Source organism: Athene cunicularia (assembly GCF_003259725.1).
Source record: "Athene cunicularia isolate RWA chromosome 9 unlocalized genomic scaffold, athCun1 chr9_part1, whole genome shotgun sequence".
Classification (NCBI taxonomy): Eukaryota; Metazoa; Chordata; class Aves; order Strigiformes; family Strigidae; genus Athene; species Athene cunicularia.
In genome coordinates this window covers 17,344,242-17,416,330 of record NW_020799110.1, presented here as the reverse complement: position 1 = coordinate 17,416,330, position 72,089 = coordinate 17,344,242, and the positions used below count along the sequence as shown (strand labels likewise).

Sequence of the window (72,089 nt, the reverse complement as noted above, 5' to 3'; positions counted from 1 at the left end):
ATTTGGTACAAGATGTCTTTCTAGGAGAAATTAAAGTTCCTGTGAAGGTCTTAAGAAATGATTCTTTTCAAGCATGGTGAGAAATGGTGGCTCAGAAGTTAATTTGCTTCTATCTTACAGATCTTCCTTTGCAAAAGCTGTTTTACTCTAACTATGCATTAAAATATGTCTTCCTGTTCTAGTCTAGGTAAAATGTCTTTCTAGAGTGTTGCCCTTCTCAGTAAGTTAAACTTGCCAGAGGGTACACCTAGCTCTTCTCTTCCCCCAGTCTGCCCACTCCCACAAAATAGTTCACATGTTTGAGGGGAAGGTGCAGAGAGTGAAGAAAGGGAAGACAGTGTAACTATCTTTCAGTGAGCTTACTGGATTTTAGTGATCCATGTATGCTTTTCAGCCTAACCATTGAACCTGGAACTTCTCAGATTGCCATCACTTGTAATTAAATTCTTAAGTTGGACTTCCAGAATGACTGATTAAGAGTTTATTTTAAAATAATCATTGTATATCTTTTTTGGTCCTCCTTTGAGGGAGTTCAAAAAGTATTTTCTGGACCCAACGCAATGTCATTTCAAGGGAGCAGGCACAGAGGGTTAAAAGCTGGAAAGGTATGTAAGAGAAGGACTTCCACTTATAAAAGCAGCAACCTCCCTTCTAAAGCTCTCGCAAGCTGGAGCCAATCTCTAGCCCCTCTACTATCCCAAATGTTTAGTGGCAAAAAGTGATGAGTACAACAGATTCATATGTCTCAAAGTGTGTAGAATATTTTGCTTTTAGTAAACTTTTCAATACAGAGAAAAGAGTGGAGGAAGCCCTTGCATATCCACATAGAAAAAACATAGGAAGGAGGTGGGTAAATAGGAGCTAAATGGAACACAGGCCCTAGCCAGGAACCATTATGGCTCTGTTCTGTGGACTCATCTCAGGCTCCAAGTGTCTTGGATGTGTCAAAGTTGAACTCTGATTCTTAGTGTTGGATGTGATCCTAAACGTTACGAACATTTGTGTCAGTATTCTCTGTTTTTGACATGGTGTATTGCAGATACAGACTTGTTCTGCAAGTGCTCTGAACTGGTAAAAAGCTGTATGTCCATATTAACGTAATGACATGCCTCTGTTAACAACCTGCTAAGAGAAAGGTTATACGAGCATGGACTCATTACCAGTGTATTGTGGTCGTGTAGCTTTTTGAATTGACCTAACTCATGTCCAGTTCACTTGAAGCATCAGTAGAGGCTTGTGTCTGCTAATATACTTTGTAGGCATACCTTGTATTGAACATCCTCACATCCAATTACGATCTGCTTATCAAAAACAGTTCTGTGATTTTAAAATAACTAACTTTTTTTATTATTACTAATTTACATTAAAAAAACTTCGAATACAGCTGAAGTAGCAGATAAAACAGTATCACTAGTAGTAAACATGGGTAAGATAAATCTAAGAGTCATGCTGTCAAGTAGATGTTCTCAACGCTGTCATGGGCAATGCATCTGATTATATTTGTACTTCTACAATCAGGAGATCAGACTTCAAATATTGTTTTACAATCATTTATTTAAGAAAAGATAATATTTTAGTTTGGGCTGAATGTTGAAACTATACTGTGACACAAATTAAGCTGTTAAAATTTTTGTAGTGCTGCACCTCCTGTTGGAATATAGACAAATTACAACAAAAGCCAATGAAGATTTGTTTAGTATATTTAGTATTGAGAATAGGGAAAAAAGCATAGTGTTTTTTTTTCCTTAGACTATATTCCTGAGAAATAAAATCAGTTAAAATTACCTATTGTTACTGGTTTCAGACTAGACCATTTAAATTTTTGACACTAGCTGTTCCATCTGCAGTGTCCAAGACCCTAAATATAACCTAGATGTAAAATGAGAAGGTCCAATGTAGTTTCTAACTATTCTTGCTATCCTAGTTGAGCTACAAGCATTATATCCTATTTCACTGTTCGGAAAGAGACAAAAAAAAAAAAAAAAAAAAAAATGTTATGTGCTAAAGGTGGATCAAAAGCTGCTCCTTTTCAGATTCTATGTATACTGAAATAGTTAAATGTGATACTTTGCTTTATTGTAGAATTAGTCAAATTAATGAAATGTGACTCTGATATTTTAGAATTACCCTGTTGCTTTCAGGTACTTACTTCAACCAAGAGAAAACGGAAACAAGTCTTCTAAAAATGATGATTTGGGATCACTTAGATTAAATATCTGTTACACTGAAGACTGTGTGCTTCCATCCGAGTACTACACTTCTCTAAGAAACTTGCTGCTAAAATCATCAGATGTTCAGGTACTTCTGTCAAAAATCACTTCTAAAATGAAAACTTAAAATGGATTATGCAGTCTTGTATGAGACAATGTAAATTATGAACTAGAGGTTTTTTTGTTCCTTCACATTAATTACTTGTGTAGATGAGCAGCTTATATTTACCTCTGCGCCAAAGTAGCAAGATTTTCTTCTTATTTTAGAAGAACCAGCAGAAACAGTGAAATAATCTATGCTGTGTGACTGGAAGAGAGAAAATACTTTCTTCTCATTGGTTGCTCTTCTCAACACTATTTTCTCTGGTCATAGTTTTAAAAGTCTTGTATATAGTGAAGCAATTGCTTACTGCCTCCTACTTGGATTTGTGACAAAACCATACTCTAACCCTTTAGGGAGAATGACAAGAGTGAGTAGATACTGAATTTCTTTCATAAATGTCAAGTACAGAGTAGATAATACCAATTTTCAGTTAAGTATTTCTGTAGAATGGAAACATTTAGCTTTTTATACAGTAAATGTTGAAACTTTCTGTTAAGAAGCTGTGTCTGTAGTCTTGTTAGATTTGATCTGTACTTTTACAAATACGTGAAGAAATTTAACTACTTCATTCATTATTTCATGTTCTGCTTTCTCACAGCCAATTTCTGCATCTGCTGCCTACATACTGAGTGAAGTGTGCCGAGACAAGTATGATGCTGTTCTGCCTCTTGTACGATTGTTGCTACACCACCATAAGCTAGTTCCATTTGTTGCTGCAGTAGCAGAACTAGATCTGAAGGACACCCAGTATGTATTTCATGTTTAGTGTTATCATGCCTTCTTAAATTTTTCTTAGAGTCTCAAAGGGCTTCATGATCTGACATCGATAAGTAAGCAAATAGATTTTTTTTTTCTTTCATTATGTAAAATTGCCTGAATACATTCATCTTTCAATAATTTGTAAAAACATTAATTAAAACTACATTGAAACTGAGACTCAGCATGTGCTGTTTGGTAAAATTTTCTTGGATCTTGTATACAGCTGAATATAAGCTAGCAATCTGGAGTTGTGTCTAAGAGCACATGGTTTTTATTTTTAAATGTCATCATTTAGCCACTCTTCAAATTTTACTGGTCATTAGACTGGTACTTAACATTTTTTAAATTGCTGAGAATCTTACCCTGTTTCCTTAAGTATGTGATTTAAATGAGAGGTACTTTTTTTCCTGCAAAGATGCCTCGTAAGTATGTGTCCTGAATGCCTTGAAAGTAGCAAGCACAGGAGTTTTTCCACATAGCAGTGTATGGCCTGTGAATTTGCAGCTCTGTGGTTAGGAGAGAAATTAAGTAGTGGCCACTGAGGTGCTGAGTCAGGTCCTGTGGAGATGTGGAAGGGATTTTGTCACTGCAGGATGGTTATTTCTAAGCTGATTTACCCCAGATTTAAATAAGGTGAGACAGTGTAGCTGTGTAGAAGAAAGTGACTCATGGAAAATAATTTTCTAAACTGCATTTTAGTACACACATTCCTTTCAGTTATAATTGAACTGTAACAAAGAAAGATTAAACTAAATCTCTCAGATTAGAAAGACTTTGCACAGCTGGCTCTCACTTTTCTTCAACAGCTATAATGAATAAAAAGCATAATCCTAGATTAAATATGTTTTGGTTAAAGTGTTTGGGTTTATCAGGCTAGTGTAGCAGTATGTTATTTATTGTACCTCCTAAGAATTTTTTTTTCACTAGGACTACTGGAAGAATTGTATATTGGTGAAGTACAAGCCTTAATTATTTGGGAGTTTTCTCCCAATTTTCTCTCTCACATTCAGCATTGGATTTTAGTTTCCTTTGTCTAAAATTTCTTAGATTTTTTCCTTATGATTTTATTTATGTTCCTGTTTTTGGTAATAGCTGTAATGTTCTTGTTACTCTCTGTTTCAGAGTGCCATTGCAAACTGGGTATCTAGGTTCTGGAGTTTCTGACTGAAATACATGAAAAAATGTTTTCCAAAAATTCATTATTTAATAGCAAGATAAAGTATGCATCAGATTCTGTAACTGAGCTTATTTTTTTTCTGTTTAAATTATTTTCTTACAGAGAAGCAAACACAGTCTTCAGAGGCAACTCATTAGCAACTCGGTGTGTAGATGAAATGATGAAAATAGTGGGGAAGCACTACTTAAAAGTTACTTTGAAACCTGTGATTGATGAGGTAGGTTATGCTACTGGAACTTTTCTCAGGACACTTAGACCACTGAGATATTCTGTCTCTTTGACAGGCATTCTTACAACTCCCCGTGTGGTAGTAATCACTTTAGTGGGGGAATTCTAGAGGAAAGTCAAATTGAGCAATAATTGGTTTAGTGGGAGGAGATGCTTTTTGTTATTTATGTTCCAGATGCTTGAAAATAAACAGTGATAGTTGCTCCAGCCTCTTAATACATTTCAGAATTTGCCCACATGATGCTTTATGTACTTGATCCATTTAAAAAGGCATAACAAAATCGAGAATGATGATGACATGCTGTTATGGATGGTTAGAACCTATTTAGAGTTTTTCCCTAAATCTAAGGACAGAATCTTGTTTTAAATAGGTGCATTTCCATGCTTTCTGTCTGAAAAATTGATCTCCTATGTTTTTCTTTGTTTCAGATATGTGAGTCTCCTAAACCCTGTGAAATAGATCCCATCAAATTAAGAGAAGGGGATAATGTAGAAATTAATATGGTGAGTTTTTCCTAATTTAAACTTTCTCAAAATCTGAGAGAAAAACATTTTTAAAAAGCAGCTCTGTGTAATGGAAAATGAGTAACTTAAAGTAGCAGTATAATTCTGATTCCACAGTAAACAAAGGAAAAATTGTATTTTCTTATCCCTGTTAATGAAAACAGCAAAGGAAAACCCACTGGAAAATGGAATAGGGAGGGGAAACTAAAAGGATTACAGTCTTCTGTACCAATTTATTGGCTGTTGAGATTCCTGACTTATCTAGATGATGAAGTACCTAATTAGGACTCCTTTAACGGTTTTCATTGACGTTTTGCTTGCTTGTTACTAGAGGATGAGGTTTAAGGCAATAGTTGCTGCAACAAACTTAACATTCACTAGGTGTGCATGGGAAGTGCTCCTTCCTTGTAACGTGGTGTTGTCAAATTACAAAAACCGGTTTTGATAAGTAGTTGTATGTTGCCAGACACTGCTTAGATACTTTAATGTAAATGAATATCATTAAACTATCTTTTAACACTAGTAATCCCATATAAATAGTATGAAGCTTTTTAAAATATGTACTGTACTAAAATACATAATTGAACAGTCAGACAGTGTTTTGAAAAAAGGAATTGTAGTGTTATGTTTGTATTCAGGAAAAAAACATAGAAATGCAAATGTTAATGGTCTGAAAAAAACCCTTTTTTCATAATTGCAGGAAAATCTACGCTATTATGTAGACAAAGTATTCCGTGAAATTGTGCGGTCAAGTATAAGTTGTCCTACCCTAATGTGTGATGTTTTTTATTCTTTGAGGCATCTAGCTGCCAAAAGATTTCCAAGTAAGTGTTCTTTAAAAACTTTTGAAAATGGTGTTCAGAGTGAGATACTTCTGGCGTTACCTTATAGGGATCGTTAAAATTCTTGCCTTGTCCAAAGCTGTTCCCTGAACTTCTTACCTTGACAGTCAGGCATATGTTTTTCTGTCCATCTGTAAATTATACTAAAGCCTTGTGCTCAGTCAGTAAGAATTTTGTATTTTCTGATACAAAAATGTAGCAGGTCAGAAACACTGCAAGACAGCAGCAAATAAGTCACTAAAAGTATGAGATACTAGAAGAAAAACACAAGTAATACAAGAAGTGATTTAGTTGGAAGATACGTAGAATTGGGAAGAGGTGATCTCTTTATAGCTTCTAAAGAAGCAAGATGTAAATCTGGAAATATATTCAATATTTACATCTTAACTAATGTGAACTGCAGCCACGACAGACTAGCACATTTATAACTTCTATGAAGTTAGCTTTACTACTTACGGGTAGTTTTGGGGAGGGTAGGTAATGTAAAATATGTAATGTGTTTGCAATGTGACCAGTATTAGAACAGTTTTATGCTTTCAGAATGGTTTTAATATAGGAATAATGGGGTGGGTCTAAAATTCTCTTATACTTCAGTCAGTTAGAACCTGAAATTAAGAACCTACTTCTCATAATCTGGAGTCTTTCTCTGGTTCATGTTTGTCACTGGAACTGATGCCATAAAATCACCTAGTTAAGACAGTTAGTATTAAATTCCTCCAGTTAAGACAGCTTTCAAAATAGCTGACTTCCCAAACAGATCAGACTGAAGTAGTCACTAAAGTAAGAATGTGATCCCACTGTGTTTCCCAGTATAAAGGTGTAAATATATACAGAATATTAAATGAGAGAATCCTAATTTACAGCATGAAAATTATATAACACTATGGTTTTATGATGTAACTCAGGATTGGAGTTAAAAGTTGCTCATATACGTTGACTGCATATGTTTTGGAGTATTAATGTATTTGAGTTGATCAGTGATTAGCTTTACGGATAAAAAACCCGATAGTCCTAGTGTTTAAAAGTTAACTGCTACACTATTTTCTCTTCTGGTCCAGTGTGTATACAGCCGTACCTAATGAACACTGTATAAACACTTGCAATAATCTCATTGTTCCTATTAGAGGAGCTGATGAGCTGGTTTTATGAGAACAAAACTTCTTCTCAGAGACATAAACTCTCCGTTATGAGTAGAACATTTCTTATCATGACCACCTTTCTCATTTCATGCACTTCATTGATTTTTCTATTCTGTTTTAAAATGTAAATGTCTCCTCTGATGTTATATTCTTAGCGATTTTTGTGTTGACTGTCTTCATTATTTCCTGTTAAGTTCAGTGCATGTTACATTTCATGATTTTTCTCTGCAGATGACCCTCATGTACAGTATTCTGCAGTGAGCAGCTTTGTGTTTCTTCGTTTCTTTGCTGTAGCCGTAGTCTCACCTCATACTTTTCATTTACGACCTCATCATCCAGTAAGTTTTGTGAAGCTTTGTTCTGTTTTATTCATAACTGTCAGATGTGTTTGTCTGGGAAGGTATAAGTTACTTTCAGTGGGTCTGTACCTGGGAAATGAGATTACTACATGTCTCTAGGTTGAGTTTTCAATTTCATACCTCAGCAAAGGTACTAATACATTTGCAGTTCTTTAAGCATCAGATTTCTCAGTCTTTACGGAGTGTTCTCAAATGATGCAGAAAAACTGATGATATTAAAGGCACTGTGCCTTTTTTGGGAATGTGCTGCTTTGTTAAATAGTAACACGACTGAGGGTTTTTTAAGGCATATGCTTAAACTACATGGGTTCTTTTCTCCTGTGCAAGTTAAATATTCAGATGTCACTTACACTTTTAAAAAAATATTTCCATTTGTTTCTTAAACAGAGTTTGTAGAATTACCCAGTAATTGGTCTGCATATTTATTCTGGACTCCACTGGCTGCAGTGGGTTGCCATATCTTCCATTTTCAGTTTTTAAATTGTCAAGTAGATCTGCATTAAAAAAAACCTTCAAAGACAGGAATTTGGAGATAAGAAAAAAGTAGTGTATTATTTTCACATAAAATACAAAATATGTATGAAATCTTCTGTTCCAGAGGTTATCTTTATTAGCTTACTTTATCTACTTATGTGTTCTGTGCTTTCAAAAGATAAAAATCTGCTTAAATTCATTCCTTTGACATTATCCATTTTGAGTAAAAAAGATTACAGGATTTTTCCAATTGAGGGTTAAACATTTTAAAGGAAACAGCAAAGCCCCTTTCTGTGTCTGTGTTTCTAAACCTGGACTAAAATGCAAACAGTGAGGCAGATAAAGCAAATGTGTTAAAGATGAAGTTTTAAGTTCACTTTGTGTTATGACAGTTTCTACCATTTGTCCAGCAATAGTTAATTATGTTTAGTGTTAAGTTTTTGAATAGTTCAGAAGCATTAGATCTGTAGTATCAATTGTAGTATTTGAGGGGTTTGAGATATTTTATAGGTAAAATTACATTTCCAAGTAGTAATACTAAATTCTGTTGGGAGCAACTAAAATATTCAACACTGTATGGTAGCTTATAAAATTTATTCACAAAGCACAAGTACTAATAGAGGATGACACTGCACATGGATTTCGTCTCTTTGGGTGAAGAAGAAAAGGAATGAAGATGTTGCAGATTTACCACATCATGTAATATAATAATTTAGTGACATTTTCTTTAAAGTTTTACATGGAATTGTGCAAAAATGTAACTTCTGAATTTTGTTTCTTTGTTTTAGGATGCACAGACTTCTAGAACATTAACTCTTATATCAAAAGCCATCCAGACTTTGGGGAGTTGGGGAAGTTTGACCAAAAGCAAGCTTGTAAGGCTACTAAAATTCTTTCTCATTTCATAGACAACAGTCTTTGAAAGTTTATTTATGTCAATATATCTTTTCTTTCAGTCAAGTTTCAAGGAGACATTTATGTGTGAGTTTTTCAAAACATTTCAAGAAGAAAAATTTACAGAATCTGTTAAAAAGGTACTTTTCAACTACATTTTTTTTACGGTTAATATATTTGATCAGTCTTAATGATTAGAAGGCTGTGTTATTGTCCAGTTTTCTACTAGAAAGATTGTGATCCATTTCAGACATACTAAAAAAACCCCAACAAAATCCATACAGTTGGATGCACAAGAGTTATACGTAGTGGAGTAAGCTGATTTAATTTTTTTTTTAAACAAGTAAATTTTTTGAAACAGACTTTATTAGATATGCTTTTTAGGAGCTAATTACAGAAATCTTTGTGTGACTTTTGGACATCCCGTATTATGTTGTTCCAATTCTCTCCAATATATTTTTCATTTCATCTGTTGCATGAAGTAATTGTTCTGTTCCAGGAAGAAATATACATGTATATTTTTCAAAAGAATTTTTGGCTGTTCTGTTTCTGAACTATTATCTGTGTATTTTTCCTTAAGTTCCTAGATGATGTTTCCTCTACTGAAAGTAGAGAGCCCAGTGGTCTGAGTGAGCCAGTACATCTAAAAGAAGGGTAAATACATCTTAAATCTGTATTGTGCAAAACAGATTTTACTTTACTGTTTTTTTCATTACTACAAGATTAATGCTTATTAAAAAGTTTGATATACTGTAGAAATTATGATACTTGTATTTTGTGATAATTCTTTGTTAGTTTGCAGAACTAGTTTAAACCAACAGCTGTAAACTTTCATAACTGATCTTTTAATACCTTGGAAAACATAATGAAAAGCAGCTTAAAACCTATTAAAGCCTGCCTGCATTTCCGTTACAATTCAGTGTGTGTGCTCTGTGATAGTTTATTCAGGATTGTGAAAGTGTATTTAAAAGAACATACTACTTTAAATTAAAGTTACTTTGCATGTTGTTTAACCCCAGACAGCTAATTGTTCTGCCTTTAAAGTAGGAGAAAAAATTACCGTATAATTGGAATATTTAACAGTAAATGATAGAATGTCTTTATACAAAATTCTCTTTCTAAGAAATTAACTGTCTTGGTTTTTAATGTTGATCAGGAATAGCTGATGAATTAATTCAAACAACATTTATGGGGAAAAAAATCTGAGAAGCAGTTTCATAGCAAATAAAGATTCTTCTGTGAAACAAGCGTACAAATTTCAAACACGGAAGAAATGTATCTCTTATTAAAATTCTAAATAGAAATGAAGACGACAATTGTAGTGGATCAACACTTAGTTATAGCAATTTGGAAGCTAATTGGTATTGTAAATTGATGGCTGTTAAAAAAACAAAGCAAAAAAACCAAACCAAAACCCCCCAGTTGCCAGTGAATATACTCAGTGTACTTCATATGGTTTGCATCTACCCTTGCTATTGAGTCATGTTCAGTGTAGTTTCATTTATATTTAGTTTCTGATCCAAATAAGGCCGAGTACATTCACATGTGGAAAGTGGCAGGAAAGAGAGAATCTTGTAGTTGGATACACCTTATTACTCACTTTTGGGAAAATTTGGAGTTCTGGATCCAAATAAATAAATACCCACTCCAAATTTACTGCTGCAAACAAGAGTCTGGATTGCATATTTTTCAAACTCATTTCCTGTTTATGGAACCCTGTACATGATCACCATACTGGGAGGTAATTTTAATCTATTTTGAATTACTAATATCTACAACGAAGTAGATTTTTATGTTGCTGCATGATGAATAATAATGTGTTACCTCAATAAATGGTTTTGAAAGCTCTTCTGAAGACTGATGGTTGCATTTCATGTGATTCTGTCTTTACAGAGAAATGTACAAAAGAGCTCAGGGAAGGACTCGGATTGGTAAAAAGAATTTCAAGAAGCGGTGGTTCTGTCTCACAAGTAGAGAATTCACCTACCACAAACAGCAAGGTAAATTGTGGTGATTTTACAATTATTTTTATTTTCTCTATGTTTTCTAAGTGTTTGCATCTGTTTTGTGCTGTCTAAAATGCATAATTCTTCCCTTTTGTTAAAGTACATATGATAATATTTTTAGTTGCCTTTGCCCTGATTACAAAATGCTCCTGATTCATATGTACATTTTCTCAGTAATGCACATTTTGAGAACTTAACTTGCAGTATTGGTTCATTCAGATTATAAAACTGTTTTTAAAAAAATCACTCATCTGTTTACAATTTTTTGCAGATAAAGAACCAATTTTCACTATTCCAATCAAAAACATACTTGCAGTGGAGAAACTTGATGAGAGCTCCTTCAACAAGAAAAATGTGAGTTAAAACATAGTTTTTATGTAATTCTTGATGTAGTCTTTAAATAAAAGAATTTCATTAGTCTATAGAGTTACTGAAACCCTATTACCTAAACACTTCAGCAAAAAATCATTTCTGGATCAAGAATAAAAAGCTGTATGCAGTATTTCCAAATACTCTGAACCTGGGACTTAACCTGGAGACTTGAATCTCTGCACCAACTTTTCTCACTGATTTTATGACTTCTGCCCTTATTTCCAAACTTCTGGAATGAAGGTTAAAACTACTGTGATGTTGTTACAAAACACTTTTATGTAAGGTGTTAGTAGTATGATTTACATAGAAATGTAATATTACCAAACGTATTTATTCATTTTGATGAAAACTTCCTACAATACCTTCATCAGCTGAGACAGTTGTTTGTGTTCACAGCTTCATTCTGGACCTGTACCACATCAATATTTCTGTTATTTCAGTACAAAGTTCTGAGGCAGTGATAAAAGTACAGCTGTTACTTAGGCTGAGGATGGTTAAAGGAGAGACTTCTGGGAATCTTTTGTTATGCTCAGGATATGAAGCATGAAGTATGAGGTCACATTTAAAGATATGTGAATGAAGAGGACAGAGAAGGCATCATGCTCTCATTCTTTAGGGCGCTTTTTTTTTTTTTTGATGAGGAAATGGTGTAGGCAGAACACAGGGAGCTGTTTTGTTCTGGTTTTTCCCCTAAATAGGGCTGTGCAGTAAAATGAAAGGGGTGGAAAGTCTTCCTTTCTCCCTTGTCTCATTTTCTGTCTTAATTTGGCTGCTTTGTATTGCTGGAGTTTTGAAATTTATTTTGATTTACACAATGTTGCTCAATAGCAAGGTTTTTTACTGACAGAATAATGTTGTGTTCTTTCTACAGATGTTTCAAGTACTACATGGAGAAAAGCCACTCTATATCCAAGCAAATAACTGTGTAGAAGCTAGTGAGTGGATAGAAGCTCTTTGCCGAGTAACGAGATGCAACCAGAAGAGGCTTAGTTTTTACCATCCTTCTGCTTTTCTGAATGGGAACTGGCTTTGCTGCAAGGCTACAATAGAGAACACAGTGGGCTGTGCTCGTTGTACTGCGTAAGTTGTTTCTCAAATGAAAATACATATATTTTGTAGGACAGGTAAAGTATGATTCAAGATACAACTTGTAAATCTGAAGGCAAGGCTTTCCTGGTCTACTTTAACAAGTTATACTACTAAAAAGTTTATTCAGATGCCAAGTTGCATGCAGAAATGTGACATGCCTAGGTCATCTGTATGAAACGATAGTTGAAATACCTTGCTGCCGAGAGCTCAGCCTGGAAGTCTGTCTGTTTCCCTGGTAGCATTGTCTTGTTTAATACAGTCACTTTTTTATTTTAACCTCACATATTTTAAAACACAGTGTACTAAGAAAATGAGCTAAATAATCTTGGATGTAGATTCTGATGAATCATTTGGTGTTTGTGGGTATGTCAGGAAAAAGAATAATGTCTCCTAATGCATTATTGCCTTTCTTTAAGGTGTGGATTTCTGAAAAATTATAAAGTAAATTTATCCTTAGCTGGATAGTTTGCATAAATTACAAGCTACTTTAGTGTAAGTCCTACGAGATAGCTTTTTGAAAATATTAAAAAATACTTTCTACATGTTACTCAGTTCATTCTTAGATTAGGTTTCTCAACAGTTCGGAAGATTTCTGTTAATGAAGTTTTGGTTGGTTTTGTCTTTCTGTTTTTTTAACTGTTATGGTTTATCTTGTCCTTCTGTTCTGGTTACCTTTCAAGTATAGTAGATTTTAAAAGAAGTGTTTAATTGTCATTTAATAACAATTAACCTTACTTTGATATTTTTGGAATATATTTCTCTTGCCATACTGAGCAATAAATTCTATTGGAAAAACTGGGTTTTAGTTTTGCTGTATTTGTTGCCCTCAAAACTGAACACTTGCAATGAATGTTAAGCTTTGTGTAGCAGTTGTGAAACTGTCCTGAGTTATAGGCATACTAAAAAGCTAAGTATCTTCAAACAGAATTGGGTTTTACTTGCTTTCAAACATTTCAAGAAAGACTTCTATTGACTATCCATTTCTCTTTTTCCCCTTTTAGAGATGTTCCTGCTGATACTCAAATTGAGATTGATGGAGACAGAGAGACAGAAAGAATTTACTCGCTTTTCACTATCAACATGTCTAAACTACAGAAGCTGGAAGGTACTCAAATAATAATTCAGGAGAATTATACTGATATTCAGCTCTAATTATTTAGGCCTGTAACACGTTTGATATCTTAACAATCTACCTGAAAATATGAGAGAGTAGACACACAGATTATATTTTCTGTCTTTTTAGTGCTCTGGTATCAGACATTCTTCATTCATTTCTTTACAGCAAATCAGGCATGCACATTGTTTCTAACTTAGTGTGCATATATGAAGTATCTTTAATAGCCTAAACAGAGAGACTGCACTATAGCCAGTTCTCTTCTGTCTTTGCTCACCTTTTCCTGATTATGGAGTGAATTCTGTTGAACACGGTTGAATTGCGAGAAAGCCCTGGTCTTCTGTTAATGTGAACAGGAGAGAGCTGGATCCTCCAGATGCTGAACACAACCAGCAGAGAATAAGCCACAGAACTTTAAATACGTCTAGTTGATACTGTTTTCTGCTTTTGTCTTAACCCATTTTGTGTATAATCTAGAGTAACTTTACATTTCAGAATCACCATTTATGTAAGAGTTAGATCTGTTTGTAAATTATCTAAATTCTAATTGGGATAATTGTGATAATTTTTGTAGAGGCTTGCGGAAGCATAGCAGTCTACCAAGGTCCACGGAAAGAACCAGATGACTATTCTAACTTCACAATTGAAGATTCTGTAGCAACTTTTCATACACTTAAACAGATAATAGATATAGTAGAAAAGCTGAATGAATCCCATGAAAAATACCAGAAGAAGAGATCATCTAGTGCTAAATATGGTAGTGAGTAAGTATCTTAATGTAATTTTGACATACATAAATGTGTATTTTTTAAAAAATAACTCATAGAACAAAGCCAGGCTTGTTGAGGTAGAGATAATTAAGTTAAAGGTAGATTTAGGCAACACAAAGACACAGAGGAAATAAGGTACATAATTTGCAGTGATGCAGCTTTTTGCCTGTTAGAAGATACAAGAAGTTCCTCTGGTGTGGGATTCATCTGTGTTCCTGCTGAGATTCCTGTAGCAGGTGCAAGAATTCTGTCATTTCTTTGCAACTTAACATCTGAAGTGCATGCAGAATTTATCCCTGTCTACCTACCTTCTATTTTTTCAAAATTTTAAATATCAATTAAGAAATAATTGAAATACCAAGTTATCTAAAATTGTAAAAATTACACTATAGAAACATACCTTTCATGCAGGATATTTGCTGTTTGTAATTCACTTGCTGTACTCAATGATAAATACTATTTCTGGTTAAGTTAAAAAATGATCTGTTCTTTGGAGTACATTGTTGTTCCACAGTGGATTCTCTAAATTCTCTTCAGTCCTAGCTGATATCTATGGAACAAAGTTTCCTGATTTCTTCTTTGCATTAATAAGGTTTAATTCACTAGAAGGAAAAAAAAAAAAAGCTCAAACCCCAATTTGGTTTGCCTTGTTTAGGATTTGACCCAAGATTTTTTAGAAAAATTGAATTTGATTTAGAGGTCTCACAGGAAAGTATATGAGGTTTTTCACAAATCATGAAATTTCACTAGTGATAGAAATAATGCAGAAAATATGTGCTTAATAAATTGAAATTTATGTGATGAGAACTAGCAAGAAAATGTTAACCTTAAAAATATTTATGCATAATATTTTATTTTTTCCAGAGAAAATCCAATTGTTGGAAAAGTTTCCTAACCAAAACAAACTGTGGCACACTTGGATGAAAAAAGAAACTGGAAATGTTCTTGAGTATTTTGGTTTTTTGTTTTGGTTTTTTAAATTCATTATATGCATTTTTACAAAGTATTTAAGAATGAATGTAAATGCTAGTTGTGTTGACAATCTATTTAATATTTAATACAAAAATACCTACTTGGAAATCTGGTCTTAAGATTTATTCTCATTTTGCTGAAGAACTTGAAGTTTCAGGTTCTTGGAAGTAACAGGTGTGAGTAAATCTAAATGTTGTTTTGCCATTGTTGTCTTATTGGAAAGAACTTTCTAAACAAATAAGCTTTTTAATGGAAGAAAATCCACACGGCATTTGTTGGTTGGATTACATCTCTTGATATATACACTGCAAATTTGCATGAATTTACCATGAGTGCCTGCCCTGCTGATACGGATCTTGAAATAGACATCCCAAGATACCATGACATGGAAAAGAACTGAAGCTTCACACTCAATTAATTTGACTTTTTTTCCTTGTATTAAGTGTTGTCAGTACTTGACTGATCTGCAGCTGAAGTCTTAGAAAATCATGGAGTATGCTGCAAATAATCTGGACAGCAGATAGCAGTGTTAGTTATGCTTTTAAGTACTAAAGAAGAAGAAATCAGGGAACTTATGCTGTACCTCTTGTTTACATTTGGGGTGAGTAATATAGGAAGTGACATTAGACCACTATCTATTTTCTCTAGGATTTTTTTTAAGGTACATATTTTTTTCTTAACCTAAAAAGAAATGCAGGGTAGCAATGTCCTTTTTAAGTAAGTTTGCCTACAGATAAAAGAGTTTAAATGTGAACAGATTGTGGTTAAGTACTGATCAATTTACGTCATCCCGTGTATGATTTTATTTCTTTTTTTTGTAAAGGTAGTAACTAGATCCAGTTCACCTTTTGACTACAAATCTAATAAATAATCTCTATTATAATCACTCAAAGCACTTTAGATATCTGGACTATCCCAGATTATTTTTAGATACTTTGTAGTATCTGCTTGTTATGATCAGTTGAATGATCAACATTGTTTTGTCTTTAAGCAATGCTTCCGTGACTGTTTTTGTATCTTTAGTTATATGGATTCATATTTGCCACTTAACACAATTTTAAACTGGCATTCTTGACTTTAGTAAGATTAATTTTTGCTCACTTCATCTGAGAAGTTAGGTTTATGCTGAAAGAACATGTATGTATATAACCAGGAAGAAGCAAAGGTGGTATTGTGGCAACTTTGCTTCGCCAGTATTAAATACAATGGTACTCCTTGGAATATTATTTTTAACAATAACTATATGTGGTACTTTTATTTTTGGAGCATTTGCTGTGGGGTGTTTTGTTGTTTTGTGGGTGGTTTTTGGTTTTTCTACAATCATGATTTGGCCAAATTAGGAATGTAACTTACAAATAGAATAGAAATTCACAGTGTTTGAAACTGTAAGCCGTTTATATTACTATATCTTTATTATACTGTTGTAGGGAGGGTTTCTGTAATAGAAGCAAGTTGGCAAGACAGGACTGAAATCTCTTTTGGAATGAATGTAACTTGTTAGAGTAACTACTTGGTTTAACACCAGACAGGCTATTTTATAATATCTGTGATTCAGTACTAGCATCTGCAAAATCACAATCATCTAATCCCCTCAACTGTTTTTGACTTTTCCTTTTTAACGTATTTGATATATTCTAAGGGACTTTTTATTTGCCAACAGTTGAAAATGGAGGGGCTTGGGGGTATGACGGACAAGACAGGATGGGACATAGTAATGCCAAGAAATGTTTTGCCAAGGTAAAATGGGTCTGATTAGTTGCCATTAATAAAAAGCTGCCATTAAACAAAGTTGAATGTGGTTGAGTGTTAAAGTTAGGTTTTGCTGTATATGGATTAACCCTGTGGCAAAGTGTCTCTTCCTTGGAGCCATTTTCTGTTGTTTGCAGTCAAATTTATGAAAAATTAATTTGTATACTCTTGCAACATTTTTTCTTAAATATGCACTTTTTCTTTGGTACTGGAATATCTGGAAAAAAACAAAGGCCATTGAAGATTTGATTTCTCATTTTATGTTTTAAAATGCAGTAGGTGTTCTAGAATTTAATTAGGTACAAGTAGGGTGATTAATAATAAAAGTTGCCTTCATTTTTATTAGTCTAGAAAAGTGATGTTATTCAGTAATTAGTTCTGTTAGGATTGTAAATTATCGTTAGTTTTAATTTGTGTTATGATGATGTATTGTTGAATGTATTTTTATTTAAATTTTATTTTCTTATCAAGACATTAAAATGTTTTGTAACATTGCTTGAGAATAACTCACAAATAAATTACAACAAACTTGAGATACACTGTGTGTTTATTGTGAGGCCTGGCTTTGTCAAATGTTAGCAATTATCTGAATTAGTAGGGGTTTACATACAGGAGTTGGGTATAAAGAGATAAATCTAACTGACAGGAAAAAAATCCAAAATTAAGTTGAGGGATCTTGCATGGTCATCTATGGTATTGTTACATTCTAAGAGTAATGTTTGGAGAGAGAAAAATCATTTAGCATGACAGCATGCATGTAAGCCTTAATAATTTGACAGTTTTTTGAATGTTCTCAGTAATGAATATGGTGTATTGATGTTATACGACTAACTTTTTTCTTGCTTACTGATTTGCCTTTCGTTAGCTGTCCTGTGTACCAATACCAGCTATATAGTTTGTCAGACCTCTTTTAACTATATTGCAGATGGAAAAAATAGACTTTTCTCAATGTTCTTTCTTGTATATGTAGTTTGAGCACTTTTTTTTGGCCACCTGTTCTCCCTTCCTATGCTGTAGGCATTTTTTTTATATGATAATTTTGTACAAGCATGTTTTAATGTCTTGAGATGTTTTGTTTCCTTGTATGGAGAGCTGACCTATTGCCCTTTATTGCTGGTATGGAAGCTCCTATTAGGAGTGCAAACCTTCCAGCCATTTTGGAATTAATTTTGATTAACTCTGAGGTAAACTGTATTAAGGCCCAGTCTGAGTAGTCATTACATTCGTTTCCACAGATCAGAAGGCAGAGGAAGTTAAAGGTGAAATTGGAAGTATGGGAGGAATTTTTTTTACTGGACAATAAAAAAATCTGTAAGGATTCTGTGATGATTATAGCAGAGTGATCTTTTCACTGCTAATATGCTGTCTTCTCAAACTGTTCCATTAAGCAGAGTTTTCTCTAAACCATGACGTGAAAAGGGCATTCCCATTTAAGATCTGTAGCATGTGTGCTGATCATACTTTCAGGTTCTGGGCTAGACTAGCAATCATAGATGCATGAGGCCTCTGTAGCTAGAAGGTTCTTTGTAAGACTCTGGATTCCTTGAAAATCAGTGTGCTGGTTTCTCACACAGTTCTATATATCTTTGTCCCACATCATATATGCAGATAACTATAGTGAGAAAATGCATACTTGTAGTCTATATGTCAGTGAGCATATATATTTATCTTCATATAGTCTACCCATAGACTATAAACAATAATATACAGGAAACTTCTGGTCATTTGTATGTATTTTAAAGTACAAAGTTTGCAACATTTACTCACATGATAAGGTCTGATTCAGTATTGCTTTTACAAGAGCATGTATATGGAATAAAAATTAGGCCAGTAAGTACAGTAACAAGCAAGGGCATCTTCCAGTAGACTGGACAAATGCATACAGTTTACTTAAGATTCTTACAAATAGTTACAGAAGTATATTTAGCTAAAGTTTAGATAATTTTAAGTGGATTAAATAAATCAGAAATCCTTTAATAGCAGTAAGGAACACAGTATCACTGATACAGTGTCAGCTGTGATGAGACTGCTGCTGGAATACTTTATTTCTGAGATTCAGCAAACAGGCAGGTGTTTAAAAAAGTCAGTTCAGAGTTTGAGCGTAGAGCTGTAAGAACTGGGACTATAGAAGAACTTTGCTAAATTACTTAGTTTAAGTATGTGAGTTTAAAAAGTCACTTCACCTAAATCAAGGACAGAAATTTGATAATCAGTTGCTCTACAATCAGAATAAGGTTTAAGATCAAGTGGCTGCAGTGTTTAGGAAATGCACATGCTTTGTAAGGATGTGTTTGGTTGGTTTGGTTTTTTTTTAAAAAAAAAAGCAATTAGACATCCTTGCTGAATTGCTTTTAAAATATGCTTTACATTAGTAAATGTATATGCAAAGTAACAAAATTAATATATAAATCTTAATATAATGTTCCATGTAAGTATATGACCAAGCTTTTTAACTGTTTGAGGTTGTAATTATTTTAGCATAATTACTATTGCAAATGCAATAATAAAATCTAATTAATAGTTTCACCAAAAAGAGGTTCTAAATCTCATTTTAGAAACATTAATTATATGGGGTTTTTAAATACCATCAGACAATTTACTTTGCTTTAAGGGCTTGTGATTTTTATTCCCCAATTTCATTCTCTGGTTTTGGTCATTCTTCCTGCACAGGGAAGAAAGCTGAGAGAACATAGAACAGCCAAAGTAAATCTACTCCGTGACTTGAATTCTAGACTTAAAGGTAAAAGTCTCTTACCTGGTCCCTCTGAAATAGTAGTGCAAATGATTTTGGCTCCAGTTTCCCAAAAAATGCAAGGTATCACCCACTTTACTCCAGGTTGGTGATGTGTCAGGGTGCTGAGAGAAGATGATATTTTCAGGGTCCTCTGTGTGTGTATAACAGAAGGTTTCAAAGCCAGCCAGGCTCATGTTCATGCAGTGTTCTCCTCCTAGATCGGCATGCAGACACTGTACCTACTGAAGGGTTACTTCAGTAGCTGGCTAAGAAGCTTAGGGGTGGGAGCTCCACAGGGTTTAACACTGCCTGCTCAGCCTTCACTTTTTCTGGACACTGTGACATTGTTGCTAGGTGATACAGAAACAAGCCTTCAGATGGCAAAAAGCAAGTGGCAGAGATAAAATTAGTAAGAGGGGAACTCCTGTAAAAATTAAGTAATGTGCAATAATGTTCAGACCTGACATTTATGTTGCATCTTTCATCCGTAGACCTTTAAAGTACGTAATGAAAGAAGGGTAAGTATATACAATTCAGTCTTGCTGGGGGATGGCAAGGTGCTATATATTGTGCAGATGTAAAAAGCCCAAGAGGAAGGGGTACTTCCCTGTATTTAAAGGGTGCTAGATGCAGGCAAAATGCTTTGTCAATGCTTGGTTGTTTTAGTCATCACAAGTCATGAACCGACACCCCTGATGGTGACAGTATAAGCTGAGAGGTATGTACAGGCATTTTCTCCATATAATAATGATGCAATATAGCTCATAATTCACCTTGCAAGTTGTATTTACTTCATTGCCTTTCCATCTCTCACCTTTTCTCCTAATCTTGCTGATTTACCCTAGTATAAATTAGACCAAATATGTTACAGGTTACCTGATTGACTTTACAAGTATCTCAAAACTGAAAGAGAATAATTCTAGTCCTAGATAGGGGATCTGAAGTAAAACATCAAGCTGTACAACTGAAAAAAACACAAGGACAAGTTCCAGTACTACTGAAAAATTCCATAAAAGATCTAACTTTTTAAAAACAAATCATACAGTGATTTCTGTAACAACGAAAATAATTCACCTAGCTTCCTCCTGAGTAGGCGATTCTTATTCCTGTCAAGTCTTCCCTGTCACACCGTTCTGTCATGGTATGACATTTATATGGTTCTGGGTTTTTTTCTGGCTTTTTGGTTTTTTAATTATTATTTATGTTTAGACTTTAATTGTATATGCATATATTCTGGCACTACCTTGGCCAAAATCTTAAGTAGAAAAGTGGGTCAAAGTCAAAAAAATGTGAGTGATGTGGTACATGGCATATAATGTCTGCAAGTGTGAATGATGAGAGGATAAACTTCACTTATGCAATACCTTCCAACATGTGAATAAAGGGAATTTCCATGAGGCAAGTTTCTATGTGGCTTCTTTTGCTGGTGTTCTTGGTTTGAGGTTTTGTGGTGGTGGGTTTTTTTGAACTGGAGGGCAGGATTTGCTAACAGTGGCTTTATGGGGTCTATCCTGATACTAGGCAGGATCCAAATATCAGTGGGATGTTAAAAATAGTAAGATAAATTGCACTACATCTTGAATTTATAGGAAGGTCAATATTTTAAAATGGGGGGTGTGTGTGTGTGTGTGTGCCCCCTCATAACAGTAAAACAACCGAATTTGATTTTCAGTTTTTAACTCAGAATGCAGTTCCATTCTCAAACAGCAAACCTCAGTTAAAATTGCATAGTTTTGTGTTTGCAGGTTTTGGGGGTTTTTTAATTAATAAATGGAATATGAGACAGACTTCTAACTTTAAAATCCACACTGCCCAGGGGCAATAGTAATAGCTGAGTTTTACTCCAGAGAGCAAAACAATTACCAAACAAGACCCTAGTGTAGGATTTGATAAAGTAGTCCATGGTTTTTGTGTCATTGACTTTAAATCTCTGCTTCAGAAGGAGAGGTGGATGAGCCTGGGTGTTATATGAACAGTGGAGATGTTTCAAGGGTTTAGACTTAATTAAAGCAGCTCAGCAAAGTTGGGAACTATTTAGTCTCTTCTGAGACAGGGTTTTCCTATTAAAGCAGAAAGGTTCCCATGCCAAAGTCATTAACTTCTTTTGTAAAATTTCTTCAAGAATTTCCCTTCAGTATATTAGGTGTTACGGTGTCCATTTGTTTCACTTAATGAGTAATGCACAATGCATTTAAGGATCTGTATTACTGGTACTTCTCTGTCCTCGAACACATTCCTGGACTTCAGTAAAGGTCATGCCAAATCACATTCTTATGTGTCAATATAGGGAAGATGGTGGGGATATACTTTTTTTTAAACTCCATTTGCTAAGGGTATGTGCTTTTTTAGACTCCATTTGCTATTCTGGGTAGCAATATATTTCTGTGATTTCTTCACTCCAGTCTTCCTTCTAGCAAGATGTGGTGTAAAAGTGATATGCAGTTTATTCCACAAGCACAGTATGTTTCCCTGATTTCTGGTTTTGATTTATAGTGGTTTTGTATTTCTGGATGCCCACTGCATGCTTTTGTCTCACAGAAACTGTACATATTAACATTGAAGTCTGTTTTCTGTTTTGGCATTTGTATCAGGCAGCTTTATTGAAACCTGAACTACTACAGGTGCTTTTGTCCAGGTGTGCTGATACAGTACTGTTTCCTGTGCTGTCTTCCTCTATTGCAGCCCCACTGTCTGCCCTTACCGAGGTCTCAGCTATAACCACAACAGTATTATTAGTACTGGCTACTAATAGCCCTGTTTAGCATGTTTCTATTGGTAAAAAGGCACAGAGAGGCATAGATGATCTGGAGTTTAAGAAATAAGTTTTGGTACAAAGCTATGCTTAAATTCTTTTCTTTGGCAGATAAATTGACACAGTACTTAAGTGTTCTGATATATGTTAGTCTATTGACAGAACAAACAGTAAGTGTAATAATACAGTCCAGCATGTGCATTAGTTGGCCAAGATACACACATACTTACATAACTGTTCATTGCATTATCATAAAACTGACATTTCCATAACAGTTTTGTTATTAGTCAAAATAATCTTCGATTCTGTGTTTCAGAGTAAGCAAGCTGTGGAAAAAACAACAAAAATCTCAAGAAGTTGTAAGAGAAAAGAAGACAGAAAGAACAGAAGTCAGGTAATTTCCAGACATCTTCTTTCTCAGAAGATGTGTGAGAAAGTGAGGGGCACTGTGTGTGCTTTCACTGTCTCTGCAGTGTTCAGAGGTTAAAAAGGTGCATAAAGAATTAATACATTCTTACAAGGTAAAGGTGCATCTATATTAATTTGAGATGGGATTAGGAATATGAAAAGAAAACTCGTAATGGCAGTTATGTAAATTGGATGTCAGACACTTGGAGCTTTGAGTATTTTTTTGACATGCAGACAATCAGGATCACAGTCCTTGATGAATTACACTGCATCCTTACTGTGAAATTATTGCAGAAATTTAATTGATGATAAATTCTATAATACAATATTCCAAATTTGGACACTACCATTATGTACATTCCCATTCACAGTTGCCAGACAAGTTGTTTTTTCCCATTCTGTAGCACGTGATTGGCTGAGCAGCTGCAATTCTAGCTAAACAATCACTTGATGGGCTGAAAGGAACTTAGTTATAGATCCTATATTTAGATACTCAATTTGGAACATTTTCAGTGCAGTCTGAGGTAAGCAAATGCAGTCTTCCCCTGCCCAATCTGAAATAATGAGTGTTTATTTACAGTTAAATACAGTGACAAAGTACATAGGAAAAACTCACCAAAAGAGCTATCATATTTTGCGCCACTCTCCCATGTGCAACGTCCTTAATGTCATGCGTGTCTGTAGGGAACAGATGAATTCTAGAGCGCCAGGTCAGTATTTCTCCAAAATGGTGTAAAAATTTTTATACTGCTCTTTAGGTGATAAAATAGCCAAGAAAATAATTATTAGTTGGGAAACTATTATTTTAAAGCAATATGGACAGAGTTAAAGCTACCTGTATCATAGTTGCTTTGTGACTTTTAACCGCTAATGTAAATTCTGGCACTACACAGTAAAAATGCAAGTTTTATTAGAGTAGACAAGACAAAGCAAGCAAGAGTATACCAAATCAGAAGTTACCTCCTTTCTGTTTTGAAAAAATGAGTTTTCAAAACATGTCTTTCAACCTAATATTGAAAACAGTGTTTCATGTTGGCAATCTCTTTTCTATTAGAGGATATCCCAGTCTTTGGGATTAAATTATCTCGTTTGAACTGACATGCTTGGCAAAGGAGCTGGTTATGACTGATGGCTTCTTGCATGAGGAGGTGAGGAGGAGAGGCTCAAGGAAGGGATCGTGGTTATTTTAATGACCATATTTGATACCTTACTGACTTTTTTCTATCCATACATGTCCACAGCAGTTCCTATATACTTGAGCCACTTGTTTTGCTACCACCCTCCGCATCGTGCAGGAAAAACTGCTTTATAGCTTCATGAAGTAAATAAATTCAGGGAATGGTCACAGGTTAAAACTAGCATTGCCAAATTACTGAAATCAGTGTGGTTTATGTTTACGTTTGTGAAGTGTACAGCAAATGTGTAACACTTTAACAGCACCCAAATATAATCTGTGTCAGTTTGCTTTTATGAGCTCTTAGAACTTAAGGGGAGAATTGCATCCAGTTTCCTTCTGATCCCTGCTATGAAAATTAGAAATGACAAGGCAAATAGTGTAACTTTAAAATTAAAAAAAAAAAAAAGTGACTGCAACAGGCTTTTTTAAAATCTCTATTTAGGGGCAATTGATATTTTACATAGCAGAAATTAAAAGTGCTTAATTCTCATATTTTTTTTTACTTCAGGAACAGATATGTTCAAAATCGAAACATCCATGATAATGGTATAAAAATATAGTGTATTATCAAAGAAAAATTAGGTATACATTTTCTTTCCAAGTTTTACAGAAAGTAGTTTAATTTTAAACCTTCCTAGATAATGCCTAGTCCCAGCAATTCAGATTAAGAAATGCCACAGTAGTTAAAAAAGAAGACAGGAGTATGATGAGTTAAAGAACGGAATTATCAAAATTAATGACAAGTTTGTGATTAGCGAGCAGTTACTTCAACTTTGTATCATTGATCTTTTTTAATTTTCTCTGATAGCTGTTGAGAAATTACTGAGAGAGGCCTATTGGTAAAATACATAGGCAGTGAGGGAAAACAGAAAAAATATAGCAATATAGTCCATGTTACCCTCACACACTGCTGTATTAGCGCAGTGATAGTAGTTAACTTGAGTGTCACACCGGCTACATATGGTGGGTCCTCTGAACTTAAAGATCTCTCAAATCCGGCCAAACCAGAGACTTGGTGACATTAAGTTAGCAGCTGTGCCTTCCATGACTGGCTTCTGCAAGTTTAGGAATTGGACAGTGTGGATTCAGAGAAGTGGGAATCAGCTGATGTAAGAGCAGATCTTATTCACGCATCGTTTGGTAGTGGTTTTGAGGAAATGATAGGTCCTTCTGAATTGATAGTTGATTAATGTAGAAACAGAAGATCTTTAACATCAGTATAATTGAAGTGAATGAACTCTTTTTATTTTTTACTTTATTACCAAAGGCCAGATTTTTGTGGCCACAGTGCACAACATGCAAGCCACCACCAAAGTGTATGGCTTCCTCTGTTAGCAGTTTTAGGAAACCTGTCAAGCATTGGAATTCCAGGAGGATTTGATCATCCTCTCCCCTTCATGAAAGCGGTCAGTCCCTTCAGATGAAGCTATGATTCACAGCTGAAGAAACTTGTGCTACAACTGCTCATAATACTCTCTGTATGTAGACAATATCCTTCATGAGGAATGTCAATTTGGTACTTGCTAGGTGCCCTGTTTAAATGTGCTCAATCTTGCACAAAGTCTTCCCTGGCTTTAAAATTGTATGATAATCTATGAAAAGTTTTTATTTCTATTCACACTATGTATTACTCTACAGTACTTTCAAAGCTGGATGGGTGCACCGTGTACTGCTTTTCTATGCTAGCAGTAATTCATTGAGATTGATACATGGTCCACAGAGTGACTTGGAGCTGTTTTCCTTCTCAGCAATTTTAGCTCTGTTGTTGTCTGCTTTATACCAGGCAAGCAGAAAATTAATTTGGTTTAGAGCATCAAATCACCATGGGTTTTTACATTGATTATATTCAGCATAATTTAAGGTAGGAACCATTCCAATTTTAAAGTTTTAAGAGTTCTATGAGTAAAGATCTTCTAGGGATCAAGTTAACCAAAATTGTTTTTTCTTAAATCAATTTAAAAATTCACATTAATTTTGTACTTATTATTTTATTGTTGTTATCATCTAAGAACTGAATTAGGGAGATAAATGGTAGTTATTTCTGTTAAAAGAAAAAGGTGAAATTATATTTTGAATGGTTAAAGGGTATTCAGAAATTCAATTTCTGTTTCTGCCCTTCCTTTCCTTTAAAATATCTATTTTTTGACTCTATACTCTTATTTATACCATATTCTTACACATCATTATTCTTGTGCTTTTATAATCATATGTATATGTTACCCAGCTGTGACAATCAGCAGCAATTGTTATTGAAGGAATGTTGGCAAAAACAAGTTAGTATTTTGAAACCTCTACTCGGAGCATTTCTGCTGAGCAAAGATATGTTTTTAAAGTGGTAGAGAGATAAACAATTTCTCAAGTTAGTAAACAGTGATCCAGCCTAATTAAAGCTTAGCACCACAATCTGCTGTAGTTTCAGAAGTGGACCGGTACTAGTACAGAACAGTGAAGTATTCTTGGTGGTATGACTTTCCTAATAGTAGGTTAATGAATAGAGAATCAACCGATTTTTTTTCTACAGTAGAAGTAGGAACTGACTCACATTAAAGATCTTGCCTCAGCCAGCAATGTTAGTGTGATTGGAGTAATTTGGCTTGGCAAACTGATGCTCAAAGTCCAGCCCAACCACCAAACCCAATGTGAACATACTGACATTTCTGCAGTGTGGTTGGAGACTTAATAAATTGCAATGAACTAATCAGAGGAAGGGGAGTGCGTGTGTATTTGTGCACATGCAAGGGTCCAATCCAGGGCTAGAGGAGACTTTTGCCTTTAGCTTTTTGCTTTGTTGATAAGCTAAGGAGAACCACTGTGGTCCACACACATCTGTAATGTCTTGCTGATCCTTCCTGTTCAGAGTGTACGATGGGGTATGCTAATGTTTTAGGATATAAATCCATAGAAATGTCCTAGGCTGCATACAAAAATAAGTTCTACATACGTATCTAAAGCTGACAAAATTATTTTGTTGGATGCTATTAGGTGCTCTGAATGTGGTTGGATCTATTTGGCAATGTCCTAGTAGAACTTTCGTGTAGATGACATACTGTTAAGTCTTGAGAAAATGTAAAGAAAAGTGAACTGTTTTTAACTTTAGCTCTTTCCATTAATTTGTCTTAAACTGTAAAGATACGATGTTCTATTTAAAGTTAACATGTTGATGAATAACAACATTATTTAACAAACTTATCTTAAAGTAGGCTTAAAGGGACAGGGCACTCTATTGGAAAAGTAAATTTTGTATATTTTTGAGTAAAGACTAGAAAAAGAAATGCAAGTTTCTATTACACTTTAAAATAATGATATTGTTTAGCTTTCTTCCTGTCCACACTTTGAAGCTCCACTTTTGAAGATGTGTGTAGTTGAATATGTAAATTATTTTTTTTTTAATGTAATCAGCCACTTTGAAATTCCCTTTTAGTTTTTTAGTTCTCTGGTGCTTCACAACTCTTACCTATTTTCTGCTGATTTATTTTGTCCCTTTACAAGTTCAAGGTGATAAATTAACAAGTAACATCAGACTGTCCTACTCCGACATTACAAAGTAGCTATATTTAATTGACTATTTCCATGGAGGGTTGCTGTCCTGACAGGACTTCAGTTACTACTGGCTTTCAGTTACTACTGGCTGTAGGCTTTGAGAACTTTGAACACAAGTGATACTTTCACAAGCAAATGCAAGAGGAATTTTCATAGTGTGTATATGATGCCTGGTTGCTGTCAGACTCGGCAGGCGCCGAGCCGACCGGAGCGCGGTGCCGCTCGTCGAGGGGGTTTGTTTTGAAGAAGCAGTTGTGGATGTAGATGCGAACTCGTTTTCCAAATCTGTTAATCCAGAGCCTCCAACGCTTACACCCAAGCCTCCTAACTACTAGTGCAGTTTAACACGCCTGAATGTACCGAAAAATCTGTTGAAAAGTAAGGAGCTACTTTACCTGGCATTGAAATCTAGAGAATCTCTTTGAAAGTAGCATCATTGACTGGCATTATTTTTTTTTCTGATATCTTTTACAAATACGAAGATATTGGAAATTAATTATTACATTAATTAAATTCTTCCTCTACTGTATATCTAGATCCCATTTTTACTGTTGTGCTGAGTCATCCTAAGCGTAACTGTCCTCTCAGTTGGGCTTGGTACCGTCTGGCAGAACAGACCCAGGATTCCCTCCAGAGCACCTTGCTCTTGTAGGTCCAGGAGCCATGATACTGCAAATCCAGTCAGGGTTTGGCTTCACAGAAATGAGACAAAATATGCAATGCTGTCACTTCTCATATATGTTTTTACTGAGAACATTCCGTGGAACAGAAAAGGCAAAAAAGGTGTACTAGAAGAAAAAAGATGCAGCCCAGACTGAGGTGGTGGAAGATTCACCTTCTGCATAAGCGTGTTTTGAAGATTGCTTCTATATGGTGAACAGAGACCACCCTGGAAATATGAAATTGGCTTTGTCTGCTGCATAAGCCATAATTTTAAGAATGTATTTCATTGTTTTAGCTAGCCTGTGACAGGGCACTATAAAAAGTCTTAAAGGAACAAAATCTTACCTAGAGCTTTTTAAAAAGTTTTTAAAAAAAACAAACACACTTATAATTTTTTGTAACTAGACCAAGGGAGTACTTCTTATATGAAACTAGCAGAAAAAATCTAGTAGCTGTTTTTTGAGAACAAACCACATTGCTAGAATGTGAAACTTGATTATTACTGACTTGAGTTTAGCAATTTCATGTTGACCCTGACAGACCCGGTCTGGCTCCTGTAGAGCCTCTGCGTCTGCAGTAACCTTACGTTGGAGGCAGTGCCAGACTTAAGCTGGCACTTGTTGAAAGTTAGTTTGTTTGATTTTTGTCCAAGGGACGAAAGTGCTGGCTGGCTTAATTTTTCTACTGCTTTAACTCCTTGAACCAATGTGGCCTTCAAGGATGACAGAAGCACAGAGGAAAAAAGCAATACAAATATTAGCTGGAAGGGCAGGATTGCAGCAGTACTGAATTAGATTTGCTTAACCTTTCAGACTGACAGCATTAGGGCTGTGATGTGGGAGAGGGGACAGACTACCTTGGTATCCTTGCAGTGATTTCTGTCTTCAGCTGTCTGGGCTGCTTCTCTGTCTGAAATGGCAGATGAAGGCTAGGATAGGAAAGTTGCTTTTATAGTGACTGCTAGTCTTCCACAGTTTACTGCCCTGCATATTAAGATGACTCCGGATAGCTTGCTTCAATGCCATGATACAAGTTGAAGCAGTTTGGCTGAATTTTCGCAGCAGCTTGGCCTCTAAATACTGTGGAAATCTAAATTAGAGTAACAAACAGCAGGAAACAATTTACTGCCTTGTTATCTCAGTGAGGAAAGGGTAACTGTTGCAGAATTTCTTGCTGCTTTGCTCTTTACTACCTGAGAAAATAAGGAATGTCCGGGCAGATGAATCTAAAATGGAAGTACTGGCCATATCTGGCAGAGAAAGCAAAAATACTCAAATCTAAATTCCTGTAGAACATTATGTTTCTGTCTTCTATGAAAACAGTGTCCAGCTAGTGACATGTAGGGGCACTTCTGTTTGTTACCTTTTCTTTGGAGGAGATGAAAATGCGTTTGCTCCCGTAATAGTTGTACACTTTCTATTATGCGTGGTATGTGCACATGTCTATGGCAGCTCACGTTGGGGCAAAGGAGAAACATTTTTCCACTCTATGTGTGTGGTACAGTATTAAGTCTGGAAGCTGTCACTTCTGTATCTTCCTGAGTCCCAAACCTGCCATGCAGTCCTACAGCCACAGATTAGAGTGTACAAAGATGTCAAATATTTTTAATTAGATAGTTCCATGTTTATTCATTTATATTATCAAATTGACCAATATGTTTGCATGTTTATTTGGCTTGTGAAAATTACATGCAGGTATTTGTTAAGGAAAAATACTATATAAAAAGTAGTAGGATGTACAGGTTTTGGTGAGAGATGTACAGCCTATAAAAAAAAAAAATTGTGAATGATTTCCTTAAAAGGACATGCTGACATCTGAAAAACAAAGTCCTGTAATTAGGGTTTGGCTTTGTGCTTGCTCTGGACTTAATATGCCTGAGTGCCTTGGCACAGATCTGCTGGTTGTTATATCTACAAAATGGAGAAGGCTTTTTTTCAGCAGAAGTTATGAAAATACCAAAGCAATGGAAAATAAACAAAACTTGTTGGACAGTTTAGAGTCCTTCTGATCTCTTTCAGATATGTATTTCATTGTCATGTGCACTGTTTTAAAATTTAGGGAGGGTTATTTAATCTTAAAGGGCTGAACCTAGTCATCAAAACTTGGGCATTTTTACCTTTGTAAATTCGTTTTAGAGTTTATATTTTCCTCTGACAAACCTATTCTTAAGATGGAATCCTGAGAATCAAATTGAGTCTTGTTCTTGTTTACTTTTAGATGCCTGTCTTAGATGTCAAGCTGAAAACAAACAAGAAGATTGTGTTGGTATGTAGTGATTTCATTCGCTTGTTTTTCAATTGAAGCTTCTCTCAGTAGGGTGCATTTTAAAGTTTGAAGGGAATACTGATTTTATTAAGCTCAAAAGTAAACTGGTGTTTTGTTCTGCATTGTGTCATCTTTTTACATTAGTAATACTTTATGCTTTATTCCTCAGCACTGATAAAATTAGTTTTCACTTTGGACATGGTGTAGAACAGAACAGCTTCACATTTGCAGTCAAGACATACGCGACTGAGAGGTTTGTTTTTCTCACCCTGAGCATAATTGAGGAGATGATAATGTACACTTTTGAAGTGGGCAGAAAAAGTCTCCTTTTTTTTTTTTGTTCTGAGATGCATGCCAGAAGACACAATGGTAATACCAATAAAAATCCTCTGTTCTGAAATAAATGTTTGTCTGGGTTAGAAAGCAGTATTTCTCCCAGTCGTAATTCAGACACAGTGGAGGCAATTGCCTGTTTGTTCACTTTTCATTTGAAAAGGTGGAATCACTTGTATTTGCTATAATGCTATTTAAACATACTTTCAATTGCATACCAATGTACACAAAAGCAAACCTTTACTTAATTCTGATATATTTAAATTGAAAATAGTGAAAACTGTCTCAGTTTGCTTTAAGCCTTTAAGTCATCTTTTAAACCAGTGGTAAACCTTTCCATGCCCTTGTTCTTTCTGTTCTGAAATACATGATCTCAAAGTTTATCCACTGTTGTTTTTCATGATTGTTTTAATGAGAACTGGAATTTTGTGTTCCAGATGTCTTAATCGGCTTGCTAAGTGTCCTATTTAAGATAGAGAGAAAACACATAATCTACAACACTCCTCTGATTGGTACACTTGTATTCCAGTAAGGAAAACATGAACTAAAAGTAACATACTATTCAGGAGTAGATGTACAATACATAACCCTTTTTGTTGTGTTGAAACAACTGTAGCCTGTGAACAAAATCTGGTCTTAGATCCCATTTTGAGGCTATATACTGTGTCAAATGTGCCTCCTTAATATCATACATTTAAGTTTAAACACTGCGTTTCAGATGAGAATGTGGTGGTACTCCCTTGTGCAGAAGTCAGTAGTACATTGGCTCTGTTTTGGTACTGAGGAAGATAAAGTGAAGAATTTAGCTAGTTGCACTTGTTTCCTAGACAGAACTGATAAATGTGTTTATACATTCACTAAACTGTCACTTTATCCAAGAAAGTGAGAATATATGTATTTCTTCTATTGTAACTGGAAGCAAGGAAAAGGATTAATGAAAAGAGAACTGATTTATCAGAATGATCATAATAATCCAATCTCAGTGAATAAATCAGTGATAACCCATTTTGTCTCTAAAGCTTGCAGTGGTTATAAACATCTGAGAATGATAGTTTGGACCTTGCTGTAGGTGTTGGTTGAACAGCTGAGCATGACTGGAACATGTTCTTTATTCTCTTTCAGTGGTTTGGGGAGAATGCAATCATTCCTTCCACAATTGCTGCATGTCCTTGTGGGTGAAACAGAATAATCGCTGTCCCCTCTGCCAGCAGGACTGGGTAGTGCAGAGAATAGGCAAATAAAAACACTGGAAGTTTGGTTTGGTTTTTTTTTTTTCCTGTTGAATTTGTTGAAATAATGTATGTCTTATACCATATGCTTATACAAAAAAATGGAACATGTCAATCATGGCATGATTTATTTAATTTATCTGCTACAAGATTAGTGTGGTTTTGTTGTATGCTCTTTGCTGTATGGGGAGGTAGTGGGTCAGTCTTACCACAGAGATTTCCACAACTGAAAAGAAAGAAACTACCTTAACAAATGTATCTGTTACTATTTGAGTGTTAACTGTATCAGAGCATAGAAATGCAGTGAAGCAGATTATACCCTAAATACAGTTTATTTAATGGTTTTGCATAGATAAATTAATTAACTCGAAAGAACAACCATACCTGTAAGTCTGATACACTGCAAAGTTTACTGTCAGGGTAAATAAATTGTTTTCTAAGTAAGATTGTATACAAAACCACAGTTGGTGAGTTTTTTAGAAAACATTCTGGGTTTTAATCTAAAATGAATAGTGTGTAAAGCATTTGTTATGTGCTTTTCCTGTCACACTGTACTAAGCATTTCAGATTTAGGGTTTCTTTTATGACTTTAGAAAATTCTGTTTTGTAGTATCTCTAAGTCTGTTGCTGTATTGTATTCTAAATACGATTTCTAGAACCATAGTATTAAAACTTAACCAGATTAATAGTTTTTTAATTTGCATTTCTGTTAAGGGTCATGGAGACATGTATTTTTAATCCAGAGACTTGGTACAAATACACATATTTGATGTCAGTGAACTAGGGGTGTAAACAGTCTCGCTGGTCAGCTGACTAATATAGAAAGCAAAAATATCTGCTAATTTAAATATCCCAAGGAAACCAGGTACTAAGTAAATCTAGGGAAAAATGTTAAATTGTGGTTTTGTGGAAATTCAGTTAATAGAAACTTCTTTTTCATTTTATTGGTTACAATGTTTTGGAAGTAAGAGAAAGCATTGTTTCATTTTTGTGGAAATCCTCAATGTATAATCTTTTTTATATGAATTGTGGGGGTTTTTTTTCTTACAAATATTTAAGTGCTTGCCTCTGACTTTCTCATTTCCCTAAATATCCAAAGTAATTACTATTAATCGGAACATATGCTGTGGGGTTTTTTTAATATATGTAATAAAGAGATTGAATTACTTCTTTAAGTCTGTAACAAATTCAGTCAAAATGGCTAATAAACAGGGGTGAAATTGAAGCAATATTATGTGCCTATAATTGTTTACTTGAAAATTTTCTTAAATGTTTAAGATAAATGCATTTCTCAGGAGATGTCTTTCTATCTGGTTCTGTTTAAGTATATTTAAAGAGTTTTATCTTCACTGTATAAAGTAGTTCAAATGGCAGCCTTTGTGTCATCAAGCATACATGCAGAGTTTACTGTGTTTTCGTTTAATACTTGTAATCTTGTTTTTAAAATGCTTTGAATTTTTTAAATACAGCTTTTGTCTCATTGCACACTGAGATCAAAAAAATCCTGTGTCACTGTTAGTGTATCACATCGGTTGTTATTATCCCAGATGATATCTGTCTTAAAATGGAAAGCAAATATAAAATAGGTTAACAGTAGTAATGAAGTGCCTATAGCATTTATGTTGTTGTGGAGTATTTCTGTTTGTGTAAAATGATTCTTCCTAAAATTATTGCAAAAGAAAATCTGATTGGGTGTGGAAATCATATTTAGCAAAGTTAAAATTATATCTTCTCTACCAAAGTTAAACTATATCTCAACTACCGCCTATTTGCCAGAATTCGGTCCCAGGCTCCATCCTCTAACTGCTGTTACTTTCATCTAGTCCCAGCAGAGGACTTCTTTCTTCATTTTTGCCTTGGTTTATAGGTGAATACGGAAAATACCAAAGTAACTTTCACCCTGCTTTCAGTTCATGTCACTTGCATGACAAGAATAGCTGAGAATGATAATTGTAGAAAAGGTAGAAAGGCTCAAACAGCTGTTATGACAAATGAGGTATTATGAAAGAGAATGTTAAAATTAAAGCAACTGATGTTTGTATGTATCGTGTTGTAAGTATCTTGTTGACCAGTAATTAGAGCTTCATCTAGAATACAAGGTAATGAATTTTAAGTCCTGCATATTTTCTTTGTGACTTAGAGAAGATTAGCTTAAATCCCAGTCTTTCTGTGAGCTTTGCACCAGATAAATTTTCTTCTGTTCCAAATCATACCCTGATATTCCATTAGCATTGTTTTAAGTACCCATTTTTAGTTTTGAATTTCTTCTCTTGTACATGCAAAATAAATCAGTTCTCATAAATCAAGCAAAATAAATCATGCTTCTCATGCAAACACTGTTTTATGAGTAGGTAACACTAACTTAAATAGCCGTTATTGACTAACAGATTAATGCTGATCTACTTTTCTCCACTGATTAATAAATGGTGGGCAGATTTGGATAATTCAGCAAATCTAGCTGGACTCCTCTGTCAAAAGTGCCTGGAGTAATGAGTATGTGTCCAAAGATCATACTGTTTCACTTTACTTTTTTATGAAGTTCTGTTCTTTTAGAGAAAGCTCATGTTCTGTAGAAATCAAGAAAGATTCTAATTAAGAGCAGGATGATTTTTGGACCTCTGAATGTGTCTGTCTTATGCAGATACCGTAAACATAGGTATTTTCTTGATTTGCTTAGACATAAGTACATCAATAGCTGGTGTAAGCTTGAGTTCACCCTTAGGTCTCCAGCTGCCAATCATTCGTACTGCTACTGTTTGAGCTGTGGTGGCATTCTTGCTAAAAGTTAAAAAAGACCCTACTGAATTTTAGGACCTGAAACTATGATTACCTCTTTCTTTGCCTTTTTGTACCCAGGATATTGTAGGACTATGTTGCTGTAGGCATCATTTTCAGGAAAAAACTGCCAGCAGAATTCTGCATTTCTTCCCTGGAATGTTTTCAGTTTTGCTTACTCTACTGGCTTCATTATTTAGGCCTTGTCCTACCCCCTTCTTGCATTCACCTGGCAGAATTAGTTATTGGTGTACAAACAAGCTTTCAAATACTTTACATGTTCTTGTGCACACATAGCAGTTTGCAAGCGGTGGCCCTTGCAGTCACAGCTAGAAAAACACTCCTCTAATGTAATTTTGTAGAGTATAAGCATGAGTTATGTCAAATGGATTCAATGCAGACAGGATTAAGCATGTAAAAACAATACTACATCATAATAGAGTGACAAAAGGCAGCCAAGAAGGGCTTAGCACTTACTGTAGGGAGTCTGAGGTGCTTCTTGTTAGTCCTAATGTTTACCATTTGTGATTCAGCTCTTCAGCTTGCTCCAAGAGAAAAGGAAACTTGGGTTTGACCTCAAGAGTACAGCTCGACCCCATGCTACTGGAAGAATCATGGAACTGCTTTTCCTCTTCCTATAATACCTTCCTTACATTTAAAGAAAGTTTTCGCAGTCAAATCACATGACCCCACAACAGAAGGGGGCTTAGCCTAGTAAGTGCCACACAGGGTTTTTATTCTTTTGGGGAAAAAAATGGAGCACAGGCTTCCTGGTAGGCAGCCAGTGAGTAAAGTCAGGTGGAATTTGCCTTCACACGATTATAATCAGCTTTGTCCCTTCGCCGATGCCACCTCAGCCATACACTGTTGCCACCTTCTCATCCTGCCAGCTACTGTCGTAAAGCTCAGCAGGGAACAAGCTACAATAACGTATGGAAGTTTCTTGGCAAGATTTGGCTGGTCATTTGAAGTGTATCTCCCTTTTCTGTGGGTAGAAGGTGAAGTCAGAGCTATATGTTGTTTCATATCTAGGGATTATTATTTTTAGACCGGCAGCAGGTCTTAGCCTCCACATGTAATGCGCTCAGACACATAAGGCATCAGGGTTTGCACGAAGTGTCTGTGGAGCTCAGTCATTGATGTTGAGTATAACTTGAGTTTTGGAAGCATGGATGCTCAAACCACTGAATTGTGGGATAATTTAAAGCTCAATGGCTTGTGTCAGTCTATGTCAACTTCTGTTTCAGGCATGGCAGATTTGTGATAAAAGCTTTTAATAAAACCAGATTTCAACTTACTTAATTCTTAGTCCGTTGGTGTTCCGTGTGTCGAGGGGGGGGAGATATAAGGCTGTCCTATTAACTGTGGCCAGAGTGCCACTGAGTTTGGAGTGTGCATGTATTGCAGACAGGAATCTTTGCATGTTCTTTGGGGACAGTGTATATAGATGAAATCTTGATACACTTAAAGGTTATCATCGTCCATTCTGAAAACCATCCACTGAACTATGTGTATTTGGTGCTGCCAGTGAGGTTTGCCTAGGATGTCATCCCTCAGCTATACATAGCAACCTCAAAGCTCCTTATAGAGAAACCTCTTACCAGTCACTTTCCACAAATGGTGCATATACCTAAAGGTACTTAGTGAAAATCCTTCAGAGGTATTTAATGCAAAAGCAGTTAGTCTCCCTGGTGTTTTTCAGAAGCCCACACACACCACTAGCAGGCAGAAGTGCAGAGTGGCTATAGCACAGCACTTGGGAGAGTTACTCATTTTGTCTCAGCCAGGCTCTGCCACCCCAAGAGCTTGCCAACATGTGTGACATGGGGGGGCTTGACAACCTGATTGCCAACACAGCCTATTTGCAGGCAAGGAAGAGTGCAGATGGAGACACCAAAGAGATCCAAAGGAGACGTAAGAGCCTCTCACTGCCCAGGGTTGATCAGTGCAGAGATGTTAGGCAGTCCATTGATGCTGATTATGACAGCATCTGTGAGCAGCAGCCCATCGGCAAGAAATTATTCAGAGAGTTCTTGAAGACAGTGCCAGAATATTTGGTAGCTAGGGACTTCTTGGATGAAGCATCACAGTGGGAGTTGGCAGAGGACAATGTCAAGAGCAGTACCATGGAGAATATGATCACCAGTTTTCTTAAGGTAGGCTCCAAAAGCCATCTGGCTTTCATGAGCTCTGACTTGGCCGGCAAATGCGAGGCAGTTACTGCAGAAGACTATGAGAAGGTCATGCAGCTGGCCAAGGAGGAAACCAAACTCTTCCTTAAAGGCAAGCCCTTTCAGGACTTCCAGACCAGCTCCTTCTATGACAAATTCCTCCAATGGAAAGTTTTTGAGAAGCAGCCAATAACTGAAAAATACTTTTATGAGTACCGAGTGCTGGGCAAAGGTGGCTTTGGAGAGGTAAGTGCTGTTATTTTTAAGGATGTGGGTTATCCCTCCCCTTTCAAGACCAGCAGGTAGGTTTGCAGAGGAACTTGTCAATGAATTAAGAAGTTGTGTAAGGTTTTGCGGAACTTCATCTTTCAGATTGTCCATTTCCCAGAAATTAGACTGCATTTGTTATCTATACTGTGATAGAGGGTCCAGATGCCTGTCAGTGAAGAGCTACACTAATGTTTTTATGTTCTGTATCTATGCTAGTAAAAAAAGGTGGTCTTCACAAAAGCCTGCATGGCTGTCTATATAGTGAATTATTAGTCTGCTCCTTGGTGCCATTTTTAGCCTGTGTTCTCTCTCATGCTCTCAGATAATTCCTAGGTGCAGTTTAGGGAATAGCACAGATGAGGTTCTGTTCCCAAAACACAGTATAAACGAGGCACTCTTTTTCTGAGTTGGAAGGGAGATTAGCTATGCAGATGCAAGTTGTACATGCCATGTATTATCATGGTCAGAGAATGGGTCCTTGTTTATTTTATTTGCTAATAGATGTCTACTAATAGTGTCCTCAGGAACTTTGCATTAGGTCCACCATATACTGGTCCAGAACAGAACAGACTGTACTCTTGTTTTTTCCTTATTTTCTTTGCTAATATACTCTTTCACGGAAGTTAGCATCACCAGCTACCAATAGGCATCAGTGACTCGCCAGTTCCTGGCTATTACTGCCCTTGATATTCCAGTCTGTATGTGTAAAATTCTTTCATTACCTTTCCTCATGCATCTTGCTTCCCTAGGTTTGTGCCATCCAAGTGAAAAATACTGGCAAGATGTATGCCTGCAAGAAACTGGATAAGAAAAGGTTGAAAAAGAAAGGTGGAGAGAAGATGGCACTACTGGAGAAAGAGATTCTGGAGAAGACCAGAAGTCCTTTCATAGTCACACTAGCTTATGCCTATGAGAGCAAAAGCCATCTGTGTCTTGTCATGACTCTCATGAATGGAGGGGATCTAAAGTATCACATCTACAATGTGGGAGAAAGGGGTTTGGAAATGAACAGGGTCATCTATTACTCAGCTCAGATCACCTGTGGGATTCTGCATCTCCATTCCATCAAGATTGTGTACCGGGACATGAAACCAGAGAATGTCCTTCTGGATGATAATGGTAACTGCCGTCTGTCTGATCTTGGACTGGCAGTGAAAGTCAAAGAGGGAAGAACCATCACTCAGAGGGTGAGTACAAATCCATTGAACATGGGCAGTGGGAAGGAAAGATGTTCTATTTCTAACACATTATGAGTCCAAGACTTAATTCCCTTGGATTTGTTCTTTGCTAAAGACCTTATGTGGTCATTTCATTCCAAGAGACAGGTGGTAAGAAGATTTGGTTAATTAACTCTCTAGGTGCTATATGTAGTAAAATAACTTCTCTTATATAGAAGTAGGAGAATCAGCTTGACCTGTTGTTTCTTTTAAGATAAACTCTTGAACCAGTTATTTTATAGAATGCTAACACAAAGTCTTTGTGCCTTGAGTAATAGTGCATAGTTGTTGATTGAACCAATTACTTGTTTGTTTAATGAGCAGCAAAGATACGACTCCTTCTGTATTCAGTTTCTTCCAGATGTGCAGTAATGCTACTGTTTGCAGGTGTTTATGGTGCTACACAATAAATCATTGCAACCTTCCTCCCCCAACAAATTCATTCCTGAAAAAGCTACCAGGCTTGATGACAGTTTGCAAATGTACGTGCCCGTGCACATGTGCAGGAAGAAAGAGTTGGATGACCAGTTGGTTTTTGCTATGTGAATTAGACTGTGCAGCACTTCAGTTGTGCCTGTGGTCATTCCAAACTAACCCACATTTGTAATAATGTCAAGAGGTTTCCTCAGGAAAGATGTGAACAAAAAGATGAGCAAATTATGATCTGCCCTAACTGCCTGATGTTACACTCTCCAAATCTTTCAAGTTACTCTGTAGAAATCAGTAGAAGAGGGGACCTCCTTGAGGCACACATGCTTGAAGTACACACGTCTTTTGACATTGTTACTTAATACAGTAATTTGTACTTTGAAGGAATATATTTTGTTCCCTGGCAATTTAAAAGGGTTGTATTATGAATGGTTTTAGTTCTCAATGAAAGAAAATACGGAAATTGATGTATCTTTAGATAGGAAATAATTTTTAAATGAGACTGCACTGTGTTTTAGATGTGAAAATACAGTTTCTGTGAAAGCTAAGGCAGGTTTTTAAATAGAACTTACGTGAAATAGGAATCTTACTTTGTTTGTGAAGATGGCATTTTGATCAATGACCCCAAAGCTACAAACCGTACTGTACTTTGCAAGTTATAGATGCATGCAGATCAGAAAAAATAATTTTGGCCAAGGGCAGTTTTTCCTACTTGTAAATACGTAAGATTTGACAGAAGAAAAAAAAAAGTGTATTTAGAAATGTCTAATCACTTCTGTTGGTGTTAGGGTAAAATCTCAAAGCAGTAGTGGACAAGGCTGTTGTTCCTTCTTGCTTTCTATGACAGTCATCAAGTTGTTATAATGATTTTTTTTCTGTTTTTCACTGTTTTTAGAAGCACTGTTCACCGTTATATGGGTGCTCTTATTAGAACAAAACCTGCAATGAACAATGTATTACACAACTGTAGTGTGTTATAAGGAATTCCTGTTAAAGGCAGTTTTATTCATATAGGAAATAGAAATAGGAGAAGAGGGAGTTAGATGAATAATAATTCCCAGTATTTTTTTGCATTTCTATAAACTAACCCTATTTGAGTCATTTGGAAGCTTAAAAACATTATATAAGAGCTAGATATTGCTATTATTTATAATTTGTACACAGGAAGACCTAGAAACACCTTTACAAAATTTGTTGCATTAAGCTTCACCATATACCCCTGTAAAAAAAAAAAAAAATCAATTTAACAGCACCATTTTAAGTTTACTAATCACAGTTACATTGTGACTTAAAACTGGCAGAAAGCTTATATGATAACATGCTTTTTGAATATGACTGCCAAATCATTATCACTTTTAAAAAGTCTTGAGAGAAGGTATTTGTATAACTTTGCAGTTTTTTCCCAAAAAAAGATATATAGCTCCAAGACAGATGTATTAAGTTAAATTTAATTAGTTGCACCATTTTGTGGACACAGTTTTATAAGGGCAATTTTATAAGCTAAGGCAGAAAATATGTTCCTCCAGGCCAAATTTGTGTTGTACTATATATCTGAGTGAAGTGCCTTACATCATAAATCAGTTTCTAGATTTTGGGTGATGGTCTGAACTGACAATTTAAAGGCTTATAATTTTCAGTCATTCATTATAGGGAAAATACTACTGATCTATAACATAAAACCTTTTCATTTCAATTTATTTATCCATTTGCAAAGAATTCTTCGATTTTGATGGATGTTGTAATACATTGAACGTCATTCATATCTCCAGCAGTTCTGACTTTAAATCCCTTGTAACCCTCTTTTATGACCTGGTTCTTCAATATCATATTTAAAATACTGTTCTATTGCACTGTGACAATAATGCCTAACTTTGCCTTAATCATATTCACAAGTCATTCTACTGCCTGAAACTAATTAACTAATATCCCTAGTACCAAATGAAACCACGGTTTAACTGTCTGGTACAGTTAATGGTCATTTATATCATCTGTTATGATAAATTTTACTTAGCCAGCCTTACAGATATTATGAAGAATTAAAATAGTTTATTTATTAAATGTAAGGTATACATAATTTTTGGTTTTAATTGTCTCTGTTGTGGCCTTTCTGTAAGGTGATTAAATTAAAAAAAAGGTTTGGATTCTTTTTTCTGTTGTCTAGTGAAATTGGAAGCTTGAACAAGCTTGAGTTGTTTGATCTTTCATTTTATTTCTTGTTTTTCATCTTAGAAATATCAGTAGCAGCAACTGTTGAATTCCTTGTTTTGCTGAAGTACCATTTCAGAGGAAGAAAAGGAATATGCTTTTCTGGGTTATATCTTAACAATTTACTCAGAACAGATTTCTACAATGCAAGCTACCCTGGTGTTGAGTAAAACTACTTTTATTATGAGACTGTATTCATTCTAAGCATGGGGATACTCTTTTGGTCTCATACACTGAAATGAAGAAGCAGAATGGTCCCTTCTTTAAAATAGAGTTGTTTTCATCGGGTGTGAACTAAATAGATGCTAAAAATAAAGTAAAATAATTTAAGATTTTTCAACAACTGTCTAAAAATATCGGTGATTTAGGTTTTTCTTCCTGAGTGCTAATCTTTTCATGATGTCTCTAGTTCTTCAGGTGTTAAGTGGATCTTCCTTCTGAATAAACAAAATAAAATAGAAGACTCTTCCATACCTTTTATAGATGAGGAGGAGCCAAGTAAATAAATGTGGAGTAGACATCTGATCTTAGGCTCCTGCTTAAAAAATGTTTATCTCCATGTGTTTGACTGTAACTATGCTAGTATGAAAGTAGCTCTTAATATATAGTGAAACAAAGTGTCAGTTTTCTGCCTTTTTTTTTTCCTACGTCTTTTTTTATTATATATTATGAAGTAGAAATAATGATGACTTTCATCATTCCTTATGCAGGGTGGAATAGTAGATAATATATGGATTTATCTGTGTATTTATTTCATTTGAGATAGCAAAAGACAGTATTTTTATACATTCTAAAAGTTTTGTACACCTCTCATGAGTTTACAAGCCATTAAATTTGTTCCACTTAAAAAGCATAAAAAAATTGCTAGTTCCTCATGTATGATGCATATCACCCATACATCAGCCGGAGGATCCATAAATCCCTTTTGTAAATCTTGTTTAGGTGATTAGGTTATCACATGGCACAAGCGATAAGCTAGTTAACAAGTTCCTGTTTTAGACATTTTCCAAGTTTTTGGTCAAGACTTCTATGAAACAATAATGTTTATGTATTGTTTACCAGACAAAGATTATTTTCTTTATGGGTAGAAAGGTTTTTTGAATTTTAGATGAGTGACTTTAATGTGGCCTTATAAAGTAATGTGTCTTTATGCTACAGAAAAGGCATTGTGCAGCTGATGATTAATACTTATGTAACTGAAGGAGTAGCTTTGGTATCCTTTAAGTACTGTCATTACATATACTCCCTTTGAGAAATATTTGTGTACTCTATACCAATCTGTCTGTAGCTATTAAAATAAAAATACCCTACTTTCAGAAACAGTGCTCTTTCTAGACGGAGTTGGATACCCAGCCTTACTTTTCTTCCTTTCTTTTCAATTGCTAAAGCAGCAAGTAGAAATATCTGGCTTTCCATCTGAATCTTATTTTGAACATATATAGATGGTTGTAAGTAATTGGTACAGTAATAATTACAGAAAATTATAGAAATTATGTTTATACAGAAATGATAGAAATTATAATTAGAGAAAACTTCACTAAGTAAGGTGTGCTGATTTGTACTTGTGAAGTGTTAGCTGGCTTTAGAACGGAGAAGTCACCAAAACAAAAAAGAAAATACACCATTTTGAACAATAACAGTCTTGGGGGGAAAAAAAAAAAAGTAGAATGCAGTTGAGAACTGCTTACAATGTATGTTTTTCTTCATGAAACAAACATGGATTATATGTGATCTTCTTGTGATACTTGCATGTACCTGTGCAATCTATCTAAAAATATGTATATGCACACTTACTCAGAGTTCTTACATCACTGGAAACAAATTCTTTGCCACTGATAATAACATTATTCAGGAATTTAGGAAATATCATTATGACTTTTTGTTCAAATATGCCTGTAGCATCTGTTCTGATGTGTTGATCATACTGTGCATAAACTAGATTGTATCTTAAAAGTACCCCTTTTTAAATGTTGATACTCTTCCTTATATAATCATAATAGGCAACAAGGAGAAACTGAGAGCCTGCAAATACAGCTTTTGCACAGGCAAAATGTTTTGTCTAGTTATGAACTCGATTGATTCTGGAGCTAGTTCCTTTTGCATATGACAGAAATGAGGAGTCTCCATCCCAAGTTTCTCCACTTGAACAGGTTGACGTAGCAATCCTTTTTCTTGAAGTCTCTGCAACTTTTTCTCATACAAGTGAACTTTCAGTTGTATATGAATCAAATGTTCCTGCCCTTAATCAAAAGAGTAATACTACTTAATTTCCTGAGAATGGTTGTGAGAAAAGTGAGCATGTTCTTCTGTTTAGTACTCTCATATCCTCCACACCTCAAAATATAGAGGACTTAATTCCGTTTTTCTAGAAGTCAGTGCATATTTGCTGCTTATTTCAGGAAGAACTTTCTGCCCTTACTGATGCAAAGCAACTGTTGCACATAAATTGTGAAGTATTTTTGTGCAGATGCATGTGAGCCAGAGAGCTTAAATATTGACATAATAACTTGTGAAAAATAAGGCAAACATTTCTATGTAGTATTTATAAATGTGTATTCATATCTTCTGAGGTTTCAGGCTTCTTCACAGTTTTCCTGTGCTATGTTTTATATATTTGAAGGACATCATAATATTTTTATAGGAAAAACATGTTTTGGTTAAAATCTTACTCAAAATGTCCTTTTGCCCTCCTGTATGTTTGTTTATTATAAGATTCTATTTCTTAAGAAAACAGAAGGAAATCTATTTAGATGTTCCTGAAACTTGCAGTTTAATTTCAAGGCAGTTGAGAAGCAGGAGGAGAGTTTAGACTTGTGAAATAAAAAATAACTCAGCAAGCTATTCTACAGTTGACCTTTGGTCATTATCACATGGCATAATGGATAAGATTCTGTAAAAATTTATTCTTTCTCTGCACTTTGAAAAATGACAGCCCTTCATTTGCTCGGGTTTAGTGTGACTTGCCTGCTCTTTTACAGTTTCAAAACCACCATTCTACCTATGCTTATTTAAGTATGACATGTAAAATGGATTGTTTTACTAGCAGAACTTTGTTCTTAAAAATTTTGATAATCATGGTTGTTATGAAGGGCGTCATCATGACAGGTATTTCAGATTTTTTTTAGTCTCTGAAACACAGTTTACAGTATGCAACCTTATCCACTATGAATGCCATGATCATGAGACTGAAGAGAGCAAAACCGATTTTGTGGGACCATTCTGCCTCCTGCAGTTTTGGAGATGGCAGAAAGGATACTGTAGTCATCTAAAATTCTGAGAATGCAATGTGTCCCATTAAATGCTTTTCCTACACAGGGTGTGCCACCCATGAGACACATTTGTCTCTCTGAGGAAAGACATTAGAGCTCTTGAAGACATAGCATCAAGTCTCTTTGCATGACTTTCAAACTTGTTCTTCATTCAGTTTAATCTGACAGTTAATAAATGCTTTAGCATGCTCTGTAAAAAAGCAAGGGATAAGATTCCTAGCTCTAGGAAGGAACTAGCTACTTACATAGAATTTTTCATGTTGAAGTAGCTTAAGTGCTAAACACTACTGGTTAGTCCCTTTGTCTCTTGAGGTTCATTATTTTTTACAGAAAATAATATACATTCTGGAGTGATCTCTTTGGTAAGTCATCTAGTAGGCCACTTGTTTCAACACTGTCAAAGATGTTTTTATTTTATTGAGTAAGAAATGGAACACTTGAGTGACAATGTAATTCTTTGAACTGTTGATTTGACAGCTTTGACCAGAAGCAGTATTGCAGGAACTGTAAGCTAGGGGATGGTGAGGAATGTAGTACTTCTGTTCTTAGTGGACCATGTGACATTCTGCTTACTGTGAGGAGTAGTTTCAGTTAACAAACATATAATGACTTTTTTAAGAAGACAAAATAAAATCCTGAAATTAAAGACATAAGCAAGGGAAAATTGTGGGTTTGGTTTTGCTCATTGTTCAAGTTTAAAATCTGCTAGTGAAAGGTAGCATGTTCAAAAATACATGGAGGTGGTTCTTAACACAATGTATAGTTAAGCTGTAGGACTCTTGTAAAATATCTTGTAGGGTCTAAGAATTTATCTAGATTCAGGGGGAGAGTGGACAATTGATGGAAAACAACTTTGTTGAGAGAAACCATTTCTGTCTCTGGAAGCCCTTGAACTGAAAACAGTTGGAGTCTAGGAAACAATAGAGAAGTACCAATGTACACACCAGGTTCTTATAGTCTTCCCTATGCATCCATTTTTTGGCCAATTCACAGACAGTAAACTGGCCATATGGGCCTTTGGACTGATGCAGCCAGTACCATCTTCCTGGATTTACGTGTAAAAGAATTGTACCTCCAGTGTTAGTTGTAATCCTGAAAGAGTTTAGTGATAAGACAGTAACCATCCAGGCCTCACTGTCATTCGCACTGCTTGACCCACAGGAGCTGTACCTACATTGAAGGGCCAGTACCCTTCTTAGGGCATCTTGCAGTCCTGTTCCCTCCGTCACACAGGCACTGAACACAAAATTTCTCTTTGATGTCCCCTTTTTGAGAAAGCCACCTGTGCATTGTATAACATATATACAGGTCTAAGTAGATAGAGAATTTTCTCTCATATTAATGTTGTTTATGGAATATTCTATGGTCATTAAAAACCCCATAAGCACCTCTGAAGTATTATTATTCACACAATATAGATGGGAAATGATCAGGAGAAATTTAAAGGGAAAATAATGGGAAAATTATGTTACACGAAGACTAGAGAACTAAGTTCTTGAATTCTAATTGTGTGGTTATGAGTCTGTACCAAGTGTTCTGCTTGTCCTGTATGCTCCACCTCTATAATGTCTGATTGCTTCACCCTCTAGCAGTGCCTGTTTCTGCTGATGACACTTCACGAAGGTGTGGATGTTAGGGGGTTCTATCTCCAGTAGGGATCTGAGGCAAAGATAGTGATTTACACATGATCACACAGGAGGAGAGAACGGAGATGCTCTGGAGTCCAAAGTTAAAATTTGTGTCCAATTACTAGACTGTCCTTCCTCGAGCTGTCCCTTTGGTTTTCATATAGCATGAATCTAAACTGAAAAACATGCTCTAACTGTGTCTATTTGTTTTCCCAAGTGTGAGCACACAGGCAGCCTGCCCTTACTGTCACAGAAGTGGCTTTCTCTTTCATTTGTGCAACTTCCTTGATTTCAAAGACTACTGATGTCCAAACTTAAGAGTAAAAACCAATGGTGAATTATTTTTTTTACTACTCCAGTTAGTGACATTGAACCCAGAGGCAATTTTGTTTCCTTTTTCTAATATATATACATTTTGTCCCTTTTGTGCTTTTATCTGTGTGGGGGTTTTTAAGGCAGATAACTTTCCCTGTTAAAATTATGTGCCTGTGTGAAAATGAAAAAAATTCTGGTCTTGAATTTTGTATAAGCATGTGGGATTCAGTAGCTCCTAAACTTCTATACAGTCTTTCTCATTATCTTTTCCTGTTACTGTGAACAGTTGTCCTTGTGTTCTTCTGAATCAGCAGCCCATCAGTTTATGATGGGCCATCCCATCATAAGGTACTTCCCTTTGCTAAGCATTAACAATATGGCAATTTTTTTTTCTGTGAGACTTTTCAAGGGTGCCTTTTGTTCTAATTAGATTTGATTTTATCTTCTTTTAAAAGATAGTTGCCTTTGATCAACTGGCTTCTTATTGCTGTATGAACATGTGGTGAGAAAGTGTGGAGGAACTGCAATTGTGTGTGACGTTTAAATTACGCTCCATTCCTCCTCACAGTGGCTCTTGGGAGAAAAATGAAGAATGTAAAGTGAGTGACAAGAGGCAGATCAGTTGTTCTTCTCTACGTCTAGGGCCTATTAGCTTGTGTGCAGAGAAGAGTTTTCTGTGATCTGTTCCTGCATTCCTGCAGGGTCTATTAAGGCCATTGCTGAAGGAGTGGAGGAACAGCTGGACAAGAGAACAAAGCAGGCAGTGGCACCCCTTGGAGGAAGGAAGGACTGAGCCCCAGGAAACAGCTGATAGAGCTAAACTCAGCTTGTTTTTTTTCCTCTGTTCAACAGTTCTTTTGCCATGGCAAACAAAAGATAGACATTCTGATTTGCTTTACTGTTTGGTTTGTGATATCAATTGAGTTTGTTTTGCAGAGATCTGTGGGAAAAGGTAGAGAGATCTAAATCCCATTTCTCCTCATTTGCCTGTTGCTGTGCTCATGAAAGCTCTAGAGAGTTTTGTTTCTTCCCTGCATCTGCTAGAAGCTGGGATAACGGCAGCGTTCAAGGGACTTTCCCTTCTCAGGACAGCAATCTGAATAGGATGTATGAGTGTGCTTACACTGCGGGCCTCACTCTGCTCAGAGTCGTGGTGTGCCAAGTACCGTTGACTGTACTGGGAACTGAGTGCACTTAGTGCTTCTCAGGATCACATCTTGTATTATTAAAAGATTATAATTATGTGACCTTTTAAAAATTTATGCAGGATCACATTTCACAAAAGAAACATTTGTATACTTTCAGATGAGTAATTTCTACTATGCCCTGTCAAACCACACTCAAAGCAACAATTCCACTTAACAGAACTTCTTCACTAATGTATCCAAGGACAACACTGGGTCACCACATTTTAGAAGATTATTGAAAAATTCTATTTTGGGTTGTTCTCAAGATGGAGAAATAAAGGGAAAAGTAGATCTGTTAACCCTTTTCAAAAGAAAGTCAATTAAAATTTAATTGACTGAAATTTAAGGACTATTTTTATATTTCAAACAGCATATGCAAGTAAGGCATCCTGCTCATCGTCACAAAAGACAGTATTGATGGAGAGCAAGCAAAAATTAGCTACTGTTGCACTGACTACACTTCAAAAAGTTGTGTGTCTGTGCAATGGCATATGATTTCTGCCTTCTGTACAAAAGTTGGGAAAATATAACATTCTTTGTCTCCTTTGTGATATTTTTTAAAATTGTGTCCCATTAGACGCTTCCAGATCAGTGAAGAGTAATTCCATGTGTTTGTGTGTCTCTATGAAATCACTTGAGCAGTCAACACTTATATTCAAATGTTTCCTGGTCTTATCAGGAATCCTACAGGAAAGAAGAAAATAAATGCGCTTGACCTTAGTCTCATTCAAAACCCAATGTAAGCCCAAGTAGTGTAGAGCTGACAAAAACGGAATTTAACTTTCTGAGTGTCGTTTTTTTATTTTCCCTGTTTCCATTAAAAGTTACATGTATCCATGCAAAATAATATCTAGTAAGAAAAAGTGTTTTTCAATTAATACATAACTTCTGAATTTACTTACAAATTGTATTGAGTGAAAACAGCTACAAAATCATGAAAACATAATGAGTCTTTTGTGCTGTAGACATACCAGTAACCCATACTTAGAGGTAGGCATTCTGAGGCATGGTCAATAATTCTAACTGAATTAAATACTCTGTACCAGCCCATGGAAAATAAAGACCACCTCGAAAATAATGCATTAATATTTTTTGTGATATCTTTTAATTAATTTGCTTTCTGTCCATTTTTTTACCTTTTTACATTTGAGTATAATTTACAGTATATTTATTTTCTTCTTGACCTGCTAAGTGTCATTTAACTCATTACTTTGATTCACTTTTGCTTTGGGAATCAGTGAATACATTTTCCACCTAATACACTATTTTTTGGCTGCTCAAATCTCACTACTGTTACTGTCAGCTGTACAGTTTAAAAACTCCCTTCACTAAGCTTCTGTTTTACCTGCTTAAATAAACTTATTCTGAGTCATCAAGGCTGCTTTTCATGTTGCCACAGGATCTGTTTTCCTTGAAAGATGATCTGATTTTTGACAGCGTGTTCTTCATAATGATTAGTGCAGGGATGTTAGGTTTTAGCTTTCCTTTAATGCTATCTACTCCCCAAAGATAGAATTAAGTCTTCATTTGAAAGACGTATGTTGTTCCAGTTCTGGGGAATTAATAATTCTTTTTTTTTTTTTGCATTCCCTAATATAGCAAATGCGTATGGCTTTATCATCTTTCTTCCTAAATGATTTTGCCAAAGCTCCACATATGTAGAAATAGGTGGAAAAGACTAAAATTTAAGCTCCCTTCTTCAAATTCCTGTTTTGATAAAGATTGCAGAGATTTATTTATTTCTTCCCCCTGATTGTTTATGTGTTTCTTCCCCCTTAAGCATCACTGCTGGCTGCTTGTGAAATGTGTTTGTTTCTGTTATAAAATGGTAATGTTTAAGTGGGTTTTGAGTCTCAGGGGTTATGAGATTAGGTTTAGATTCCTGCTTCTCAGTCTGTTCCTTCATTATCAATCATAGGAAAGCTTCAGGATTGGAGGAGATTCGTTTTACGGTTATGTTCAAGTTTTGATGGAATTCCATGAGAAAAACAGGTCTCATAAAAATCTGAATTATATCAGAGGAACAATATATGTTTCTAGACTTCTCTCAGATTGAGCAGAATCAGCTCAAAAACAGCTCAAAAGATTTAATTGCTACTAATTTAGAATTTTTGAAGTTAATTCTTGTCCACAGTAACCCCATCCACAGTCTTTCACTTCAGTCTGAAGGGAAGCTGCTGTTGGTCCATCCCTATTTTCTCTTAAGTTGTGGTTGTGCAGTCTTTTTGGTCTGTGATTGTGATCTTGCTTTCTCTGTTCTTGAAACATGAGCACCGTGTCAAAGCACTGTGTTCTGTATGGTGTGACAGTGTGAAGGTTATGTGTAAAATGGACATGGAAGAGACTGAAGTTAACTTGGCAACTATATATTTGGAAAAAACAGCTATGGGAGAAGAGACCAGTGGAAGGAAAGAGAGACAGTCTGAAAGGAGCTGCCTTGAGACAGTCATGATGACAGAATTCAGACTTGTCCATGTCAGAGTTATCCAGTTCCCATATGATGATGTGAAGTTGCAGCAAAGTAATGTCTTATCAGAAAGACCATCCTGTGCTGTCAGGGTACATTTTGATGATATGACTCATCAGTTCTTCCAGGCATTAGTGCCCCAGCTTCATCTCAGTAAAAATGTTTATTGCTTCCCAGAAGGAAGGAAAAAAAAAAAAAAAAAAAAAAAAAAAAAAAAAAAAAAAAAAAAAAAAAAAAAAAAAAAAAAAAAAAAAAAAATATTCCAGAAGCCTATTTAGTGTCTGTGTTCACTAACCTGCAATGAGCTCTGTGTGAATCCTTTTGTACCAGACTTTCTCAACTGCTTTCAACCCCTCCTTTGCTTCCAGATTTCATGATCTTCTGAGGCTAGATGAATCTGGGTTCTGTGGTCTGTATTTGAGCACTTGTCCCCCTTTCTGAATGGAGAAGTAATCACACATTATAATGTAATACTGTATCTCAGTATTAACTTTTACTTAGAGATATTCACTGCCAACAGTACAGGTTGCCTGTGGAATGACGTCAGCTGCTGCAGTGCCCATACTGTTCCTCTGTACTTCTGTGGTCTTAGTGAGGGAGACAACAGTTAGCTTTTAACCTTTTCTTTTGCTTTCAACCTGGCTGATATTTTTGTTGTTCTTATCTCATTTCTGGTTTTCAACGAAATGGAAGATTTTGCTCTATATCCCTAAAATTAAAAAAACACAGAGAAGAAAAACAAACCGGATTTAATTTTTTGTCCATTAGACTTATGTTGTAATTGATGCTAAAATGTTCCCTCTTGCACACATTATTTACAGTAGAGTATATGCCATAATGTGTAGTGGCATGAGCTAAAGCTTATAAATAGAGCTGACTCAGAAATACTGTGGCTAAAGTTGCAAAAATTAGAGGAATTACCCAGACCTCATAAAATGTAATTCGTTTGTTGAACTGTGCTTTTTACAAATATAATTTGCCCAAATGAGCTCTAGTTTTAGTTACCTTTTTCTAACTGTTTTGGTTTCAATCTCTGTCATTATTTATTTGTGTTCTGGTAGCAATAATAATGACCATCTTGAATAACCTTTAGTGGGATTTTGCACAATGATAATTTTCACCTCAAATTGTAATACTACTAATACATCAGTGCCAGAATTTCAAAAAGATAAAGAAGAGGTTCAAACAACTTCTGACATAGTTACCACTGTTAGCTGAGTCTGGTAAATATATTAAATAAGATATAGTATCAGATGTGACAGGAAGTGTTGGGTGAGCTGAGAGGATGCTGTTTCGGCTGAAATCTCACATCCTCAGTCGTGTAACAGTGCAGCAGAAAGCATATAGAGAGATTGACCTCCTCTCTTTCCTCCCAGGTGAATCAGCTCCCTGGAGAGGGAGGCAGCAGGAGCTCCCTTGACCGCTGTGCAGTCTGTCCCCAGGGGGAATTGTGCCAGGCCTGGTCTGGGAAGGGAGCAGGCAGATTCCTCTCTCAGAGCGGCCACTTCTCTTGGAGAAGGGTCCATTAGTGCTGTATATAGTAATAGTCTTTATTCAGAGACCTTTTATCAGTTAGGAAATATAAACTTGTTCTTTCATCTGAATGCATCTAATTTACTAATTATGATTTCCATAGGTTTACTTTCTTACAATGGTTTTCAGAGTTTTTCTTGGCCCTTGGTGTTAGCACCTCCTTCCAGAAACCAACAGGGATCCCTGTGCGAGTGAGAACCTCCTCATGCAGCTCAGCTACTGCCTTTGATGAGAAGTTTCTCACTGGCAGCACACCCCTGTGTTGGACCAGTTATAACCACTGAAGAGGGAGGGAATCAATGATTGTTTGTGTCATTCTTGTCTTTTTTTAATCTTTTCAAATTGATTGCTAGTTGTGTTTACAGAACAAAGCTAGCAACCCTATCTTTAACAGGAAAACAATTAATATGGAAGAAGAAAGCAAACTAAACATTATTTTTATAAAGAAAACACTTTTAGGTAGAAATTGCACAGTCATTTCACCTTTGAAGAGTACATTTGAGACAGTTTTCCTATATGCCAAGATGTTTAAAAATAGATATAGTTCCTGTGCTAAAACAAGAGTTATACCTTAGAGTTTCTAGATTAAAAAAATATGTACAGTTTCTAGATGCAAAATATATCAATTGTATTACTAATATTTTGGAAGAATTACAGGCTAGTCTGTCTAATTTTATGCATTTAATTATTGACATTGTATAGTAAATCTCTCTATATGTTTGCAATAGGCTGGGACAAATGGTTATATGGCTCCGGAAATCCTGAAGGAAGAAGAGTACAGCTATCCTGTGGACTGGTTTGCTATGGGATGTAGTATTTATGAGATGATTGCTGGGCGAACACCATTCAAGGATTTCAAAGAAAAGATCAGTAAGGATGAGGTTAAAAGAAGAACTCTGGAAGATGAGGTGAAATTTGAACATGCCAACTTTACAAAGGAAGCAAAAGATATTTGCGAACTGTTCTTGGCCAAGACAGCAGAGAAACGTTTAGGAAGCAGGTATGCCTTACTTCTCAAACTCAGTAAAAGCCGGATTAAAGCTGCAAACAGTATTATTATCTTTTACGTATTGCACAAAATGAGGTTAGATCTTGACTTTCTACAGAGTATTGCATTTTCCTTTTCACTTCTAAGAGAGAGGTGGAAAGTTTTGAAGATAATATGCAAATAAGGAATTTTGTTGCAATATTGTGATTGTCCATCCTCGCCCCAGGCTACTCATAGGAGGTCCCTCCTTGGTATTTTGTGTGGTTAGACTAGTTCTGAGAGAAGGCAGAGCAGCCCATTTCTCTTGCATTTTCTTTCCTAAAAGTAAAGAATATTCAAGTAGATACCTGTATCTATGCTAATGCAGAATGAAAGCAAAATCTTAGGCTGTATCACTTACTGGAATGATGTGGGCAAAAATCCAAATCTGCAGTGTGGATTCTCTTCCTTGCAGATATCTAACTGGCAAGGCTGCGTCATTGGCTTCTTACTGAAGAGACCTTAACCCTTCTGCTTTACTCAAGTGCTTTAAAAAAACTCCTTGTAGACGTTCTGGTTTCCTGACTCGTCCCAGGAGGAAAAGAATATTGTGTGCAAATTCTTATAAAGCAAAACATTTTGGGGGATTTAAGAGGTGGCTTTGGGTTGATGAAGATTAATGGATGTGTCCTTGACTTAGCAATTTCAAGTAGCTGCTCAATAGCAAGAAAATTGGAAAGCTAAGCATTGTAATATTTAACTTGTAATATCTCTGATTCTGCCAATATATGTGTGTGTGTATATATATTAAAAATTTAGTGCAGTTCTGAGACAGACTGGGGATTTACATTTACAAAATAGACAAAAATAAAAGTAATACAATAAAAATGTAAAAAACTAATAGCAACTGATAGTACTTGTCTTTAGAATACATCATGATTTGAATATTCTATGAATGCAAATATATGTATCAGGTGCTTTTCCAGTCTAAAGGTGGAATAAACACAGGGACTTAATGAAAACTTACAGATAGTCTTCTAAATTTATATTTCATAACAATGTGGAGCAGATTTTCAAATGTTAGTTACACATTTGAATGAAAGAATTAACTTTAATGAAAGATATCATTAATATACACGTTCTTATTATTCCAGTGCTAAAGTAAGACAACTATTCTTTGTGCCTGATGAGTTTTCCCAACAACTCTGCAAGGCTGCAGAAAAAAAAAAAAAAAAAAAAAATTCAAAATCCGTATTATTTTTAATATGTTTAGAGAGCTTATTTAAAAAATAAATTTAATACAGAAGCATTTAGAACAATCCTCCGTACAAGTCAGCATGCTTTGCAGACATTTACCACCTTTTGTGAAGTAAACAAATTTCAGAGTAGGGGAAAATGAAACTTAGAGATTCTGAGCAACTTGGTCAAGTTTATTAAGCAAGTCTGAAGCAAAACCAGCAACAGACTATTCACTTACTGTAACCACGTTCCCTTTGCCAGGGGAATAATTTGCAATCGTTCTGTCTGCTTACATTATTTCTCAGTAATGGGAGAAATGTGCACAGAAAGGTAATTGCAGAGATTATTTTTATTTTTCTGCTATTTAAGATATTCTTACTCTTATGTGCTGTACTTAGAGAAGGAAAACGAAAGGATGTATACCATGGCTGGTCATGATACAGAATAAAAACCCACATGTACCTCTTAAACAGGGTGATACTATTCAGGACAGCTCATCCTTATGTAAAGATTAGCACTGTAATTCTACTAAGGACGACAAGACCTTGGGTTATCTACATAAGTGCCTGTTGCATAAGTTAAAGCTGCTCAAGGACAGCTTTACTTTGTACACCTGACCTTTTAAAATACTCCACTCTTCTATTGAAAACTCAATGTCACTGGCTAACTGAGGAAATATGTAACCCTTTTTCTTCACTCAAGATCTTTGGGATCGACACCTCAAATCCCAAATCTGTAACGTGATTTATTTATTTATTTAAGTGTAGGAATACAAAATTGATAGAGTTTAGATGAGTTCATTTGCTCTTCCTATTTAAGTTACATAAACATGCAGTTCACAGAGGAAGACCTAGCTGGAAGATGCCTCAGCTGGTTCCAGTAGATGGCGTTCCTGTAACTTTATGTTTTTAAACTTTTAATGGTTTTGGTAGTGTCAGAAAATACATCAAAATACATCAGGATGAGGAGCACTGCAGCAATTCTGGAGCTTTCACCAGCTTCTAGTGTTTTTGGTTTATGTTACAGAAAGGAAAAGCAAAAGGAAGTGAAATTTTTGTGAGTACATCTGCTCAGTAGGATTGTCGGTGCTACTAGCTCACTAGTGTCCCAAGGCAGTAGTTAATTTAAACAGCAAATCTAATGCACTTCAAGCTAACAGTGAATGTAAAAAATCACATCAGGCTCCAGAGCTGCTTGAGTACTTGGTTGTCACTAGCTATTTAAGTTAGGAGATGATTTTGCAGGACTATATATATGCAGAGGTTATGATCCCTGATGACTTATTGTATACATTCGTAATTGTGTTCATATGGCTCTTTTGGGCTGCAAGCTTCATGATTTCATTGCCCAGGCTGCCCAGATGGCAGCATCTATTGTTATTCAGGCTGTGATTTAGCATCCTGGTCACAGGTGGAGTGGTTAGTGGCTGGTGGTGACCTGCTCAGGATAACCAGGCAGCAGAGGTGAAAAATGACAATTTTCTAATCAGGGAGCTGAAAAGGGCAGCTGGTAGTTTCATCTTAGCTGTGCTTGATAGCACCAAGGCAGGCTAGAAGCATGGCAGGACAGTGTATGAGGAACTGGCACTGGTGGCAAGCTAGAGGAGCTGTTCTGTACACATGGTATAAGGTCTTGAAAAATAAAGATTTTCTGTAGTCACACAAATCTACTACTTCTATATAGTGCTTCTACACATTTGCGAAAATAAAAAGACTTTGCAGAGATTTGCATTACATTTTGTTCATAGAACATTGTCTAGAAACATATGAGGGCTTACGCTTTGCTAAGTGTATGATTTTGCAAGGAAGTGGGAATATAAAAAAGCAGCATGTTAGCCTCAGAAAATGGTAGTTGCTAAAAACCAGACAAATTTGGTTTTCCTACATTACCATTTTCAAGACCAGTGCATCCATAAATACATTTTTAAAAGTGCCTAGGTGTAGAAAATGCAGTGGTCCTCTCTGCTCCTCCTCTCACTAGAATTCAGAACTCAAACTCAGCATGCCTTGATGCTGGAGGCACAGTTCAAAAGCTGTGGTCCTTGGTCATGCTTTAACAACCATGACTGTTCTCATCATCAGAATATCCTACAAGTCTCTCTATGGGTATACAATGAAACAGTTCACTGTTTCTTTTACAGCAAAAATTCTTCCTGGGGTCTGCAGTTGTTTTTTCATAAGATGTACTTAAAATATGTATTTACAATTATTTTAGTCCTTGGAATTTATTATTGGGTTTTAACAATATTAATAAAGGGTTCTGTTTGTGACACTGGCACATATAGTTTTGCTAATGTCATAATTTGTGAATCTCGCTTAAAATCTTTGCGAATTTATGAGTGGTTAATTTTAATGAACAGACTCATTAAACTGGGAGGGTTTATTAGAGTGGCATAACTGGGTTTTGTGATGTAAATGCAAAGCTGCTTTGAATTAAGATAAAACCAAAAATGTCATTTGTCACCATTTTCCTACTCACTGTTGTTCCTTGGAGTCAGTCCCTAGTTATATTAAGCCAATGTACCCCAGTCTAGAGTTTAATAGATATTCTTATCCTAGTTAATCTAGAGCCAACCACTGGACTTCCGTTGCCCATTCTACGTAAATCTGATACTCCCCCTCCCCACCTTGCTGTATCTTCAGTTCTGGTTAAAGTCTGTCTTTGGATATGAGTGTCTCGGTGCACTGCCAGAAGCAGCACTGCAACTCTTGCATGGCACCTTGCCCAGACTGATTTACCCTGAGAGGTAATGAATAATGGTATCAGGATGTTTTCTGCTTCTCAGCTTTGCTTATATTGTGCAATGCAGCATTCTCTGGTTATGAAAAGAAGGAATTGCATTGTATGATCTCTCTCTTCCCCTCCACCCCTTTAAAATACTCTTATGTATACAACACAAAGACACACCTGTATCTATCTGAGAGCAAAACATTGTGCTGATTAACAAACCTTTGCTTTATTGCAGAAATGAAGATGATGACCCAAGAAAACATAGTTTCTTCAAAACAGTAAATTTCCACAGGCTAGAGGCAAACCTTGTTGACCCTCCATTTGTGCCAGATCCATCAGTTGTCTATGCCAGAGATATTACAGACATTGCTGACTTCTCTGAAGTACGAGGCATTGAGTTTGATGACAAAGATAAGAAGTTCTTCAAAAAGTTTGCAACGGGTGCTATCCCTATAGCCTGGCAGGAAGAAATTATAGAAACGGGACTGTTTGAAGAACTGAATGATCCTAGCAGAGATTCCGGAGGTTACACAAACGGAAGTGAAGCTAAGTCAGGAGTTTGTTTGTTGTTGTAAATATCACATCATTAACAAAAAGAGTAGAAACCACCTCAGAACTTTCCGTATTCTGACAGTGTTTCAGAAATTCAGTGCATCTGTTTAAGAACCAACAATCAGTGTAATATGACATTGACAGGCTGTGTAGGACCACAAGCTGTAGAAACTATATTATTTTCCTTTTTTCTAACAAAGGAGATAATATTTTTGTTTTATTGGAAATTTATCAAGATGCAGAACTGTATTTCTCTAAGAAACTTAGAATGATAGAAATTCTGAAATACACCAAGCAATAATAGAGTGAAGAGGCAACACCTTACAATGATTTGTTGGTTTTCTTTCTATTTTCTTGTTATTTCTACTACCACTTCCTATTTGTTCTACAGTTTTCAGGAAAGACTTTTTAATTTTTAAGTAATATTCTCAGTTAGACAGTGGAGCTCATATACTATGTCAAACTTGGAATCTTATTGATTAGCCAGTCTCTCTGTTGTTTTCTTAATTTCTGTTAGTTTTTGGGTGGTTTAATTGTAATATGTTCAAATTGTCATAAAATGTAAAAGAAGGCTCTACATATCACTAGGAAATAGGACCAACAGGATCAAACTCTTTTCAAAGATTATTTTAACAAAGTGGAGATAAGATTGCGCCAATTTCATTGAATAAAGCATTTATTTATTATTATTAAGTGTATTCTTTTAAGTGATAATGCCACATACAAAGAAAATGTATTTATCGGTAAATACACATTCTTTTTGACAATCAATTTTAAACTTTTATCAGGATTCCTGATATTTTTTATGTATTTTGGTGATAAACTAAGCTACAGATAGACCAAAGGAATTTGTAACTAGCTTTTTGTAAGACATTAATTTCGGTGCGATATAAATTTTAATTCAGTAGTTGCAAAATGCATTATACTATGAAGTGCTGTGATGGTGCAAAGGTTACATGTGCATGTTGACACTATCTTCAGATGCTCATTGATTCTCATGCAAATTTTGATGTGTTTTATTTTTCAATTTTATGACAACTTGAATTAATTGGAAACATTTCTGCAAATACTTGCTACTGCTGAAGTGTATTACTCATGAGATGCATCCTGCTGATTCTCTATGGTAAGAAAACAGGTGGAAGTTATTTGCAACAACTTTTAAAACTGATTCTGCATGCTGTTTATGGTCATCTATTTATCCATAATTTCCTTTGGCTAGAGTGGAAGTTGAAACTGCTCCCTTCCTTGGAGTCCTGGAGGCTGCTAATACTCTGTTTCCCATTTTTCATACAGCAAACCTTCTACTGAACTCAAGACTTCTTTTATATAGACAATGGGCTTGAACTCGTATGTTGTTTTTAAAAAGGAAAAACTATATATAATGGCTTCTACAGTCAGGTCTACAGTGTGCAACACATGGCTTTAGTATTTATTTATAATCTAATAGCTCATCCCAAACATTGCAGTAATCAAAAACTCTTTAGTTTTAAATACTTTAAGTGATTTAGTCACAGCTAAGTAATACATTGATAATACATTGTGGTGTTCTAAGTAGAAAAATAATTGTTCTTTTTTTTCCTTTTAAATTTGCTTTTCCAGTGCTTTATATACTTAATTTTCAAGTAAAAATCATGAAGAACAGTGTTACTTAGGATTAGTGGATAATTCTGTTCATGAATTGTGAGCATATAATTGTCTGCCTTTTGAGGGGAGACTTTCTGTCAAATAGTTTAAACAAATATAAGCTGAATTGTGACTTGGGCTCTTAATTGAGAAGGATGATCCTGAAACATTGTGAAAAGCGGAGGAGGTTGAGAGCAAAGATAGACATGTGGTTCTGTCCATGGATTTAGGGGAGTAATTCCACTGCTGACATCCAGTGATTTTATTTCTTATTGCTTCCATCTGTAGGAAGCTTTCAGAGTGGTATTAGGCTAATATATTTAAGAAACCCAGACAAAAAACTTTATATACATTAAAAAACAAATAACCCCAAAACAAAAACCCTACAAACACCTCCCCACCACCACCTTATTACAGCTAGAAGAGACCTATTAGTGCTAGTGGCAACAAACTTCTGTCCTGAGTTGGTACACCTCAAATCCATAGTAATGCCATTTCACAAAACCTCCAGAGCCATAAAACAGTACTCTGAAATGGCTGCACATTTTCTAGTGCATAACTAATTTTTCAGTACATACATGTTGCCCTGTAGAAAGAGGTTATGTATAGACAGAACCAGAATTTAATATCATGTTAGAATCATATATCCCCTCTGATACCAGGTGTTGCAAGTCTGGGTTTTTCAAAATGTATGGCAGTGCTGAGATCTGTGAATTCAGGACATTGTACGTGCATAACATTAGGTTATTTAGTTTTAGAAGTGTTATAGTGTCAATAAATCCCATCAGGAATTATATCAGTGAGATACTGTAAAGTGTTCCATGAATCATTCAAAGAAGCACATCAGAAGTCTGATAATGCACAGTCTGGCACAGTGTGTGACAGAGAAGAATGTGTTAGCTTGAAATTATTCGTTTTCATTTTCTAAAATTCTCTATTTCATAACGTGGACACCTTCTGTTTGCACTGTGAAAATACTGAGCAGAGCAGAGATTATTTTTGTATTTCTGTTAGCATTTTCAGTGCATATTTTAAAAATTAATTTCAACTTCTTTTAAAGAATCTGCAGAATGCTTGGTTCTTTTCTTGTTCCTGCCGCTGTAAAGTTCCCTGTTAAACTTTCAGGACCAAAGTTATTTTAACATCCTGTTTCACCCTAACAAAACAAAGCCAGCAATCCTGAAAGGTTTACGTGTTTGATGAATTGTGTTATTGCAGCCAATGATACTACTCATGTGAGTAAACCTAAATGTATATGCAAGTGGGCAAGATCAAGGCCCAAGTCATTGGATGTTTATGATAGAAAATGAGGGATGAAGTTGTGGGAGGAAAATAACCTTGTGGTTCTGGGGTACTTAAGTTCCTGTGGCAAAAGAAAATTATGTAATTTGAAACTGCTATTTTTGTCTTCTAGCTGTGTCTCTTTTTCCTCCTTTGCCAGCTTTGTGGTGTCTCACTTGCCTCTTTTTCAGGCAGATAAGATGCATTCAAGTGTTAATCTAATCTAAAAAACTAAATTGTGAATTTTTTGCATTAAATGCCACCTGTGAAAGGTTACTGAGTGTCCTGACCACTCTGCAGCAATTGTACTAACAGCGCTGTCTTTCCTGCCCAGTTTTACTTAGTACTGCTATTAGAACTACTTGATAATTTTAACTGAAGTAGGCTGAAATGTGAGATTCATAATGGCTTGAAATCTGTTCTTATAAGAACATCATTTAAAGTACCCTGGACAACACTGGAGAAGGGCTGCTGGCACTGAGAAGGTTTAAAAAGAGAAGCTTTCTACTGTATCTCAAGTCCCAATTTTTTTGGTACCATCCCCGTTACCCGTTTCACTGAGCACAGAGAGAAAACAAGGCTTAGTATTAACCTAAAGAAATCATTGTTCACAGAGATTATTTAGTGGTAGCAATTATGCTCTAGCTATGTGCCTTCAGTTGTGTCATGGCAAAGGCTCATTTATTCAATAAACACCCAGTGTTGCAGCAAGTAGTTCACTTTTCTATTCCAGTATGAAACAGATTTAGTAATTGGAACCTATGTGCAATTTCCAGGCTATTGAGTAGCATCCGTATTAGGGAAGGCAACGTTACGTTAAGAGCTTCTTAGCAAACATAATACTTGAGATAGTTATTTCTTCAAGCATAAACAAGTGTCAGTACAGATACCTGTATTGTTCAGTGTGGCTATCAGCATCGTTTTTAGAAATACAATGCTCATAATACTGTACTTAAAATACTGTTGCTTTTACAGCTTAATAATGTATATGTAACAATTTTCTGATCTGAATATCCACATCAATGATTAAGTATGCTCATGTCATTTACCTTAAAAAATATAAGTTGCTTATGTTATGATAATAATTTGTATCTTTTTATTATTAGATTTTTAATACCAAAATATTTAAATTCTTTTAATCTATTTATGCAGTAAGGAATTGTAAAAAATTGTTTGAATTACACGCAGTGTTTTTTCTCTATAATAGGATATAAATTAAGAATTATGATCTTAGCAACTATGGCTTATAGCACCACAGAAGCACTAAAAATTCTACTAGTTCTGGGAATTCTGCTAAAAGCAAAGCACGCTTTTTTCCCAAGTGATAAACACATCAATTTTGAAATCTAGGGATAGCAGAAATTACTGGCTTTTTATAGTATGAGACCTATCACTTGTTACAGGTAAAGAGCACCTATGACCATTGTGGCTCAGGGTGCACGTTGGAACACTGCATTATGACAGCCTTAGGGAGCTTTACAGGCACATTAAGGAAGCATGGACAGAAACTGGAAACAAATTCAATTAAGCATATGACTTTTTCTGGTTAGGCATTGCATTATTACAGCAAGTGAGTCTAAATCTAGTATTTAGTTGTAAAAATAGACCAAAAGATTAATGTTTCTTAGGAAATAATTGTTTATTATTTCTGACTTTGATTTATATGACTGTCTGAACCTGAGCAGTGCTAGTATAAAATCCTTACCTGTTAGCCCTCTGCCTTTGCAAAAGTATGAATAAACACTTAGTGGTTGTAAGGGAGTGGAAATCTTTTAGCTATCTCTTGCTTGGAAATGAGGGACAGCAAGAACATGGAGGGGTGTCACTGTGTCTCTTACAATGCAAGTACCTACATGCATGGGAACCTACAGCTGGTGACATCTGTAGGTAGCACCATTCACACCACGCTCTTGAGTTCATTTCATTTATACAACATAGTATATTGTTCTTACGTTTATCCTGCATCTGTTCCCTCTTCTGTCACCTCCAGAAGGCTGGCACAATTCTGAACAGAGCTACTTGAACTTTCAGGGAAACTTAATGTTAGTTCCGTACCTTGGACAGACAAAAGGTGCCATAAAGAACAATGGTGTTGACACCATTTCAGTCAAGTGTTACTCCAAGTGGTGAAAGGCTTTGGGGGGGAACATGGGAAAAAAACATAAGTCTCTTTGAAAGGGCTTATGGTTCTAGTTATATTCCTTCTCCTCTGGCAACTTTGGGACAGCTGCAGTGGTTAATTCCTCTCTTTCCTGTTGACCAAGTGCAAGCACAATCTGGTTTAGACATTATTTTATCCTGTTTATACTCTTTATCCATGCTTTTCAATGTCTGAGCTTTGATAGTAGACCAGTTTCTTCTAAGTGTTTTGTTTCCTGATTAATGTACACCAACATGGTGCTATTGCAATGTTTGGTAGAACGACTTACAAAGAATGAAAATTTTCATTTTTCTTCTGTACAGAAGCATTACGTGAAGCTAAACATAACTAATTAATTTTGACATGTGTTTTATCAGATGAGTTCTTTACCAAGCCTACATGTTGGCCTATATGATTCATGCAAGTTGTTCTGACAGTTACATTTTACAGAGTGGAAAGATACAGCAAGCTGATGACACACTGTAGACATGTCCTTCTGATGGCAGTTCCTCATGATGAATGTTTCTGTGACTCATGTTTTTATAAAGAATGCCAAAGGGATGACTATGGATTTATCAGTTGTTATAACTTGTAGTTCAGTTAACAATAGTAGAGTAACTGTTTAAAAAAACCAGCTATTGTACAGGAATGTTCAGTTATGTTTGCTTCGCAGGACTTCATGCAAGCATGACATCGGATGTGCTAGACATGTCTCGTGACTTTTGAATCTCTGGGGTAGAAGGTCTACTGCAAGTAAGAACATATTTGTTGTTAATCAATCCTGTCTGCAAGTATCCCTATAGTAATATATACTGTTCTGACTGAACACCTTTTGAACAGCAGTTCTTTTAAGTACATTGCTAGTCTGCAGTGCTTAGTTACAGGTCAGTCTATGGAAATACATCGATGGAACTACAAAGAGATAAATTGTTCCAATATCCTGGGCTTCTCAGGAGGATATAAAGTGGAGCATGTAGCTGTAAGTGGTTGCTTCTTATGGCTTGAGCCTGCTTCTGACATCAACAGCATGTAAGTCAGAAGTGGCTTTAGTAATATGAAAGAGAAGAAAAAGAAGTCGTGTCACATGATGCATTGAGTCAGTTCAGTCAAACTGTTAGGAACTGCTTCTCTAGATCCAATAAATGACAGTAGAGCTATTTCTTCATAGAAAGGGATGGCCAGAGTGGAACTGGAGAAGATAGTGTCTGCTGCAGGCCCAAAGAGGGAGGCCACTAAAGCATTCTTGTTTGTGCACTTCCTTGTATGAAAGAATTAAATTTATAGTATGAAGTACAGATAATTTTTGTCACTATCAGTAATAATAAGATCATGATCATAAAGAAGAACCAATTACCAATTTAGCATGTTCCTCTGTAATAAACTGGCGAAAGATGCCTGATACACAAACATGCCCAAAAGAATTTTGCTTCTATTCCTAAAACATAATACCAACAGGATATCACGAACAACAGCAGGAAACTCTGTTGAACTCGTACGGGACAGTTGACAGAATGGTAATCTCAAATATGGTATCTGTCTTGTAAATCTATTTTATTCTGTCCTAATTATGCAAGAACTATGAAGCTGATTTGAAAACAGTCATTAGGCAAAGGAGTTTTTTTCTGATGAATACGGGAAATTTTTCCTTTTGTTCTTTTCAAGGTGTCCGTTTCCTTCCTTCCTCCATACTGACTTCTCTCCTAGCCCCATTAGGACTTGATGTATTAATGCATTTCTGTGAACAGATAAGAGATTATTTTTGGCCACAAAATGATGATGGAGTTGATAAAAACAGCTACCTTGAAAATGTAATGAGAGATCAGCAATTAACGGGTGTCCAAAAAGATGAAAAATATGAAATCAACATATATTGAAAATTAGGCTATAGTTTAGGAATATTTTCTTAAGCAAAGAGTGACTGATTTTAACTCATATCTGTTCCTTAGTACAATTACTGTACATGTCTGTAAGTACACTGTATCACTGGTGCAGGCTATTTTAAGCAGCATCCACATAGAAATAAATATTCATCCTTCTATTAAGTAAAGTTTGGGGAGACCAATGTAAATATCTTGCTGCCCAGAGTGAAGCAAAAACTTAATTCTGGATATTTGATTAAGACAGCTAAGCTGTGCTACCAACACTGTGTACAAGTATATAAACTTTTGGTTTCCCATGCCAACATACTGAAAGTGAGAAATGATAGTGCTGAAATCTGGAACCTAGCATCAAACTAATGAGCTGTCAGAGCACACTTGCATGAAAAAATTAAGATGTTGCATTAAAATATATGAACTCTCTGGGAGGCTGTGAAAAGGTTGTGTAATGATTTGATATTTGTGCATCTATTGATACTCAGATCTGGTTTTATTTAATAAGTAGTAAAAGCAGCAATATTCTCAGAACTTTAAGAAACATGGGCATCTATTTTCTATAGCTGTATTGCACAACTGCATCTTTTCATCCTATACATAGGAAGAAATCAGAAAACGTTTTCTGCACTAAATGTTAAGGATACTTTGTGCTGCTTAAAATAATCTGATAATGATACATTGTCTGATAGAACCTAAGAATCAGTAGTTTCTCACGCTTTCATCTTAGTATAAAACATCCCATAATGAGAATCCTCGGTTAAATCAACCAATGGATAAATGTTCAAATACTGGTTTTCCTGAATTCCCCCCCACAGTGATTTTTCCAATTTCTGCAGCTCACATTTCTGCTTCTCTCCCCATCTTTCTGTGTCAATACTAAATCAAAAATGTTATATTCTTTTTGATGTGAATGAAAATGTGGTGACAGATGCTAGATGAAAAGTCCTGTAATTCATGAATTCATAATCCTAACCCAGGATCTACTACCCGTGAGAACTAAAACTGAGTATGTACTCTTCTATTCGGTCCTTCTAAAGAGTCTTACGTTACACTGGTTCCAGGCAGGGAAAGGAATAAAGAAATGGATAATCTCTTCAGAATTTTCCATATGCCTTGTACAGAGAATAGTGGATCAAGTGTTTTAAACAAAGGAAGGAAGGAAGGAAACTTTGATTTCTTGCCAAGAGATTGAAACCTCCTGATCTCTTACCAAGCTAGCTTATTTTGCTGCCAACAAAGAGTTTCCTCACCTTAAACAGCTCCTTCTCATCTGTGAAACTAACAGCAGTGAGGGAAACGGGCTCTGCAGAATGGCAACGCTGCAAGAATCTGCTCTAGTTAATGCAGGGACTGATTCACAATCAAATTTAGATATGGACCAGAAAACACACACAGCTCCAGGTGTGGGGTGTCCTCAGATGGTTCTAACCAAATTTTACCTTTTTTTTTTTTTTTTTTTTTATGAAAGTTGCTGGCTTTGCAAATGTTGATCTCCTACTGCACAAAATTATTTAACTGCCTTTGCTATTGAATAAAATATGACCCTGGTTTTTCAGGATTCCATACATTCTTTTTTAAAAAACTGTTGAGATTTACCAAATTTAAGAAACTGAACCCCTTTGAAGTCAGCTGGATGCATCAGTTCTGAAACTTGGCCTTCCTCAAAACTGATGAGTTAGTTACAGTTTACAGATATCCTTAGTGTTACGCCAGTGATTTCAGAGACTTCTCTAAGCTGCTGTGAAGCCCAAGTTCTTTGATATTTTGTGTATCTTTTTAAAAGAAGATGAAGATGTTTGATAAAGTCTGAAGTCAAAGACTGGCCATGGGTACTACATGACAAGGTTTTTAGTTTTATTATGCTAATAAACCCAAGAGCAGATGTGTGATGAAATGATCTTCTGTGTAGCAACAGAGCATAAATCCTGCATGCCCCTTCAGCCTTTTGTTCCAATCCGCAAGGCTAACTGAGGGATTAACCAGCTACAAGTATCTGTTTCATTCTTAGTTCAGAACTAAAATAGAGGGAAAGATTTTTATTTTATAGTTCTAAATTAAAACAATAATGGAAATTTTTACTTTTGAAACAAGGAAGCTGTAATTAATGAGCTGTATTAGCAAACATCTTCCAGTTTGTCTGATGAACACAGGGATAATTTGTTATTCTGAGATCCATGGAACAGCCACTGCTCCAGACTGTAAACCGTTGTTCTGAAATGACCATGATCTTGACATTATCTGAAAAATAAACATTTAAAAATCAGTTTAAGACAGGATATACAGGGCTTTAAATCTTCATTTTAATCAGGAATGGCAGCAAATGCATTAATTGTGTTTTGTTCCTGCAATCTTCCGGTAAGGAAAAAAAAAAAAGACTCATTCTGTAAAAGCTATTATTTAAATGAACAATGATTTTTTAAAAATTTTTTTTTTACAATAGCAGGACAGGAAATGCTGTCTGAGGTTTTTTTTTTTCTTGCAAATACATTCTAATTTATAGTAAATTAAGTGAACAATCCTCTATTAATTTGTTTTTTCCTTTATATAACTAGCAGACTGCAATCAGTGTTTTTACCAGCAGAACTGATAAATAAGAGAATGAAGAAACTATGTTTCAGACTTTGACATGAATCTTTGGGTCACCTAGTTGATATGAAAATGTTTGGACTGTTTAGAAGAAATTAATTTATTTTCCAACAATAAGCAAAACCCACGTAGCCTACAGCCCTCAGGCTAGAACTACATCTAATTTAACCACGCATACTGAACTAACTGGAACAAAGCTTTGTATATTTATCTCTAGAGGGATGGTTTACCTACCAATTTCTCAGTTGCTCAGTGTATGATTTACAGATCACTGCATAGCCCTTTGTGCAGTTTACTGTTCCTAGTGAGAACATAAATGGTTTTGTCAACTTAAAGGGCTTTTATTTCATTAAAGAACAAAGCAATGAGGAAAGAGACAAGGAGATGGCCTGAACAGCTTGAGAGCACACTGTATGTGCTCAGTGGAACTCAAAAAATCTTTTTATTGTAAGAGTCTCTGTGGTCACAGATGCTTATTCTTATCACTTATTCTAAATGATACCCTAAGGATTTTTTTGAATGCTATTCTGCTGCTTCAAGTTCAGTGTTTTTATTTACTTTGTGCTTAATGTCAACCATTTTTGGAGTTGGGAAAAGTCTTATGAAAGAGCAAGTTAGAAAAAAGATATTTTTTACTGTATGAAGGAAATGTTTTTAGGATTGTGCATATCCTTATGAAAAAACATAGTCCCTCTTTTCTTATTTGAGCAAGAGCCATGAGGTCTAGTGAAAGAATACTTCAGATTTCCAGATTCCAAAAGGATTTATTCTGAAATAAGTTGTTTAAAAACAAACAAGAAGTGTACTAAACCCAGCACTACTTGACTCAAACCACACACAAACTTAGAAGAATAATATGAAAGAAGGATCTTTTTTAATTAATAGGAATCTTAATCAGCTAATTGTCTCTAGAAATTTATTTTTTATGTATGATTTGACCCAAAAAAAAGTGGAAGTCTTATGTCTAGGAAACAGAAGAGTATGTGTGTCACGTGATTTTATCTTTGTTGGTATTACAAAGGTGGGTTTTTTTCCTTCAGAATTTACAGTTTTAGCATTAAAACCAGGAAAAGTTTCTGTATGATTAACAATGGAGATCATGTTTGACTATTCAAGCATCTGCCGTTGGGAATTTATTTCCTGGGTTTAGATTTTAAATTGGCCTTGCTGCATTATTCCTGCTACTGAACTGCTGTTGAAGAACAACTCAAATAACAAGAGAACATACTGAAATAGAAAAGAAAAAACTGTAGCTGAAGAATCATGGCTAAAATAATCACAGGAATTAAATTTACTTGTCAGGAATATATATCATAATACAGTTCATGTATAATTTTTAGCTGATTGTTGTATTTACATATTCATATATATCACTTTTAGCTGACAGACCCCTGAGTCACCAAAGACCTACTCAGTCTTTTTTTAAAGTGAACATGCTGAAAGAAACCAGAGGCTTCCTGTCTCTAAACTAAATGATATTAGCACACAAAATAGCAAACAAGAGCAAGAGAGTTCTTTACAGAGAAAGCTGAGGCTACCAATGAAGTCTGATTTAAAAAGTTTAAATAACCTCCTGCCCAGTGTGCCTTACAGGATGAATTCCTCTACTCAATTTTGCCTTCCACACGAGCAACTTTGAGCAGCCTCCTCATCTATGTGTAATCCACACAGCTCCCTGTTAGGTTCCTATAGAAACACCCTTATTTCTAGGTCTGGGCCTGAGTCTTTTCTGTGCTGGAAGCAAACCCTTCTGCTGGCTTCCCTGCCTGCTGTGCCTCTGCCTGCCCTCCCACCCTCTGCTCCAGAGTTGCTGCTCCAGAAATTCGGTGCTTCTCCAGGCAGCCCCCCCTCTCCTCAGAAGGCTGCAACCAGAAAAAGAGAAAGGGTGGTCTACCACTCTGCGCTCTCTACCATTTAGATAAATATACACATCGCATCTATGCATAAGCCAGAAACAAATCAGTAAAAGAAATACAATCTTAGTCCCATTGTTAACCCCTCAGTCTTCTATCTTATCACAGGATATCTATCCTAAATGTAATTAAAATGAAGAGCCAGCGATTTTATAATAGTAGAACACTCACAACCTTGTAAATAAATGCAATGCAGGAAATTAAAATTAAATAGTGATTTTTTGCACAAAGATACAGGCTTTTTCAAAGTTAATGGCTGAGGATCGCAAATGAGGTTTTGTGTCTTTCCACTATAGAAATGGCACTAATGGCAAAACCTGAACCCCCACTGGCTTCCCCTAAATCCAGAATTTCTTAGGTCTGTGTTCAAGGACACTGTTTAACAAGAATTACTGACTGTTCCTTATGCCACACAAACAATTCCTTCTCCCATCTAAATGCAGTTTCCAATCTGTGGCTTACTTGTCTCCTGGTTTACTTAAGGGTATGGATATGTAGATCTGTGTATGTAGGTAAGATGAACTGGGTTTGTATCTTGGTTTCTTAAATATTAAGTGGAGGCCTAATTTAATATAAAAATTTGACATTAAGTGTCCTTATGTTTTAAAATACACAATGCATCTTTACAAGACATTATAGCAGCCCTACCTAGACTTCACTGCGAGTGTTGATGTAATGACTCTGGATACTAACAAAATAAATCTGCTCTCACGGAGATCTTCACAACCACTTGACAATTACCAAAGGGGAGGGAACAGGTATCATTGTATTTCATGGTCAAACTTAAGACAGATGTTTAGTATTTCCTGGTGTAGTATTTATCTGAATGCTGTTTTGGGCAATATATAATGGATTTGAGAAATCTGATGTATAGCATACATTGTGTTAAGAATATGAATTCATTGCCTGCTGTCCTCTGAAAGAGCCTATGCAAATAACTCTTTCCTTTTCACTGCCATCAGTGTTTTAAATGTGATTAACTCGGTATATTTCTGCTATAGTTGTACAGGGCAACAGCGGTCATTCTTCTCAAGTATTGGTTGATAACCTTTAATAACCTTCCTAATAACCTTTTCCTATGTGCCAAATTTCAGTAGTCCAACTTGACATGAAGTGCAAGGATAGTAGCTTAATGCTATAGGTGTCATCAATGCAGTGACTAATCATGCTCAGTGTGTGTTTAAATGCTAACACAGCACTACTCTTCATAGCACACACAAAGTGTAGTTCCTTCATCAGCTGCATGGATCATCTTCCACACAAGGAAACTGCACTGTGATTTCTGCCACAGGTCACAACCAGATTTGTTCCTTAGGATGATTGTAAGTACTGTTATTCATAATTATTAAAAAAGAATCCATTTCTGTGGCCCAAAATTTGTTAACAAAGAGATCTCTTAGATATAATCAATATGTCTTTGGACTGAATATTAGAATGTGCAATTATGATTGCACAAATCTACACCAATGGGCTTTTATTATAAATGATTTTCTCTTTCTTCTGTTAGCAAACAATTTAGTAAATAAATAAAAAATGAAGATTGATGGTATTACAACAACAAAGTACCCATTACAATTACAGCACCTGCAGTAAAAAGGATGTAGAACATTTAAGTCTATTTTTTAATACTCAGGGTTTTTTTGTAGGGTTTTTTTTTTTTTTTAATACTGTAACTATAACAGTATTTTCTTTCACGTTTTCAGTGGACTAAAATCTGCTTGTCCTACTCAAATACTTCATTCTCGTATGGGAAGTGCCCTATTCATGTCAGGGTAGTATCTCCCCCTGCACAGGGGAACAGTATGGGGAGAAGACAGCAGTTTTACTTACTATGTGAGCAACTGAGTGTGGATCTTTGTTGGTTTTATCTGCAGTATGAATCTGAAAAAAACTTTCCCTGAGCCACTATGTATTTAAAAACTTGTAGGTTACCATCATCTGGTAGCAACCACTGTTGCCTTGTAAGTATATAGAGATCAGTTAAATGTCCTGGTTTAAGTATAGTTTTCTTTCAAAGGACTGCATGTGGCAGTAGGAGATAGAATTAACATTGTAGATTATATTATGATGAGGGAGCAATGGAAAGGGAGGCCTGTTGTGTATGCTAGTTCAAATGTGAGCGAAATTGGAAAATACAATGTAAAAATAGTTTAAAATCTTTATTGCTGGTACTTTTGGGAAAATGTGCCCTTAGGAATGAAACCTGGAGGACCCTGCAGAATCAAAAGAAATGGACATATGGATCCTATGTAGCTCTGATCCTCTTCTATATTATTCCTATTGTATTTGCTTATAAATCTATATGATAAACTATGAAATGTATCTACTGCTCTTTCAAAACCACAGATAGTTAAAAATCAACACAAATCAGTTGCAGAGAATATAATTTTGTTTAGAATGTTTTAATAATTTGCTGTAAAGATAATATAATTTTAAAAAATGCTGTTAGAAAGTCAGACCAAAAATAGAGTAATGGTGGAATTCCCACACGTTCAGACTAGAGAAAAATGCTGTTATTTTCCATTTTCCAAAGCTCTCTTTTTTTCTGACTTCCTCTTTCAAAATCATATAAGAAGATTGCGTAACATAAAAAGTTAACGTTATCTCAATTTGCAAGTCTTGTGATTTTGTGTGGGCATTCCCCAATTGTACTGACTATAGGGATACTCCCTACGAATGAATCTATGGAGAACAGATGGGTGTAGGACTTCCCTGAAAACGGCTGAGCAACCTCAGTATCATTTGTGGTTAATGAGAGATGAAGGTGGTTAGCCTTTTAACAAATCTAGCTCTCATGGAGTGGCAGAAATATTCACAAAGAGTTAGTAAATAACCTCAGATGAATACATTAAACAAGAGCTGTCCCTATACACCAGCTAGTTAAATATCTTTATTATTTCAGTTTGATGCCACCATCACCAAGGTGTGTATATGTTACACAAGTTATTTGAATTAGGAAATAGAATTAAATATACCCCAAACAAGTAGGTTAGAATATATTTTTTTAACAGTTAAAGGAGAACTACATGGCAATGGTTTATATAATACAGTGAACTTTCTGCTAAACAGTACATAAAAGCTAGTTTGCTGTAATTTTTTTTTAGCTAATGTATGCTCAGAAGGACTAATAATAGACCTTATGAGTCACAAGCATTCATTAAGTAAGCCACCAGAGTTTTACAAACTTAACAGTTGAGATCTAGTCTGTTTGAAGAGAACAAGTAAATTAATATGTTTTAAAAAATAGTGACTCTTTAAAAAACACTATGATAATATACTTCTAAATATTTAAGATCCTTTATTCTGTGCAAAACATGTTAATTACTGGATTAGAAAAATTGTCTTTCAAGACCAAACTTGAATCCATCTTCTAGATTTTGAAATGCATTTGGAATGCTTGACTCCATCATGATGGTCCCAAGGGAAAATGTGTTACTCTCACCCGTGTTTGTTTACTCAAGAAGGCACAGTTTAGGCACAGCATTTGGTTTTCAATGAAGAGCTGCTTTTCACTTTAGTTTTCCAGCTGGCTTGATATGGGTACAATTAAATCAAATGATTTGTTCAAGATCACTAAGGGAATCAGCTGGGAGAAGAATGTTGGACTGGGAAAACTGAAAATACTAGTTCCCAGCGTGGAACAATTTCTCAGTAGCATTTAAGTAAATTAGAGGGGCAGCCTATTGTATTTCAGAGTCATCTGCATAAACTACCAGCATTGTATAGACTAAGTTTACATCAGTAGGGAAATGCAGAAGGAAAACCAAATGAAAAAAAAAAAAAATTGCTTTCATGTGATAGATATCTAAACAGACATACCAGATAAAGAACAGGAAAATTTAAATGAAAATTTGTC

General features: G+C 35.5%; 2 protein-coding genes across 3 annotated transcripts in view; both read left to right on the top strand.

Moving 5' to 3' along the window:
• RASA2 (RAS p21 protein activator 2) overlaps positions 1-16,943 on the top strand; it is a 42,523-nt gene extending 25,580 nt beyond the window's left edge. For both annotated transcript variants that reach the window (XM_026855122.1, XM_026855123.1), the window contains 16 exons: positions 1-76; positions 2,142-2,298; positions 2,912-3,060; positions 4,352-4,466; positions 4,907-4,981; positions 5,682-5,805; positions 7,194-7,300; positions 8,584-8,670; positions 8,752-8,829; positions 9,270-9,343; positions 10,583-10,689; positions 10,967-11,049; positions 11,939-12,147; positions 13,158-13,261; positions 13,845-14,034; positions 14,905-16,943. The exon at positions 1-76 is cut by the window's left edge and continues 23 nt beyond it. In XM_026855122.1, coding sequence (XP_026710923.1) covers positions 1-76; positions 2,142-2,298; positions 2,912-3,060; positions 4,352-4,466; positions 4,907-4,981; positions 5,682-5,805; positions 7,194-7,300; positions 8,584-8,670; positions 8,752-8,829; positions 9,270-9,343; positions 10,583-10,689; positions 10,967-11,049; positions 11,939-12,147; positions 13,158-13,261; positions 13,845-14,034; positions 14,905-14,935 — 1,766 coding nt within the window. In that variant the 3' untranslated portion in view covers positions 14,936-16,943. The remainder of the gene's footprint in view (positions 77-2,141; positions 2,299-2,911; positions 3,061-4,351; positions 4,467-4,906; positions 4,982-5,681; positions 5,806-7,193; positions 7,301-8,583; positions 8,671-8,751; positions 8,830-9,269; positions 9,344-10,582; positions 10,690-10,966; positions 11,050-11,938; positions 12,148-13,157; positions 13,262-13,844; positions 14,035-14,904) is intronic.
• A 19,339-nt stretch (positions 16,944-36,282) lies between these two features.
• Positions 36,283-59,767, top strand: GRK7 (G protein-coupled receptor kinase 7). The gene is made up of 4 exons (XM_026855124.1): positions 36,283-37,054; positions 37,828-38,265; positions 52,057-52,328; positions 56,500-59,767. Exons 1-4 carry the CDS (start codon positions 36,452-36,454, stop codon positions 56,837-56,839), a joined length of 1,653 nt encoding a protein of 550 aa, XP_026710925.1. The 5' UTR covers positions 36,283-36,451; the 3' UTR covers positions 56,840-59,767.
• Positions 59,768-72,089: the final 12,322 nt, after the last annotated feature.

Excerpts from the sequence above, each read along its gene's own strand:
- GRK7 (XM_026855124.1), top strand. The coding sequence starts at position 36,452 with ATGTGTGACATGGGGGGGCTTGACAACCTGATTGCCAACACAGCCTAT. Across the intron at positions 37,055-37,827 it reads GCAAAGGTGGCTTTGGAGAG|GTTTGTGCCATCCAAGTGAA; the intron begins GTAAGTGCTGTT and ends TTGCTTCCCTAG. Across the intron at positions 52,329-56,499 it reads GAGAAACGTTTAGGAAGCAG|AAATGAAGATGATGACCCAA; the intron begins GTATGCCTTACT and ends GCTTTATTGCAG.